We start from the raw sequence: 72,089 nt of genomic DNA, 5'->3' as shown, positions 1-72,089 counted from the left end.
ACTAGATGAGTTTTGAGAATTTAAATCCAGGTTTTGAAGCCTTTTTATATACATAAATATTCCATTCAGCATACACGTTTTAAACGTCAGGTAACCACGATTCTATTTCTTTCCTGTTTATACACTCACCTAAAGGATTATTAGGAACACCACACTAATACGGTGTTTGACCCCCTTTCGCCTTCAGAACTGCCTTAATTCTACGTGGCATTGATTCAACAAGGTGCTGATAGCATTCTTTAGAAATGTTGGCCCATATTGATAGGATAGCATCTTGCAGTTGATGGAGATTTGTGGGATGCACATCCAGGGCACGAAGCTCCCGTTCCACCACATCCCAAAGATGCTCTATTGGGTTGAGATCTGGTGACTGTGGGGGCCATTGTAGTACAGTGAACTCATTGTCATGTTCAAGAAACCAATTTGAAATGATTCCAGCTTTGTGACATGGTGCATTATCCTGCTGGAAGTAGCCATCAGAGGATGGGTACATGGTGGTCATAAAGGGATGGACATGGTCAGAAACAATGCTCAGGTAGGCCGTGGCATTTAAACGATGCCCAATTGGCACTAAGGGGCCTAAAGTGTGCCAAGAAAACATCCCCCACACCTTTACACCACCACCACCAGCCTGCACAGTGGTAACAAGGCATGATGGATCCATGTTCTCATTCTGTTTACGCCAAATTCTGACTCTACCATTTGAATGTCTCAACAGAAATCGAGACTCATCAGACCAGGCAACATTTTTCCAGTCTTCAACTGTCCAATTTTGGTGAGCTCGTGCAAATTGTAGCCTCTTTTTCCTATTTGTAGTGGAGATGAGTGGTACCCGGTGGGGTCTTCTGCTGTTGTAGCCCATCCGCCTCAAGGTTGTGCGTGTTGTGGCTTCACAAATGCTTTGCTGCATACCTCGGTTGTAACGAGTGGTTATTTCAGTCAAAGTTGCTCTTCTATCAGCTTGAATCAGTCGGCCCATTCTCCTCTGACCTCTAGCATCAACAAGGCATTTTCGTCCACAGGACTGCCGCATACTGGATGTTTTTCCCTTTGCACACCATTCTTTGTAAACCCTAGAAATGGTTGTGCGTGAAAATCCCAGTAACTGAGCAGATTGTGAAATACTCAGACCGGCCCGTCTGGCACCAACAACCATGCCACGCTCAAAATTACTTAAATCACCTTTCTTTCCCATTCTGACATTCAGTTTGGAGTTCAGGAGATTGTCTTGACCAGGACCACACCCCTAAATGCATTGAAGCAACTGCCATGTGATTGGTTGATTAGATAATTGCATTAATGAGAAATTGAACAGGTGTTCCTAATAATCCTTTAGGTGAGTGTATATGTCCTTGTGTATTATACCAGATTTACAATAAATGAAAAAAAAGACACTTTAATAGACAGCTATGTCATGAAATGCTCATATCATCTTGGTCGCGCCAGCAGATGAAATGTCTAAAGAATTTGCTTCTATAACATGATTGCTATGAATCAACACATAAATAATGACTCATATAAATAGATTTACACTACTCATAATCCAAACTATTATACTGATCTATATACAGAAGTTCGTACAGAAGAGGATTAGGGCCACCATGAAAATATTATTTGAATTTGAGTACTGATTGGTTACACTGATCTGTCTATGCATCTAGGTTATACTGACAGTGAAATACCCAGTGTCACGTCCGGCTCGTTCGATCCTTGTGTGTGCCACGCCCCCCTCATTACCTCATGTTAATTCCCAATTGTAATCACCTGTTACCTGTTATGTTCAGCCTGTCCTGTGTATTTAGTCTGCGTCTGAGTTAGTTTCCCCTCATCGTCTGTCCTCAATAAACCCCGTTTGCCAGTATTACTGGCTTCACGCCTCTGATTGCCTGCTCATCTGCGTGGCGGACGTGACAGAATGACAGATCTCGACAAGGAATCGCCGCAGCAGACCGGGGACATACATATCGGTCTGCTGCAAGAGGTGATCTATTGGCTTAACCAGCCGGAGGTTCAGGAGAACCCCGAAGCACTGGATCTAGGCAGGAGGAGCAGGACCCTTCTCCAGGAGATTACACCGCTCACGGAACCACACGTCATTGCAGACATGCGCGAAACCCTCTCGAACAGCTGCCGGAGGTTAACAGAGAGGCGGCTCCAGCCGCTCAACCTCTCTGAAACAGCCCTGCCTCTACCGACCAGCCAAAGTCGGAGGAAAAAGAAACGAAGGGAGAAGAGACCAGCGGAGGAGCCAACCGTCCTCCTGGGAGCTGCCTCACTCTCCCCAGCTTCATTCCCTGCCAATGATTGAGGGGGATCCCCGATCACACAGGAAGTCACCACCGCTTCCAGCCTGCAGGTACCCCTCACCAGCCCCGCTGACGAGATGCCACTGCCCCTGGTGGCTTATCATTTCCGGGTAGCACGCCTGGCCCATAAAGGTGCTAGCGCGGTAAGGGACACTATCCCATGGGTCCCGCGGACTTTTAAAGGGACAACGCCCGTTTTTTTAGCCCCGACCCTGGCGGCAATAGTCGATGTCCCGAACGTGCCTGACCTGCCCGTCCCGCCTGACTCGCCGGCGCCACCTGTCCTGCCCGTCCCGCCTGACTCGCCGGCCGCTGCACCACCCAGTGAGGCTCTGGCTGCTGTGGCACCCCCTGCTGGCCCCGAGTTGGCGGTGCCCGCTGTCACTGCTACGCCCGCTGCCACCGCTACGCCCACCTCACCTGTCCTGTCTGCCATGCCCATCCTGCCTGCCATGCCCGTCCTGCCAGCCCTGCCCATCTCATCAGTGCCCCCTGCTGGCCGAGAGTTGGCGGTGCCTGCTGTGGCGCCCCCTGCCCGACCGGGTCCCCGAATATCTGTGTCCCGAAAGGGGAGAGGACACAGACGCAGGGACCATGTCCCGCCCGCCCTGCCCTCTGGCTCGCCTGTGCGTCCCCTGGCTGTGGCTCAGTGGCTGCCTGCGGGTCCTGCAGCTCCTGCCTCCAGGTCCTGCAGCTCCTGCCTCCAGGTCCCCCTCCGGTGCCTCGTCGCCTGCCAGCGGTTCCAACGGCGACGCCTCGTCGGCTGCCTCCGGGTCCCCTTGCTTCAGCTTGGTGTTGGACGGCACCCTCCCCGGCTACGGCTGTGCCTTCCCCTGCCACGGTATGTCCCTCCTGCTTGCCTGCACCAGTGTCCCCTCCTGCTCCCTCCTCACCTCCTCTGTTAGTCCCTCCATCTGTCTCCTCGTCCCCTGTGTGGTTCCCTCCGGTTCCGGCCTCACATCCGCCTGTGGCCCCTGTGGCTGCCTCCCCTCGCCCGTCTGGGTTCCCTCGGTATCCCCTTGTTCCTCCGTCCTTTCCCTTCCTGCCTCCTGGTCTGTTCCCTCCTGATCCCTTTGTTCCTCCTGTTTCCATCCCTCATCCCTCTATGCCTCCTCTGTTCAGTCCTCGTCCTTCTGTTCCTCTGTTCTTTGTTCCCTCTGTGTCTCCTTTCCTTGTCTGCCTGTCTGCGTTCCCTGTTCTGTGTCAGGTCCTGTCGTGGCTTTTGCCCTTGTGCCTGTTCTGTGTTTCCGTCCTGTTTCTGGTGCCCTGTTGATGGTGTTGTTTTTGTCTTCCAGGTCCTGTTTCCCCGGTCTCGTCTTGTCCGTCGCCTCCCCTGAGGTGCGCCCGGAGTGCGTGCCTTTGGGGGGAGGTTCCGTCATGCCCGGCTCGTCCAATCCTTGTGTGTGCCACGTCCTCCTCATTACCTCGTGTTAATTCCCGATTGTAATCACCTGTTACCTGTTATGTTCAGCCTGTCCTGTGTATTTAGTCTGCGTCTGAGTTAGTTTCCCCAGATCTGTCATTGATGTTGTCTACCGTGTTTAGTCTGTCCTCAATAAACCCCGTGTGAGGGACCAGCAAGCAGACTCAGGGGCACAGAATTCGTTACTAACCAAAACTTTACTGAAAATCCAAAAATCATCAAAATGCAAAAGAATATCCAACAAAGGAAAATCCAGGGCCCAATAAAATGAGGTCAACCAAACACAATGAAACCAAAATTAAAGCAAAGCATAACCCAACCTACACTGAACATAACTGACCTAACAAATAACACACTGGGGAAACATATATACTGGGTGATCAATCCAGCAACACACACAAGGGGGGAACACTACCATAACATTTATACCTACATGCCACTAACTAAATAAACCCCATAACATATTGAGCCCATAAGATTATACAAACAATTTTATAAAGAAAAACCTAAATCAAAAAATGTTAACAAAAATATAACAAACAACTATGCCACAACCCAGCTCCTCATCCCCCTACTGTGGGCACCTGTTGGTATGGCAATTAAAAGGGAACCATGACCATCCCGGCTGTTTGCCCGTCGGACCAAAAAAATGCATGCACCACTTCCAGTTTCACCCCAGGTAACTGCAACATGTTGTTGTGGCCATCTCAGGCCATCACACCCCGTTTGCCAGTATTACCGGCTTCACGCCTCTATTTGCCTGCTTGTCTGCGCGGCGGACGTGACACCCAGCAATACAATATTAATGTTGCACATATACAAGAGAAACATGCTTGCCTTTTCATAAACACAAAAAGTAATTCCTAATTACTAGACTATGCAAACTGATCTGTCTATGGCTCTGTGTAATATTGAAAGGAAAACACTTTTTAATACACTACTCCTATTGCAAATACACAGGGAAAAACAATTTGCCCAGAAGCCATAAAATTGGTTTCTCATTCTAAAACTCACACAGTGATTAATACTGTAAGTGCTAGGTTACGCACATTAGTCCATCTATAGGTCTACATCATTTTTGTCTGAGAAATACTTACCAGTTCACCACTCTTATTGTTAATTTACAGGGGAAACCTATTTGCCTAGTGGCCGGGCAAAATAGTTTCCCCTGCTATAAGGTATAAACAGTAATTCAAAATTACCATATTATCAAAGACAAAAGCAATATTACAGTTGTTTTACTATGTACAATCATTTATTTTGAACATATTTTTTAAAACTTTGAGATCATTTTCATCTGAACAACACACAAAAACAAAAATATCTTTTAAATTAATATATATATATATTGATAAACGCTCACCTAAAGGATTATTAGGAACACCATACTAATACGGTGTTTGACCCCCTTTCGCCTTCAGAACTGCCTTAATTCTACGTGGCATTGATTCAACAAGGTGCTGAAAGCATTCTTTAGAAATGTTGGCCCATATTGATAGGATAGCATCTTGCAGTTGATGGAGATTTGTGGGATGCACATCCAGGGCACAAAGCTCCCGTTCCACCACAACCCAAAGATGCTCTATTGGGTTGAGATCTGGTGACTGTGGGGGCTATTGTAGTACAGTGAACTCATTGTCATGTTCAAGAAACCAATTTGAAATGATTCCAGCTTTGTGACATGGTGCATTATCCTGCTGGAAGTAGCCATCAGAGGATGGGTACATGGTGATCATAAAGGGATGGACATGGTCAGAAACAATGCTCAGGTAGGCCATGGCATTTAAACAATGCCCAATTGGCACTAAGGGGCCTAAAGTGTGCCAAGAAAACATCCCCCACACCATTACACCACCACCACCAGCCTGCACAGTGGTAACAAGGCATGATGGATCCATGTTCTCATTCTGTTCACGCCAAATTCTGACTCTACCATTTGAATGTCTCAACAGAAATCGAGACTCATCAGACCAGGCAACATTTTTCCAGTCTTCAACTGTCCAATTTTGGTGAGCTCGTGCAAATTGTAGCCTCTTTTTCCTATTTGTAGTGGAGATGAGTGGTACCCGGTGGGGTCTTCTGCTGTTGTAACCCATCCGCCTCAATGTTGTGCGTGTTGTGGCTTCACAAATGCTTTGCTGCATACCGCGGTTGTAACGAGTGGTTATTTCAGTCAAAGTTGCTCTTCTATCAGCTTGAATCAGTCGGCCCATTCTCCTCTGACCTCTAGCATCAACAAGGCATTTTCGCCCACAGGACTGCCGCATACTGGATGTTTTTCCCTTTGCACACCATTCTTTGTAAACCCTAGAAATGGTCGTGTGTGAAAATCCCAGTAACTGAGCAGATTGTGAAATACTCAGATCGGCCCATCTGGCACCAACAACCATGCCACGCTCAAAATTGCTTAAATCACCTTTCTTTCCTATTCTGACATTTAGTTTGGAGTTCAGGAGATTGTCTTGACCAGGACCACACCCCTAAATGCATTGAAGCAACTGCCATGTGATTGGCTGATTAGATAATTGCATTAATGAGAAATTGAACAGGTGTTCCTAATAATCCTTTAGGTGAGTGTATATATATATATATATATATATATATATATATATATATATATATATATATATATATATATCTTGAATGTCTCAGACCTTTTTATTCCAGGTCTGTTGACTGAAAATAAAGAAAAACAACACAGTATCTTGAATGTTTACATAAGAACATAAGAACATAAGAAATTTACAAACAAGAGGAGGCCATTCGGCCCATCAAGCTCGTTTGGGGAGAACTTAACTAATAGCTCAGATTTGTTAAAATCTTATCTAGCTCTGATTTAAAGGAAACCAGGGTTTTAGCTTCCACTACACTAGCAGGAAGACTATTCCATACTCTGACTACACGCTGTGTAAAGAAGTGCTTCCTCAAATTTGTTTTAAAATGTTCTCCCGCTAATTTCCACTTATGGCCACGAGTTCTAGTATTTAGACTAATATTGAAATAGTCATTTGGCTGAACAGCATCCAGACCCGTTAGAATCTTATAGACCTGAATCATATCCCCCCTTAGTCTCCTTTGCTCAAGGCTAAACAGATTCAGTTCCGCTAACCTCTCCTCATAAGACATTCCTCTAAGACCAGGAATCATTCTCGTAGCTCTTCGTTGCACCTTTTCTAAGGCAGCAATGTCCTTCTTGAGGTATGGTGACCAAACCTGCACACAGTATTCTAGGTGGGGTCTTACCAAGGAATTATATACGTGTAACATCACCTCCCTTGACTTAAACTCCACACATCTAGAGATATAACCCAACATTCTGTTCGCCTTTTTTATTGCTTCCCCACACTGGCGAGAGGGGGACATGGAAGCATCAACATACATACCGAGATCTTTCTCGTAATCAGCTACCTTTATTTCAGTGGAACCCATAAAATATCTGTACTTTATATTTCTGCTCCCTGCATGGATTACCTTGCATTTATCTTAAATTAAGTTAAATTTCATCTGCCAAGTATCAGCCCATTCGCTAATTAAATCCAGATCCCGTTGAAGCCTCTCTGCTGCTAGATTAGTATCTGCTACCCCGCCAACCTTGGTGTCGTCTGCAAATTTAACCAGTTTACTGTATGTATTTGTGTCAATATCATTAATGTAAATTAGGAACAATAGAGGTCCTAAAATTGAACCCTGCGGTACCCCACTATGAACGGAGGCCCACTGTGACATTGTGCCTCTAACAACTACTCGCTGCTTCCTGTCAGTTAGCCAGTTTTTGATCCAAGTTGCCACAGTTCCTAAAATCCCTGCAGCTTTAAGCTTTAGCAAGAGCCGTTTGTGGGGGACAACATCAAAGGCCTTCTGGAAATCTAAGTAAATCACATCATAGGCCTTTTTGTGATCAATTTCACTTGTAGCTTCCTCAAAGAACTCAAGTAGATTCGTTAAGCAGGATCTACCTCTCCTAAATCCATGTTGGCTATCCTTTATAATGTTATTTGCATCCAGGTAATCTACCATTTTCACTTGAATTATAGCTTCCATTATTTTTCCAGTAATGCTAGTTAAACTGATTGGCCTATAGTTTGCTGGATTACTTCTATCCCCTTTTTTGAATATGGGTGTTATATTAGCATTAGGGATGCACCGATCCGATACCTGGATCGGATATCGGTCCCGATCCAGACAAAATATGTGGATCGGCTATCGGCAAGTACGGCCGATCCACGGGGCCGATCCATGTTCTTAGTTGAGCTGCACTGCGGTACGTCACGCGTCCATATCGCGTGCACAGCACGCCGCTAAAATTGAGCAAAGCAGCAGTTCAAAGATGGAGAGACGAAAAGAGTCAGCGATATGGAGGTATTTCACTGTAGCTACACCAGCACTTTCTACAGCTGTTTGTAATATATGCAAAACTGAAGTGTCAAGGGGTGGAAGTAGCACGGCAACATATAATACCACAAATTTAATAAAGCACCTCAGAAAACACCATGTTAAAGAGCATGCCGAGTTTGAACAGGCGACTTCAAGTAAAGGGGCAGGAGGCACGGCGCAACAACAACTGACATTATCTGAATCGCTGCAGAGACGGGAGAAGTACCCAGCAAACAGTGTAAAAGCCACCAAGATTACAGAAAAAATTATGGAGTGTATTGTCTTGGATGGTGAACCATTGTCCCTTGTTGAAAGAACAGGCTTCCGTCGTTTAATTGAATTCCTTGAAAGCAGGTACACCATTCCATCGCGAAAGTATTTCACCGAAACCGCTCTGCCAGAACTGTACAAGAGAGTGCGTGATCACATCGCAAAACAAATAAAAGATGTGACCGCGATGAGCTTCACAACGGATATCTGGAGCTCAGATGTGTGTCCCATGTCTCTTTTAAGTTTAACAGTTCACTGGTTGGACACAAGTTGCACTCCTCACAGTGCCATGCTTCAAGCCAAAAACTTTCACGGCTCACACACCGGTGAGACGATTTCGGCTGCCATAAAACAAATGCTTGATCAATGGCGTATTCCTTTGTGTAACGTTCATGTCATCCTTACGGACAACGCAAGGAACATGAAAAGGGCAATGGCCATTTAGTATGAGGTGTGCATTTTAATCTGTAATTCATATCAGTCTAAGCAATGTATTCTTATCGTTTTAGATACTTTACAAATCCAGACACTGCAAAGTATGCAAAAGAAGCACTACTGAAGGAACTACAAGAAGGAGACTGTAGGACTACGGCCATCACAGCTGAAGCATCTGAAGCTGCAGAGCCACTAGAAAAGGCCCCACGGATGGAGACCGCAGCACCATCAAGCAAGAGCAGCTTGATGAAAGAGTTTGATCAAATTCTTGAGGAATCAGATGATCCTGGTGCTGCAACCAGTTCAGGCCCTGCTGTTGAGCAGCTGCATGCATATTTTGCAGAGAAAACGATTGCTACTTCAGACAACCCATACCAATACTGGGGAGTCAACAGGCAGCGCTTACCTGGTCTTACAGCTGCTGTCACCAAATACTTGTGTGCCCCCTGCACTAGTGTGGAGAGTGAGCGACTGTTTAGCACTGTGTCTGACATCTTGAATGACAAGAGAAACCGACTTACAGCAGAAAGAGCAGAAATGCTTGTTTTCACAAAAAAGAATCTGCCACTCCTGCTGTGCATTGAGGACTCTTAGGGGGGGTTCCTTCAACTGAGGGCCCCGGCCAATTGCTTGGTTTACAATGTTTGATTAATGAATGATGATTCATTATTTAATGTTTTACACTTGTGTATTCTCAGGTGCAGCTGCTACATTTTATTTAAAGTTTCATGGCAGTCAGGTTGAGTGGTGTGAGACTGCACGAAAGGCTACTATGTTGAAGTTAATTGTTTCTTCTGGAGTAAAACTGTATATTTCAGACTACTGTTTGCACAAATACTTGCTTTTACAATTGTTATTAGTGAATGATTGTAGTTAGTTTATCTTTGAAGAAGCTACTTGCTCTGCTTCTGCAGCTATACTTTATTTACATTTTTCAATTTTATTTTTCAAGTTCATTTATTTATTCATAAGTTGTTGTAATAATATATTTATTTTTTGACTGTTGAAGAAGTTCAAGTTGTTTCATTAAGAAATATACATTTGAAATGTGTATATATTTATATTGTTAATAAAATATTGGTTTACAATTTTAAATTACATTTATATGCTATTATTGGCTTTATTTTAGCTTGGGAAGGTAAGTTTAGTTAGAAAAACTAAATTTAAGCCAGGCTAGATGTCTTCTGTATAGTGAGGTGTATGATTTGTAAATTCAATAATGGCATCGGATCGGTATCGGGTATCGACAGATCCACATACACCAAAAAACGGAATCGGTATCGGAGTCAAAAAACCTGAATCGGTGCATCCCTAATTAGCATGCTTCCAATCTGATGGTACTACACCCGCAGATAACGATTTCTGGAATATTAAAGTTAAAGGTTGGCTAATAATATCCCTCATCTCTTTTAAGACTATAGGTAAGATGCCATCAGGCCCCTGCGATTTATTTATTTTGAGTTTAGCTAGGCTTAGTATCACATCAACCTCAGTTATACATATATTGGTCATAGACGATGCTGTATTCGTATTAATTGGTGGTAAGTTACTTGTGTTCTCTATTGTGAACACCCTTGCGGGCTTTTTTCCATAAAAAAAAAACCTCACAAACATCCAGCTCTGTTGAAGTAAAATAATAGAATTAGTGCTGTCAAACGATTAAAACTTTTAATCAGATTAATCACAGGCTTGCTGTTTTTAATCTATGTTAATCACAATTCATTTTGCATGAGCAAACGGACTCAAGAAAAAAGGGAATATATATATGCACTTAACATGTTTATTGAACATCTTGGACACGAGTCGGATGCATTCCATCTGCCACAGAAGTGCAATACCATGGACCCATATTAAAAAGCAAGATTTTTTGCTTAGCCGGACAACTTGTCGTATTTAAGGTACCACAGTTTAAATGCTCTTTATCTTCGTTAACTTACAATCACCTACCGTAAATCCGACAAATAATCCGATTAATCATGAAATCCAGTTCTAGCCCGGTTAATTGCCATTGTTAGCAATTTCAGTTAACACATTATGCGTGGTGCTTTACGTATAAAACTCCGTAGCAACACGTCCACAGATAAGTTGGATGGTATAATGTGTGCGACCGATTTAATGAGCCACAAATGAGAAGTAGTGCTTAAACAGTATAAAACTACAACTTTCCCTTCTGTTGATAAAAGGCGCAGCCATCTTGGATTCTGAACTCGGGATCCTCTCTGCTGCTCCGAGATATTTCTCAGATCTCCGAGAAACGGGAGTGCGTATATTGTCACTTCCGGCTTCAAAACTACGGAATACAACTCGGAATACGAGTTCCCAGGGCAAATGGAATGCACTAAAACTGCCCAAAATGGGTTGACAGAGACATTTCAGGTATTTTGAGTCATTCTGCGCTGCAGATGGGTTAATTGCGTTAAAAAATTTTTATCAGATTAATCATGATGATGGATTAATCCGCGTTAACCCGTTAATTTCGACAGCCCTAAATAAAATAAGCATTCTTTAGAAATGTTGGCCCATATTGATAGGATAGCATCTTGCAGTTGATGGAGATTTGTGGGATGCACATCCAGGGCACGAAGCTCCCGTTCCACCACATCCCAAAGATGCTCTATTGGGTTGAGATCTGGTGACTGTGGGGGCCATTTTAGTACAATGAACTCATTGTCATGTTGAAGAAACCAATTTGAAATGATTCCAGCTTTGTGACATGGTGCATTATCCTGCTGGAAGTAGCCATCAGAGGATGGGTACATGGTGGTCATAAAGGGATGACAGAGACATTTCAGGTATTTTGAGTCATTCTGCGCTGCAGATGGGTTAATTGCGTTAAATTTTTTTTATCAGATTAATCATGATGATGGATTAATCCGCGTTAACCCGTTAATTTCGACAGCCCTAAATAAAATATATATATATATCTTCAGCTTTGCAGTCCTTTTAATGCACAAAACACACACACACACACACACACACAAATAATGGCCCACTGAATTAAAATAAATAGATAGATAAACGTGGAACCCTTGTTAGTTTTCCATATGTTAATATGGTGTGCGATGTTATTTTTGCACTGTTATTTGCACTGTTTATTTCTTTGTAATAGTGTTATGTTTCAGATAGGATTGTAATGTATTGCGTGGCTGATGGATTTAGGGCAGGGGCAACTGTGGTGTGATTCGGGCAGGTAGGGTGACAGGAGTGGAGAACACACAGGCACTGTGAGCAGCTCGTGGGGGGGTCCACTGAGTGGAGTGCGAGGGGTGCATGAGTCATACAGAGAACTCCACACAGATCGAGAAGGGTCTGGCTGCAGACCTCCTCTGTGGGTACACCTCCTCTGTCAGTACATCTCCTCTGAGGGAAAGGAAATGACGTAACAGAAAGGGCGTGTTTAAGGCTACAGACCTTAGACGACGAGTCGTCCATTTACACTTGCGTAGAAAGGAAGCGTAAACGTATAGAGCCGTTCTGGTGACATGAGAAAAAAACTATTTATTGCGTGGAACCACAAATAACACGTGGCTGTAAGATAATTTAGTGCTATCGACATCTTTCTTAATGCGTGGACACGCATAAAAATTCTAATAAATGTAATGATACATTCATACTTTTTTTAAATGAATATCCTAGATGTGAGAATATGCATGTTAACTTCCTAAAGGCGGTATTGCCAAGCATATTGGATTGTTTAGTCTGTGCCGAATGGTCATCTTGTGACTGTGGCAGGATGGTCAGCGGCAGAGTGGATGGAATAGGCCCAAAAGATTCCCACTAAAATTAAGAGTTTTATTTTTCTATTTTATTTTTCTTTTCTTAAAAACCCATGCAGGCAACAATGGGATAATCACAATAATTCAAATCTCAGACAAAACTGAGCAAAACAAAAAGAAACAGGCATAGGTTTGCCATGCTATGTCCTATTTAACCCTGTTCAAACTAGCCATTGCACACCAGGAAACACACATTACCCACCTTACCAAAAAGAAAAACTGTCCTCCCACTGAGTCTTGGAGCCTAATACAGCATAAGGCAAGCTGTCGCCCCGCCCATCCGAGGAACCATTACCAGAACAACTATAAGAATCAAAAATCAATTAACTAAATAACAACACTGTTATTTCAAAATAATAAATCAAATAAACAAATACAAAATAAACAATAACACAAAGCAAACTTTGATCACCCCAAATGCCCCATATGCACCTACAAATACATTTTAGGTAATAACAATTAAAACACCCCTTTCCAAATGGCTTCATCCACTAACCTCCCACAAAACCCCTCTATTTTACCTACGTGGTTCAGTCCTTTGGTTTCCCCCATGTAAAACCCGGAAGTTGAAATGGTGGTAAGTATACCCTGTATTTGGAAATGCAATTACAAGTTTTATTCATAAATAAAAATAATTTTAATAGCCAGTGTGTTTATTTGCAATTAATGATACCGGATAGACATAACCCAGATGAAAAGAACAATGACAATAACAAAAAGAAAAGGGTATTTAAATTTGCCGGCAACTGGCCGCCGACGCACTGTGTGCTTGCATGCAAGCGTCACGGCTCACTCCGTGACAGTGACCACCAGTAGGCTCGATAGTAGTTTCATCAGCACAACAGGATAAAGAACTGATTTTGTGACTGGCTGGTTATATTTGAAGGTGCTTTTAATAATGATAAAATTAAAAAAAAAAAATAACGCAACCATAATATGAAATGTAGACATAAACCCCTGGTTTCCTCAAAAGGGGTTAATCCTAGTCATGGACTAAATTTGAGTACCAATGGAGATTTACCACTGAAAAGCAAAGCAAGTCTAAGACTAGGCTTAATCCTTGTCTGCGAAACTGCCCCAAAAAGTTATTTTGAAATTTATTCACAGTAACCTCCGTGGAGTTTAGAATACTAGAATACTGTAAGAATCATTTCATGTCTGTAGGATGTTAATAAATGTAAATAAATGTAATGTGCTAATTTTATATGGTACTACATTCAATGTTTGACAGTTTCTATTAGCCAAGAATGATTGTCTTGTGACTGACCAGACTGAACAAAAACATGATTTGTTATTTTAATGTTTTTATTTGGTATTCAATTATTAAATTCTAAAAATGTATACAAAACAAGATCAAAAAGAGAATTACTAAATTCTATTTACAAAAATATATACAAAAGAATATATACAACAGGTTCAAAGCTGGCCACCAGCGCTGTAAAAGCAGTCACTGCAACAGTAGCCCGCAATGCTGTCTTCAGAGTAAAACCCTTGCAGTTCATGTCTTTTTCCAGTTCCCCTGAAGCCTTCCCCATAATCTTTGTAGAAAGCTTGATATTTGCAGTATGCAGAAATCCTGTAGGGTCTCCTATACAGCTCCCTGAAGCTGGGCTGAAAGTCTTTCCAATTCACCACACCTATTGATTGAGTTCTATGTCTCGAGACTGGTCTTGGTCTCGAGACCGGTCTCGAGACCACTTTTACGCTGTCTTGGTCTTGTCACAATCTCGACGGTCTATTGTCTTGGTCTTGTCTTGGTCTTGTCTTGTCTCAGATCGACACGCAACATAACAATCGATAGTGCAACATTATTATTATTTCGCCTTTAGCGCCCTTCAAATGCAACCAATCGATAACATACATGCATTTTGTTGTGATTCAGACATTGGCGCTCAATAATTGTAGCGATACTTAAATGTTAGATGCAGCATCACAGTGAGAAGTAAACCTCGTCAGTTAAAGTACAGAAAAAAATGTCAGCGAATTCTTCTGTCATAAAGTTTGCGTTCATAGAACACAGAGTTTTTTTGCAGCACAGGTGTAAAAAAAAAAAAAAAAAGCATTCGGCAAAATGCAGATTTTGCAGAGTTTCCTTGACCGAGACAGCTTGGACTACCTCAACCTTCACCAGGCACCTGGAGCGTAAACACCCTGAAAGGTAAGCTAGCCAGTAGCCATCTACCCATCTTCAAACTCTTTTACGTACCTTTCCAACCTCAGATGATCAGATCACATATACACTCACCTAAAGGATTATTAGGAACACCATACTAATACGGTGTTTGACCCCCTTTCGCCTTCAGAACTGCCTTAATTCTATGTGGCATTGATTCAACAAGGTGCTGAAAGCATTCTTTAGAAATGTTGGCCCATATTGATAGGATAGCATCTTGCAGTTGATGGAGATTTGTGGGATGCACATCCAGGGCACGAAGCTCCCGTTCCACCACATCCCACAGATGCTCTATTGGGTTGAGATCTGGTGACTGTGGGGGCCATTTTAGTACAGTGAACTCATTGTCATGTTGAAGAAACCAATTTGAAATGATTCCAGCTTTGTGACATGGTGCATTATCCTGCTGGAAGTAGCCATCAGAGGATGGGTACATGGTGGTCATAAAGGGATGGACATGGTCAGAAACAATGCTCAGGTAGGCTGTGGCATTTAAACGATGCCCAATTGGCACTAAGGGGCCTAAAGTGTGCCAAGAAAACATCCCCCACACCATTACACCACCACCACCAGCCTGCACAGTGGTAACAAGGCATGATGGATCCATGTTCTCATTCTGTTTACGCCAAATTCTGACTGTACCATTTGAATGTCTCAACAGAAATCGAGACTCATCAGACCAGGCAACATTTTTCCAGTCTTCAACTGTCCAATTTTGGTGAGCTCGTGCAAATTGTAGCCTCTTTTTCCTATTTGTAGTGGAGATGAGTGGTACCCGGTGGGGTCTTCTGCTGTTGTAGCCCATCCACCTCAAGGTTGTGCGTGTTGTGGCTTCACAAATGCTTTGCTGCATACCTCGGTTGTAACGAGTGGTTATTTCAGTCAAAGTTGCTCTTCTATCAGCTTGAATCAGTCGGCCCATTCTCCTCTGACCTCTAGCATCAACAAGGCATTTTCGCCCACAGGACAGCCGCATACTGGATGTTTTTCCCTTTGCACACCATTCTTTGTAAACCCTAGAAATGGTTGTGCGTGAAAATCCCAGTAACTGAGCAGATTGTGAAATACTCAGACCGGCCCGTCTGGCACCAACAACCATGCCACGCTCAAAATTGCTTAAATCACCTTTCTTTCCCATTCTGACATTCAGTTTGGAGTTCAGGAGATTGTCTTGACCTGGACCACACCCCTAAATGCATTGAAGCAACTGCCATGTGATTGGTTGATTAGATAATTGCATTAATGAGAAATTGAACAGGTGTTCCTAATAATCCTTTAGGTGAGTATATGTAAATAGTACACTGGAACTGGCGCATTAGAATCAATGTTTATGTGTACCAGTTTTATATAAATTAGTGCCGATATAACTGTCAATATCACAAAGACCTATAGACAGATCAGTGTGGTTAATGTAGTGCCTGGGAATTACTATTTATACCTTATAGCAGGTGAAACTATTTTGCCTGGCCACTGGGCAAATTCGTTTCCACTGTAAATTAGCAATGAGAGTGGTGAACTGGTATTTCGCAGACAAAAATGACGTAGGCCTATAGATGGACTAATGTGCGTAACCTGGCACTTAATCACTGTGTGAGTTTTAGAAGGAGAAGCCAATTTTATGGCCTCTGGGCAAATTGTTTTTCCCTGTGTATTTGCAATAGGAGTAGTGTATTAAAAAGTGTTTTCCTTTCAATATTACACAGAGCCATAGACAGATCAGTTTGCATAATCTAGTAATTATGAATTACTGTTTGTTTTTATGAAAAGGCAAGCATGTTTCTCTTGTATATGTGCAACATTAATATTGTATTGCAGGCAGGGGCGCCGCTAGAGATTTTGGGCCCCATGAAAAGCATATCATATTAGAATTTAGAATTAGAATTTTGGTGATCAGTGGTCATTGTTAACACACCACAGCACAGCACACAGTGCGCAACAACGAAATGTGTCCTCTGCATTTGACCCATATGTGACTTTCGTGACATAGCTAGGCCCCCCAGTCCAAACCAATCCAGTTATTTTCCTAATTTTGGAATCGTCCTAGCTTTCCTCCCCCTTACGGCGCCCCTGATTGCAGGGTATTTGACTGTCAGTATAACCTAGATGCATAGACAGATCAGTGTAACCAATCAGTACTCAAATTCAAATATTTTCATGGTGGCCCTAATCCTCTTCTGTACGAACTTCTGTATATAGATCAGTATAATAGTTTGGATTATGAGTAGTGTAAATCTATTTATGAGTCATTATTTATGTGTTGATTCATAGCAATCGTGTTACAGAAGCAAATTCTTTAGACATCTCATCTGCTGGCGAGACCAAGACAATACGAGCATTTCATGACATAGCTGTCTATTAATGTCTTTTTTCATTTATTGTAAATCTGGTACAGTATAATACACAAGGACATATATAAACCGGAAAGAAATAGAATCGTGGTTACCTGACGTTTAAAACGTGTATGCTGAACGGAATATTTATGTATATAAAAAGGCTTCAAAACCCGAATTAATTCTCGAAACTCTGCCATCTAGCGTATTGATTTCAAATTAGATTGTGAACCAGTGTTGCCAAGTCCGCTTATTATAAGCGACTTTGGGCTTGTTTTTTTGTAAAGTCGCTTACAAATATTGATAGTCGCGGGTCGCGTTTTTTTGGGCTTCTTTCTAAAGTGTAGTTGCTTATTTGGGCTTGGTCCCAGCTCCATAATAAGTTATCAAGCAGATATTTTCTATATGTTATTTAAACCATAGACAGATATAAACGATTTAAACGTAGGAGTTTGTCCAGACTGTTCCCTCTGTCCCTCCCTCCCTCCCTCCCCTTTCCCCATACACACAGGAGACAGCAGTTTTTCCCCACCCACATCCTGCTTCTAATTGGCTCTGACCCAGATGGAAACGAGTACTAGCCAATCATAGGCAGGGCAGGGCAATCTGTTTTTTTCTGGTTAGGAAAACGTCAGTGAGTGAGTGACGTTTAAAATTTAAATTTTAAACGTCACTCACTCACTGACGTTTTCCTAACCAGTCAGTCACCATCAGTCACAACTCGCGCGCATTCATTTAAACTAAATGAATGTGCGCGAGTTGTGACTGATGGTGACTGACTGGAATGTAGGATAGTTTTTTTGGAGGAACAAATGCCCGGGACAAAGTGGGCGAAATACGGCAAGAGATATAACAATCTCTTATATATTTATCAAATATATATTTTTTTCTCTTCCCTGAACCTAGGGGGGCTCCGTAGAAAAAGTCACTTGTTTTGGGCTTGTTTTCACAGGCCTGGGGGGTATTCCAGAAAGCTTGATTAACTTACCATTTGGTAAATCTTAACCTCTGGGTTGATATACCCCAAACCCGCATACCATGAGTATGTCGGTTCCAAAACACCTGAGAAGAGTAAGTTCAATCAACCTCCTATTGCTTACCCAGAGTTAATGCGCGTGCACCGTGCATACATAAAGACGTTTTCAATTTGTTGATAAATGTATGATTGCATGTAACTGTACCTACACTTGGCCAATAGGTGGCAGTGTTTGTTAGGTGTGTTTTTGGCGCCACCCCCTATATAAGGGAATGTCCTTTTTCTCTCTCTCTCTTGGCTCTTGGCACTTGGCTCATGGAGAGCGGTGTACCTGTTCGTGTCATTAATAAACTACGCCGGTAATGGCTGAAGATAAAAGTGGCTATACTGATCATTAGAATTATTATCCCGCTGCAAGAAGGCAAGGTAATGCACTGTGGACGTAATTCTGCTAACAGGTTATGGGCCCAGGAAATGGCGGACATGTGCGATAGCACGCCAAGAAATAGCTAGTTAGCTGAAAGTGATAGCTAGTTTAGCGCCGAGAGAACCGGAAAGCTAAATGTAAGCCGAAACGGGAGTTAGGCTAAGCTACAAACACAGAAAGCCATGACGAACAGAAGCAAGACCAAATGGCCCACGTTCGACGGGAGAGCAGAGGAGTATGAGCTCTGGGAAGAAAGGATGTTGTGCTGCATGCACAGTGTCGGCCTGAAACTGACAATCCTGAACGAGCCTGCTGCACCTCTGACGGTGGAGGAACAAGCCCAAGAGGACAAGCTTAATGCGGATGCATATTGCGCGCTCGCGCCATTACTCGACAATACGAGCTTGGGACTGATATTCAGAGACACTAAAGACAAAGGCAGAGAGAGTCTCAGAGTGTTACGAGAACACTACATCGGTAAAGGTAGGCCACGAATTGTCTCCCTGTACATAACACTTACCTCACTGAAGAAAACGGACACAGAGACCATAACCGAATACATTATCAGAGCAGAGCAAATCATTACGGCGCTCAGAGGTGCAGGTGAAGCACCAAGTGAGGGACTGATGATGGCGATGGTTATGAGGGGACTACCAGAAAAGTACAAGCCGTTCACGCTGATGGTTACACATGGTTCAGCGGATATGAAGTTGGGAGAGTTCAAAGCCAAGTTGCGAAACTTTGAGGCATCGGAAGATTCAGACCCAACCGCCGAGGAAGCGGGAGAGCGAGTCCTGAAGGCCCAAGCGGCGCCAAAGAAGAAGGACGCATACGTGACGGACATAGTGTGTTGGCGATGCGGAGAAAAGGGCCACCGGAAAAATAACTGCACAAAGAAAGCTTGGTGTAGTTTCTGCAAAATAACAGGACACACAGATAAAGTGTGTAGAAAGAAGGAACGTGCACAGGGCTCTCGGTGCGCGTGTGCCCAAGATACCGGCCGTGGCGACGACACCCGTAAAGCCAGTCGCGGGCGAGATGGCGTGCAGGGAGCCGCGGGGAGAGAAGACTTCACGTTCGGGGTGCAGTCAGAAGAGGCCAACCGGTCAGGACAACAGCAACCGATCCAGAGAAAAGGGCTGCTCGTTGACACGGGCGCGTCATCCCACATCATCAACGACAGGAGCCGGTTCAAGAACTTTGATATCACCTTCAAGCCCGAGAGGCACAGCATGGAGCTGGCAGACGGGAAGCGCACCTTCGGGTTGGCACAGGGCAGGGGAGACGCACAGGTATACCTCATCGACAGCGAGGGGCGCCGGTGTACAGTGACGTTAAACGCCCTCTACATCCCTTCCTTCCCACAAGAACTTTTCTCAGTTAAAAGTGCCACCGCTAATGGTACCAAGGTGTTCTTTAACGAAGGTAAAAATGTTCTTGTAGCGCCTGGTGGCGCGAGGTTTAACATTCATGTGTGTAAGAGAATGTACTACTTGCAAACTGAGGGTGATGAAAATGATGTGTGTAATGTCAGCCATGATATCCAGACATGGCATGAGATCATGGGCCATTGTAACTACAAGGACATATTGAAATTGCAGGAAGTAACAATAGGCATGCATATTAAAGGTGCAAAGCGTAGGCCTGATAAAGAATGTAGTGTATGCATAGAGGGTAAGTTTACTCAAACAAGAAACAGAGAGCCAACCGACAAAGTAAAGGCACCACTTGAGCTGGTAAACACGGATCTAGCTGGTCCAGTAAGCAATGGATCAATAGAAGGTTTCAAGTATATGCAATCTTTCACAGATGTATGCACAGGGGCGGTGTTTGTTTACTTTCTCAAAGCAAAGAGTGATTCAGTTCAGGCCACTGAGAAGTTCCTGGCCGATGTAGCGCCTTACGGCACTGTAAAATGCATTCGATCAGATAACGGGACTGAGTTCACCAATAGAGAGTTTCAAACACTACTGAGACAGAATAAAATCAAACACGAGACATCTTGTCCCTACTCGCCACACCAGAACGGGATAGCAGAGAGGGAGGGACGCACTCTTTTCGAAATGGCAAGGTGTAAGCTCATTGACAGTGGTCTGCCCAAAAGCCTTTGGCATTATGCCATTCAGGAAGCTGCCTACACCAGAAATCGGTGCTTTAATAAGCACGCGGGTACTACACCTTATACAGCACTGACGGGGAAGAAGTGTGATCTAGCCAAGATGCACAAGTTTGGGTCAGTGTGTTATGCCTATCAGCCAGACAGGGGTAAATTAGATTCTAGGTGCGAGAAGGGACTGTTCGTAGGACATGACAAGGGTAGCCCTGCCTTCCTAGTCTACCACCCCGGTAAACAGAAAGTACAAAAGCACAGATTAGTAAAGTTTGTCACAAAGACAACCTGCGAAAACGAGACTCAGACTAAGGAACTAGAAGTGGACCCCATAGTGAATAGTGAGAATAGACAGACACCACTGTCTAGTACCCTCAACACTGATATACAGACTGATAATCCACAGTCGGTGGAGGATGATGACGAGAAGCACCCTAGGGTGACATCACAGGCCTCAAGTAGAGGGAAATATCCCATCAGAGAGCGTAAACCTCCAGGGTATCTGAAGGATTATAGTCAGGAAGATAGTGACGAGGATGACAGCACACTCACTAGCATGGACTATTGCTACCGAGCTGTTTGTGGTATTCCACTAAGCTTTAAAGAGGCTATGGTATCAACTGAGTCAGAAGAGTGGAGGAGAGCAATGGATGAGGAGTTTCAGTCTTTAGAGGACAACCAGACCTTTACCTTGACTACGTTACCAGAGGGCAGAGAGACAGTGGGAGGTAGATGGGTATATTCAATTAAGGAGGGCAGTGACGGACGTCACCAATACAAGGCTAGATTTGTAGCCAAAGGATATAGTCAGAAGGCAGGGATAGATTATGGCGAGACATTCTCACCTACAGCCAATCTGACCAGTGTGCACGTAGTGATGCAGAAGGCAGTCCAAGACAACTTGATATTACATCAAATGGACGTAAAAACAGCCTATCTGCACGCACCCATCGATCGTGACATCTATATGGAACAGCCTGAGGGTTACGAGAAGGGAGGAAAGGAGCTTGTGTGCAAGTTAAAAGGGTCCATTTACGGCTTGAAACAGTCAGGACGTAATTGGAACGAGATGCTTCACGCATGTCTAGTTGATGATGGTTTCATACAGAACCCAGCAGACTACTGCGTGTACACAAAGGAATCCAAACAAACAGGTAAAGTAATAGTTGTTATTTGGGTGGATGATCTTATCATCGCAGCCAACAGCACCAAGAGTCTGGGGCAGGTGAAGACCATGCTTTCCACTAGGTTTAAGATGAAGGATCTAGGCAAGTTAAAGTTATACAGTTTACAAGTCAATCATAAGTGGGAGTGTTGATAAATGTATGATTGCATGTAACTGTACCTACACTTGGCCAATAGGTGGCAGTGTTTGTTAGGTGTGTTTTTGGCGCCACCCCCTATATAAGGGAATGTCCTTTTTCTCTCTCTCTCTTGGCTCTTGGCACTTGGCTCATGGAGAGCGGTGTACCTGTTCGTGTCATTAATAAACTACGCCGGTAATGGCTGAAGATAAAAGTGGCTATACTGATCATTAGAATTATTATCCCGCTGCAAGAAGGCAAGGTAATGCACTGTGGACGTAATTCTGCTAACACAATTGATCGCCGATTTCACGAGTCAGAATGGAAAATCAAAGTGAAAAAAAGAGAGCGGCATACTTCACAGAGGCGGAGTTGGAAGTTTTAATGCACGCATATGAGGAATTCAAGCCAATAATAATGAAAAAAAGCAATACGGCTGCATCGGCTAAAGAAAGAGTTGGCTTAGCAAAAAATAACGGACAGAGTAAATGCGTGTGTATTAAATTGCAAATTTGACATCGCCTCCCCTTTTATTATAATGCAAAATAATTAAACACGTAACCCTTCCGCATCCTTTTTACTGTTAAATCACTATGAAAGCATTTACTTTTCCTGCCATTCATTTCTTTAGGTTAAAATAACAATGTGTATCGACTAGGAATATATGGTTTCTTATTTAATAAGGTGTAATCCTTCTGGAGACAGAAGAACTTTGAGCCAAGTCAAAATGAAACACAAAAACATTCTGCAAAAAGGTAATTGATTACACGATCACTTAACTATTTATTAAACACGATTTAGTATATTCTTTCTGTCATGTAGCTAATAGAAAAAAGGCTGAAGCCCGTCTAACTGGCGGGAGCCCACCACCACCTCCCCTCACCCCATCTGAGGGCAACCAGTGGTAACCAGCATTGTACTGTCCTGTAATGATTACCTATAGTTAGTGGAAAAAAGTAATGAGTTTGATGATTTTAACAAGGCAAAAAATTAAGGATACACAATCAAGTTACCTGCACATTGATACTATGAATAGATTTCCTCCGCTATCTCGCTGTACTTGTATAGTGACAATAAAGACATCTATCTATCTATCTATCTATCTATTAACATAGTCTCCCTCATTTATTGAAGGAGCTTTAATAGGAATGTAGGTGCCATCAATGCACCCAATTATGAATGAATGAATGAATGCCTTTTATTGTCACTATACATGTATTACATGTATTCCAAATTACATTTGGAAACCCTGAAATAGAAAGTCATATAGGGAAGTATCAAGTGTGTGTGTGTGCAGGATGAATACATGTAGGCTATAGATATAAATAGTATGACTATATATTAAATATGCATCATAGATTTTACTACAAAGGACAAACCTACCACTCTGTGGAATTCCTCTTTAATAACACGCAGAGCTTTATGGACAGGGAACTGTATAAACGTGTGTAAGAAGCGTTAAGTACCAGACATACTGTGCGAACGGCTCTACACACAGTTGCCTTTCCCACATGCTCTGCGTCGCCCATATTGTACAAAAAATGACCTGACGCAAAAAACCGAAGTGCTATGCACAGAATGTTTTCTGTGCTAAGCGCAGACCCGCGGTTTGGGTTTGTGACATTTGCAATATGCGGTTTCAAGAGATGTTAAGTAAATGAACGATTCTTTTGAAAACTGATAACGCTTTTTCAAATAATCATTAGGAAATGACAAGACATCAATACGCGGTCTTATAACGCTCTCCCGGCGAAAAAAACCTTGTATAATTTATGCCTCCACGTTCACAGGATCGTCATCAAAAGGGCACGCCATGCTCAGTAACCTTCTGCAACAAACTTACCCTGGAACATAACCTGCTCAGTAGCAGGTTATCTTCAGAGAGTAAGCTGCTATGGTTACGTACATACCCAGAAAGTTAACCTCCGTTTTTGGAACCGAAAGTTGAGGTTATCCACTAACTTACCCTTAAACTTACCCGGGTATGTCACATAACCTGCTTTCTGGAATACCCCTCTGGTTGCTTATTTATCTCGCGAGATCTGGCAACACTGTTGTGAACGCGCATTTTAAGGGGAAACCTAGGGAAATTGAATTGCCCAGAACACCTGTCTGTTCCCATTGAAGGGCCGAATACTCAGCTGACGTCGTCGTGTGGGCATATTCTGCATTCGGTTATCTCGGCTAAGTCGTGGTACCTACACGCTTTTATTTTACTTTCATCTATTTTTTACAGGCATGGTTCACCAATATTAATAAAGCGTGTAGCAGCCTTGACATAACCTAAATAAGGAATTAAGCTTCATCAAAGTTCGCGTTAAATATATGATTTGTTCAAATTCCAAAACATCTTTAATAGAGCACTACTTACACTAATAATGCGCACTTTTGAAAATGTTTCAATGCGAATGGGTCGCGACTGTCCGACAACTTCCCAGGAGATTCAAACGTATTCTTTAGTATTGTAGAAAAAAGGTGCGTTGTTATTCAAAATATAGTTTACTACACGTACAGTGGCCCATTCTGCACTGACAAATGTTTTTTGTGAAAAAATGACTGGTCAATATGAGCCTAGTTTGGTTCCTGTAGGTGACTTTTTTAGGTGTTTTGGCCACTGTAATATTGACCATATATTGCCATGACATGTGGCCATAGATGTGAATGAAAACACATTTGCAAACACGTGTGATTTTTTCCCCCCACAAATCACGTTGTGTCAAAAACATGGATATTGTGATTTTGGAGGTTATTTCCATTTTTATTAAGGATTATAAAATGTATAAAACAGTGCTTTTTTCTCCCACCAACTGCCTGATACACACTGACCTATGACATGACTGACCACATTTGGTCAGAATGAACCTGGTTGGACCTGTTTATATGGGGGGTATTTCACGAAGCACTTTTAGTGAAAACTCACACACAACTAACTTCGAGTTAAGGGAAACTCGGAGTTTTCGGTTTCAAAAAGCCAACTGAGCCCTGTTATGTTTTCAGACATACAATGGTGCAATCACCACCAGTTGCCATCTTTTATTCCTCTGCTTAATCACACACCTTGTCCACTAGATGTCGCTCTTGACATATTACAAGCCCAACTCTGAGTTAGTTACCGCGGTAACATACCTCGCTGGCAGGTTTAATGCCGGTAACTCTGAGTTTCTCCTCTTTAAATGAACCGTCAGATTGAAGCAGGTACTCTCTCTGACATGGCGTGTCCTTTTCTCGAAAGACCGGTCGACATCGAAGCACAAATTATCCGCAGGAATCTCCGTCGAGAGAGGGGTGATCAGACCCCGTTTAGATATTTTATCATTTACAGATGATTTTCTGTTAGAGCGTTACCGTTTTTCCATCACAGACAATCATTTCTCTCAACAATATTCTTAGCCCCCATTTTGCTCGTCAAACACACCGTGGACATCCTCTCAGTTCCGAGCAAATTCTTTGTACAGCACTTCGCTTCTTTGCTAATGGCAGCTTTCTGTACAATATTGGTGACACTCAACACGTTTCCAAGGCAACCGTCTGTCGGTGTATGACAGGTTACTCTTGCGCTTAAACGTTTCTCTACAGTCTACACGTTTGTGGCATTTCCTGGTCACAGATGTACGTAGTAGAATTATCAAGGAAGAATTCCACAGAATTGCAGGTATGAAGTAATATATTTAATATGCTTTAAGATTTGAAGCAATAAACAATTGTAGGTTAAGACTAGATTAAATTTAAAGTTGAGTTACGCCATACAAAACTAGAAACTGACTGTAGTACCTGTTCAATACTTACGCATTCACTCGGTCAGCTATTTTCTGCCACGCTTGTTTCCGTTCTTTCGCGGCAGTAACTGTGTTTCCTTTTTTTGATATGGCATGCTCATATTCAGCATACGCCATCATTAATAATTCAAGTTCCACTGGTGTGAAATTAGAAACGCGAGATTTGTTTCCCTGTGTTACCATGGTGAATCATTTTCTCTGGATGCCATTGATAAGGCCTTTTATGTGCTCGTGCACGCGTGACAATCAGGGTTAATTGAACTCAGAGTTGTGTAAACTAATAGTTATCACCTGTTCTGAAACCAAAAACTCGGAGTTTGACAGCTCAGAGTTAATTAATCAACTCGAGAGTTCAAGTTTAAACCCAGAGTTTGCTAACCCCGCTTCGTGAAATACCCCCATGGTAAAGTTATTATTATTATTATCATTATTATTATTATTAATCGCGTTTGACAATAAAAACGCAAAGCATAATATCGGAAGATTTCGGGATGGGGTGACGTCATCCGAAGTCACAAATCACGAGCAACAAAAGAACACTCTGTTTACTAGTTTATCTTTACCGCGGCGTTTGACTACAGAAAGAGAGAAAAACCAGCTTGCTATAACGACTGCGTTAGCAAAGTGGTTTCTCTGAATTAGAAAAAAAACAGGCACAGAAATGGAAACTTCTTAATACAACTTGCAACATCTCTTTTAAACAAAACAGTTCAAATAAAAAATAAATTAGCCCATCTTATTCTTGGAGCTACGACATAAACGGGCTATTCGGACCCCATCCAAGCCGCTCCCTCAATAATAGTAATAATAACCATTATTAATTATCGTTCAAAATTTCGTAATATGGGCCGGTTTCTATGGTCGCTTTTGGTGACGTGTTTCTTCGGTGCCCGTCGTAACCGCCTATTTTGGTCGGTTTGATTACGCATTTCTTCCGCGCCCTGTGATGTACTGACCTTCTTCGGCGACTGATCACTAACTGCTCATATATCCTCGCCGGTGCGGTAAGCTTGGTTGTTCCTTAATAGATTGTTAGTTTCACTGTATTTTCCTGTTCCTTCTTGTTTCTTACGGCTTTAGTGCCTGATCGAGATTAAATTCGTTTATATTGGGACAGATGTCCTTATTTCAATGGAAAGATTGTCTCAGCCAAAGGGGGTGTTTTACTGGCCCATAATAATTGTTTCTCTTAAACGCTCAGGGTTTGATACTGATTAAAAGACAAGCGGTAAAGCGGTTTAGCCGTCGACTATTCTCGTTTTCTCATGAAGAGCTGTCGTCGTTTATTATAAATGCCCGTTTCGAATGTATTGTAGCTTCTCTTGGCTCCAATCAGTTTCTCTCCGTACCAGATCGGCTTGAAGACGCGGGGTCAGAAACTCAAGGTTAAGCTCGATTTACGACTGGCCGGCTGTGCTCCTGAACCTGCTGTCCCTATGTTCAGTGCTAAAGGGATGTTAAACGGAATAATGAGCCGTCATTGACCTGCTAAAAGAATATTTTGAGAAGGGTTTTTCAGGGCAGCAAATCCATAATATTTTGATTAATTCGGTGATTCGTAGACTACCTGTATCTGGCGATAATAGGACCGTTTCACACTGTGTCCTTTCAGCTAGTGACCTCAGAACTGATTGCCATCACAGCCTCCCGCTGACAGGCCATCGTGATAAGCTCCTTTCCCTGAAGGAAGGTGTCCTACTCTATGCTGACTGTATGATGTTTCTCTTTTTCAGACAGATATGGGTGACATAGAGAAGGGCAAGAAAGTGTTTGTGCAGAAGTGTGCACAATGTCACACAGTGGAAAGGGGAGGGAAGCACAAAGTGGGCCCTAATCTGTGGGGTCTATTTGGCCGTAAAACTGGTCAGGCAGATGGCTTCTCCTATACAGATGCCAACAAGACCAAAGGTAAGTGGGGCAGCCATGCACATGGCCTAATTTCTGGGCAGAAAGCTCAATGTTATTGCTGATGACATAACCTTATAACTGCAGGCATCATCTGGGGAGAAGATACCCTGATGGAGTACTTGGAAAACCCCAAGAAGTACATCCCAGGAACCAAGATGATCTTCGCGGGCATTAAGAAGAAGGGAGAGCGTGCCGACCTCATTGCATACTTAAAGTCTGCAACATCTTAGGGCTCCTATAGATTTATATACCTCTGTGTAATGTTTTACTCTAATAGTTTTAAAAGTAATAAAAGGCTAAATATCTGTTGTCTGGAGTCAACTGACTCAACTGCCTAGCATGCTAAAGAGCAGCCATAGGGTAAGGAGGAAGATGTGTTGTGCATGTCAGTGTAAAAGGGGGGTTCACTGTGGGCACCTGGCTGCCAGAGGGCTGTGTGTTTGTGACTCACTTAAACAACCCATCCCCTAGCCTAACTGATGAAAAGTATCCACTGATGCTGCTTGATTAAAACAGGCCATTTATTATGGCTAAAGCCAGACGCTTCTATAACAAACTGATTACACTGCCAGGTACGTGACCAAACAGCCACACACAGGTGCACACACATATCTGCGCAGCCACCCATACCCACACACACAGCCTGTCAACCAAAGGTGTTCACAGGAGGTTTCTGTTGCCAAAGATGTTTTGTGGGTCCAGATGCTCCTTCACAGACCTCAACATCCCCAAACCCACTTTGGAGATGGTCTCCTGCATCCACTGCTTCCGGAGTTTTCCCACTGAAGAGGGGGGTAATCAAATTTCATCTTTAGGAACAAACCCCTGACCGCTACTTTCACTGCAGCAAACAGACTAAACAATCAACTCCCTTCCTCATGATAGAGGTACTCCCCTCACACCAGCCACTCTCAGCAGTTTACCTGCTGTTTTTTGATTGCCTGTACAGCAGAGCCCTAAGTTCCCCAGCTATGATAAAAAAGCAGCTTCCTTACTATAGCACAGGCCATGAGGGCTGAACAAGGTATCTAAGAAAGGGTCTGCCTCACACTAAGAGACATGAGCCAAGGCTGCAGTGTGTGTGTACCTCCATGATGGTGTGAGAGACTTCCTCCGCTGGCAAGAATCTCCTCCCTGGCAGAATGCTGGTGAGAACAGGTTGAGAGAGATCAGAGAGCAGTCACCCTGAAACAGTCTGTCACATCCAGAGCATAACACATCAGGACCTCTAGAAACTAGGGCCCCCCAGACTCATCTTCACCTTCTTGTACATGCACACTGGGGCCTGTAGAGCCCAAGACCCCCTGACTCACCTCCACCTGCTCGTACAGGCGCATTGGGTCCGATAGGCCTCTGTAGTTGAATGCAAAGTAGAAGTACACACAGGCACCAGCATCATAGATTTGGGTCACTCTATATGAGCAGATAGAGCAAGAGCGAAAAACCTGTTAGCACAGCAGACGGCACTACTCATACAGTTGAGTCCATAAATATTTGGACAGTGACACAGTTTTCATAATTTTCGGTTCTGTACATAACCATAATGGATTTGAAATTAAACAATTGAGAAGCAGTTGAAGTGCAAACATTTGGCTTTAATTCAATGGGTTGAACAAAAAATATAATATACAAATGTTAGGAACTGCAGTCAGTTTTATACACAATGCCCTCATTTCATGGGGCTCAAATGTAATTTGACAAATTTAATATAAATGAAAATAAGATTCATTTGCAGGCAATGACTGCCTGAAGTATTGAACCCATGGACATTACCAGACTCTAGGTTTCCTCCTTTGTAATGCTTTGCCAGGCCTTTACTGCAGCTGTTTTTGTTGCTGCTTGTTTGTGGGTCTTTCTGCCTGAAGTTTAGTGTTCAGGAAGTGAAAAGCATGCTTGAATGGGTTGATATCAGGTGATTGACTAGGCCAGGGGTACCCAATCTTATCCGCAAAGGGCCGGTGCGTATGCAGGTTTTTGGGATAACTTGTAGGTCAGCTGTTCAAACCCAGGTGTGAGGATTCTTTCAGCCAATCAGTCCTCTAATTAGTAATCTAATTAGGGAGTTGCAGCAAAAACCCACATACACACCGGCCCTTTGCGGATAAGATTGGGTACCCCTGGACTAGGCCACTGGAGAATATTCAATTTCTTTGCTTCAATAAACTCCTGGGTTGCGTTAACTGTATGTTTTAGGTCATTGTCCATCTGTACGGTCCAATCAACTATGCTGAATTTGTGCAGACGGTGTGTCTTTGTACACCTCAGAATTCATCCGGCTGCTTCTGTCCTCTGTCACACCATCAATAAACACTAGTGATCCAGTACAACTGGCAGCCATGCATACCCAAGCCATCACACTGCCTCCACTAGGTTTTACAGATGATATAGTATGCTTTGGATCATGAGCTGTTCCATGCCTTCTCCATGCTTTTTTCTTACCATCATTCTGGTATACAGTAGATTGATCTTAGTTTCATCTGTGTAAGAATGCGGTTCCAGAGCTGTGTTGGCTTTTCTAGATTTTTTTTTCCAGCCTTTCTATTCTTGTGGCTTATTAGTGGTATGCACCTTGCGGTAAAGCCTCTGTATTTACTTTCATGAAGTCTTCTCTTTATAGTAGTCTTGGACATTGATTTGCCTACCCCCTGGAGAGTGTTCTTCACTTGGCTGGATGTTGTGAAAGGGTTTTTCTTCACCATGGAAATGATCCTTTGATCATCCACCACTGTTGTCTTCCATGGACATCCAGCCTTTTTGTGTTGCTATGGTCACCAGTGCATTCTTTTTTTCCTTAGAATGTACCAAACTGTAAAATTTGCCACTCCTAATATTATTGCAATTTCTCTGATGGTTTTTTTTTCTTTTTTCACAGCCTAAGGATGGCCTGTTTCACCTGCTAGGAGAGCTCCTTTGACCCATGTTGTGGGTTCACAGCAAAATCTTCCAAAGGCAAAACACCACACTTGGAATCAGCTCCAGACCTTTACCTGCTTAATTGATTAAATAATGAAGAATTTGCCCATACCTATCTTTTTTACTTTTGATCCCTTAAAAAAACAAAAAACAAAATTGTGGTACATATTAAATAACTAATTCCTAAACCCTTCCTCCAATTTGGATGAGGGTACCCTCAAAAGTTTACTTGAGATTTTTGCAAATTTATTAGAAATAAAAAAAAAGAGAAATCACATGTACATAAGTATTCACAGCCTTTGCCATGAATAACAAAATTGAGCTCAGGTTTATCCTGTTTCCACTGATAACATCTCAACTGTGTTGAGATGTTTCTGCAGCTTAATTGGAGTCCACCTGTGGTAAATTCAGTTGATTGGACACAATTTGGAAAGGCACACACCTGTGTATATAAGGTCCCACAGTTGACAGTGCACGTCAGCACACAAACTGAGCGTGAAGTCAAAGGAATTGTCTGTAGATCTCTGAGACAGGATTGTCTCGAGGCACAAAGGATACTGCCCAAGGATATGTGTGCCAAGCTTGTGGCATCATATTCAAAAAGACTTGAGGCTATAATTGCTGCCAAAGGTACATCAACAAAGTATTGAGCAAAGGCTGTGAATACTTATGTACATGTGATTTCTCAGTTTATTTTATTTTTAATACATTTGCAAAAATCTCAACTTTTCACATTGTCATTATGGGGTGTTGTGTGTAGAATTTTGAGGAGAAAAAAATTAATTTAATCCATTTTGGAATTAGGCTGTCAGATAATGTGGAAAAAGTCATGTGCTGTGAATACTTTCTGGATGCACTGTACATCATGGAACAGAGCATCTACCTGCAGGTAGACAGAGGGGGGAACTGGACTCCTCTGTCCTTGCATTCCCTCTCTATCCGCTCCTTGACATTCCTGCAAAGATCCAGAACCCTGGAATACAAGATACCACAAAAGAAACACAGACATCACTGCTGATGCCTACAGAGCTAAAATGGCAGCCAAGGAGCTGATTGGCACACAGTTGGCTAAGCACACAGCAGCATCCACCTCAAATGGAGAAGACTAAGACAACAGAAGCCACGGTGCAAATGATACAGGCAGTCTCACCGATCCCAAGGAACTGACGTCTCAAATGACTCTCCAATCACATAATATTCCATTCCCAGGTCCTGTGGGAACAGAAGCAGGCCATCATTGGCCTGCAGAGACATCCCACATGCAAAAGGCAAAGATATACAACTATACATGATGAGTTTTATCGGCATCAGAAAACAATGATAAAAATCACAAGCAGAGAGACTGAGTGACTCAGACCAGATTATTAACTAGAGTACCCAGAGGAAAAAACATGCAAATTCCATACACATGGAACCCTGGCAGAGACCTGAACCCATATCCCAGAGGTTTGAGGCAACAGTGCTAACAACTGCACAACTGTACTGCCTAATCTATAGTTATATAACACAATAGTATTTAAGTATATACAATGTATTTTACCATTATGCAGGATTCAAGTGACATCTGCCTTGTCAGCACACCTAGCAGGCAAATCAATTAGGCTAAACGATTTGATTTTCAATCAAAATGAGTAAAAAAAAATTGTTCAAAGGAAGCCGTGTGTCCCTGCAATCCTAGGGTAACACTAAACTTTCAGTAAATATTACCATTAATAACTAACGTTTACACCATATCTGTTGGTTAGGCATATCTGCATATTTACAGAATTGTTCTGAAAAGCCGATCTGTTCTTAAACACAAAATGGGTTATTATTCTCAATCTCATTACCGTAACAAATCAATTTCCTCTAGTTTTTCCCAAATAAGACTGATGACAGACATGTTAAATTGTTGTCTAATAATGTTGACTTTGCCTCTGTTGTTGTTTGTCAGTTTTGGAGTAAAACAATTGACACCGTATCGTGGTAGAGGGGTTTGCATGTTCAAGTGATCCCAGGAGCTAAGTTGCCCGGGGCTTTATGCCCCTGGTAGGGTCACCCAAGGCAAAGAGATCCTGGGTGAGGAACCAGACGAAGTGCGGCTCAAAAGACCCCTTCTGAAGAGAAACATAATGGATACACGTTTTCCCTTGCCCGGACGTGGGTCACCGGGCCCCCCCCCTGGAGCCAGGCCTGGGGGTGGGGCTCGATGGCGAGCGCCTGGTGGCCAGGCCTATACTCATGGGGCCTGGTCGGGCACAGCCCAAACAAGGCACATGGGTCCCCCCTCCAATGGGATTATCACCTATAGGATGGGCCATAGGGGTTGGGTGCGATGTGAGCTGGGCAGTGGCCAAAGGCGGGGACCTTGACGGTCCACTCCTTGGCTGCAGAAGCTAGCTCTTGGGACATGGAATTTCACCTCTCTGATGGGGAAGGAGCCCGAGCTGGTGTGCGAGATTGTGAAGTTCCGGCTAGACATAGCCGGGCTCACCTCGACGCATAGCCTGGGCTCTGGAACCAGCCTCCTTGAGGGGGGTTGGACCCTCTTCCACTCTGGAGTTGCCAACCGGCAGTTCAGAATACCCACCCTTTTTGGAATCCTTGGAAGGGGTGTTGGAGAGCACTCTTCTGGGGACTCTCGTTCTGCTGGGGGACTTCAATGCTCACGTGGGCAATGACAGTGAGACCTGGAGTGGCGTGATTGGGAGGAATGGCCCCCTCGATCTGAACCCGAGTGGTGTTCTGTTGTTGGACTTCTGTGCTGAGCTGTGGCCGTAAGGTGGTCGGTGCCTGTCGCGGTGGCAATCCCCGAACCCGCTGGTGGACACCTGTGGTGAGGGATGCAGTCAGGCTGAAGAAGGAGTCCTAATCGGGCTTTTTTGATCTGTGGGACTCCAGAGGCAGCTGACAGGTACCGCAGGTCAAGCAGGATGCGGCTTCGGTGGTCGTGGAGGCAAAAACTCGGGTTTGGGAGGAGTTTGGTGAGCAGGGCTAGACATAAGCCGCGGCACCGCGGCCAATGGCCGTCGTGCCTTTCAAGATTGGCCGCACGCCTCCTCAAAATTGAAGTACCTTACGGCCAAGATTGGCCTGCCTTTAATGTTTGTCTGGCCGTATGCCCCCTTTTTACCGAAAGTAACGTTCATTACACAAAAGACTTGCGCACGACACGGTCCACTTTACCTCGTCAACAATCGATGCATCTGTACTGAACCCGAACCCAACCTTCGATACGAGAAACAAGGTCGACCCGCACATCTCGTAATTCCCAACTACTGAATGAACCGCAATGAATTCTGGACTAATACGATCATGTGTTCGTCGCATGATTGGCTGGTACGGTATGTATCGTCCAGCCTACTATGGAGCCACAGCAATGACAATGGTGCATCATCGGGGGTTAGGTTTTTGATTGGAAAAGCCATCCGACGGTTTCCGAATAACAGATAGGTGTCCTTTTCGGTAATCATCGTGTAGTTGTCGTCTGCTGCTTATGCTGTCACCATGCCTCGCAAAGATCGAGAACGTAAAAGAAAGCAAGCTGAACTCGCGGCTACTGCCGCAAAATATTGCAAATTATCTACTTCGTTCAGGTAAGTGTCAGATGGTGTTGTAAAAAAACATTTGCCGAGGCAGAGCAGATTTGACTCAGAGAAGTACCAAGCTCTGCTGGGAGGATATAGGACTGGTAGCGTGCAGTGTGCAAAAAACGAACGTCAAGTCAATTGTCATGTACACTAAAAGAATACGGGTGTTCTGAGCAAACAAATACAAAAATATTGACGGCTCCTTTATTGTTGGATTTTGTTTTTTGAAATAAAGCTATATATATATATATATATAAATATATATACTGTATATATTCTGTCTCAAATCGAAGGTCGTATTGCGTAGGTTGTCTAAACTTGGTAATTACAGTAATTGGTAATTAGTGACTCAGTATTGGCCCAATGCCTTTTTGGAAAGTTTCTGCTTTTTTGAAAATAAAAAAATGCATCCTTTATGGAAATAAAATTCCTCCACAAGGCCCGAGGTGTCCTATGAAATTTAAGTAAATGAAAAAAACATTTTTTCAAATTAAAATTTTTAATTTGTCAATGACTTCACAAAAAACAATACCACTGCACACTAGCTAATTTACTCCAGATTTTGGCCTTGTGCCCAGGCTTAATGGCCTTGTGCCCTAGAAAAAATATGAATAGCCAAGGCCAAAGTGGCTGTGCCCTCCTAAATCCTTATGTCTAGCCCTGGGTGAGGCCATGTAAAATGACTTCCGGACGGCTTCGAGGCGATTCTGGTCCACCATCCGGCGGCTCCGGGCGGGAAAGCGGTGCAACATCAACACTGTTTATGGTGGGGATGGGGTGCTGCTGACTTCAACCCGGGATGTTTTGGGTCGGTGGCAGGAGTACTTCGAAGACATCCTCAATCCTTCCAACACGCCTTCCAATGTGGAAGCAGAGTATGGGGACTTGGATGTGGACTCCCCTATCTCTGGGGCGGAGGTCGCTGAAGTGATTAAAAAGCTCCTCAGTGGCCGAGCCCCGGGGGTGGATGAGATCCACTCGGAGTTCCTTAAGGTAAAGAGCTCGGTCATTCGGGAGAGACTCGGAGTAGGGCCACTGGTCCTCCACATTGAGAGGAGCCAGATGAGGTGGCTCGGAAATCTGATTAGGATGCCTCCTGGACGCCTCCCTGGTGAGGTGTTCCGGGCATGTCCCACTGGGAGGAGGCCCCGGGGAAGACCCAGGACACGCTGGAGGGACTATGTCTCTCGGCTGGCCTGGGAATGCCTTGGGATTACCCCAGAGGAGCTGGATGAAGTGGCCGAGTAGAGGCAAGTCTGGGTTTCCCTGCAGAGACTGCTGCCCCCGCGACCCGACCTCGGATGAGCGGGAGATAATGGATGGATGGATGAACAATTGACAATACAAAATTTAAGTAATTAACATACATCTTATACTAATTGATTATCTACTGTGGATTACTTGCTATAAAGCTGGAAGATTTTCAAATTTTATGTTGTTATCTGATTTTAAAACTGCAATGGTAGACCCTGTTTGGGTAAAATGGTTGAGGGATCATTAAATAAACTACATTGTTTTAATACGTAATACAGTTGAAATCAGAAGTTTACATACACTTCTGAAAAAGACAAAATCAGAATAAACGTTTTCTGTTTTAGGTCAGTTAGGATCACCAAATTTTTTGTATTTGTTAACCCTCTGGGGTCTAGGGGTAGGGAACACACTTTCACTGTCTGGGGCATGGTCACACATTTCATTCAGTATCATCCATCCATCCATTATCTCCCGCTTATCCGAGGTCAGGTCGCGGGGGCAGCAGTCCATACTGCAACTCGTGACTATAGGTGAGGGTAGGAACGTAGATCGACTGGTAAATCGAGAGCTTCGCCTTTTGGCTCAGCTCCTTCTTTACCATGACAGACTGATGCAGCGCCTGCATCACTGCGGACGCCACACCAATCTGCCTGTCGATCTCCCGCTCCATCGTCCCCCCACTTGTAAACAAGACCCCGAGATACTTAAACTCCTCCACTTGGGGGAGGACCCCATCCCCAACCTGGAGAGAGCATTCTACCCTTTTCCGGCTGAGGACCATGGTCTCGGATTTGGAGGTGCTGATTCTCATCCCAGCCGCTTCACACTCGGCTGCGAACTGTCCCAGCGAGAGCTGAAGGTCACGGTCTGATGAGGCCAACAGGACCACATCATCTGCAAAAAGCAGAGACCTAATCCTGAGGTCACCAAACCGGACACCCTCAACGCCCTGGCTGCGCCTAAAAATTCTGTCCATAAAAACTATGAACAGAATCGGTGACAAAGGGCAGCCCTGACGGACTCCAACCCTCACCGGAAACAAGTCCGAATTATTGCCGCCCATGCGGAGCAGACTCTGGCACCGGTCATACAGGGACCAAACAGCCCTTAAAAGGAAGCCCCATACTCCCGGAGCACCCCCCAAAGGACTCCCCGAGGGACACGGTCGAATGCCTTCTCCAAGTCCACAAAACACATGTAGACTGGTTGGGCAAACTCCCATGAACCCTCCAGAACCCTGCGGAGAGTATAGAGCTAGTCCACTGTTCCACGGCCGGGACGAAAACCACACTGCTCCTCCTGAATCCGAGGTTCGACAATCCAGCAGACCCTCCTCTCCAGAACCCCCGAATAGACCTTACCAGGGAGGCTGAGGAGTGTGATCCCCCTATAGTTGGAGCACACCCTCTGGTCCCCCTTCTTAAAGATGGGGGACCACCACCCCGGTCTGCCAGTCCAGAGGCACTGCCCCCGATGTCCACGCGATGCTGCAGATGTGTGTCAACCAGGAAAGCCCCACAGCATCCAGAGCCTTAAGGAACTCCGGGCGGATCTCATCCACCCCCGGGGCTCGGCCACCGAGGAGCTTTTTGACCATCTCAGTGACCTCCACCCCCGAGATAGGGGAGTCCACACCCAAGTCCCCATACTCTGCTTCCACATTGGAAGGCGTGTCGGTGGGATTGAGGAGGTCTTCGAAGTACTCCTTCCATCGACCCAAAACATCCCAGGTTGAGGTCAGCAGCACCCCATCCCCACCATAAACAGTGTTGATGTTGCACCGCTTTCTCGCCGGATGGTGGACCAGAATCGCCTCGAAGCTGTCCGGAAGTCGTTTTCCATGGCCTCACCAAACTGCTCCCAAATCCGAGTTTTTGCCTCAGCGACCGCAGAAGCTGCATACCGCTTGGTCTGCCGGTACCTGTCAGCTGCCTCTGGAGTCCCACAGGCTAAAAAGGCCCGATAGGACTCCTCCTTCAGCTTGACGGCATCCCTCACCACTGGTGTCCACCAGCGGGTTCGCGGATTGCCGCCGCGACAGGCACCGACCATCTTACGGCCACAGCTCCGGCCAGCCGCCTCCATAATGGAGGCGCGGAACATGGCCCATTCGGACTCAATGTCCCCCACCTCCCCCGGGACATGGGAGAAGTTCTGCCGGAGGTAGGAGTTGAAACTCCTCCTGACAGGGGATTCCGCCAGACGTTCCCAGCAGACCCGCACTATACGCTTCAGCCTGTCAGGCCTGGCCGGCTTCCTCCCCCACCAGCGGAGCCAAGCCACCACCAGGTAGTGATCAGTTGACAGCTACGCCCCTCTCTTCACCCGAGTGTCCAAGACATGCGGCCGCAAGTCCGATGAAACGACTACAAAGTCGATCATCGAACTGCGGCCTAGGGTGTCCTAGTGCAGGTGCACATATGAACACCCTTATGCTTGAACATGGTGTTCATTATGGACAATCCATGACAAGCACAGAAGTCCAACAACAGAACACCACTCGGGTTCAGATCGGGGGGGGCGTTCCTCCCAGTCACGCCACTCCAGGTCTCACTGTCATTGCCCACGTGAGCATTGAAGTCCCCCAGCAGAACAAGAGAGTCCCCAGAATGAGTGCTCTCCAACACCCCTTCCAGGGACTCGAAAAAGGGTGGGTACTCTGAACTGCTGCTCGGCGCATAAGCACAAACACCTGTCAGAACCCGTCCCCCCACCCGAAGGCGAAGGGAGGCTACCCTCTCGTCCACTGCGGTAAACCCCAATGTACAGGCGCCCAGCCAGGGGGCAATAAGTATGCCCACCCCCGCAGGCAACTCCAGAGTGGAAGAGGGTTCAACCCCCTTTGAGGAGACTGGTTCCAGAGCCCAAGCCGTGCGTCAAGGTGAGCCCGACTATGTCTAGCCGGAACTTCACAACCTAGCGCACCAGCTCAGGCTCCTTCCCCATCAGAGATGTGACATTCCATGTCCCAAGAGCTAGCTTCTGCAGCCGAGGATCGGACCACCAAGGTCCCCGCCTTTGGCCACTGCCCAGCTCACAACGCACCTGACCCCTATGGCCCCTCCTATGGGTGGTGAGCCCATTGGAGGGGGGACCCACGTGCCTTGTTCAGGCTGTGCTCGACCCGGCCCCATGGGTATAGGCCTGGCCACCAGGTGCTCGCCATTGAGCCCCACCCCCAGGCCTGACTCCAGGGGGGAGCCCCGGTGACCCGCATCCGGGCAAGGGAAAACGTGTCTCCATCATGTTTTTCTTCATAAGGGGTCTTTTGAGCTGTACTTCGTCTGGTTTCTCACCCAGGACCTGTTTGCCTTGGGTGACCCTACCAGGGGCATAAAGCCCCAGGCAACTTAGCTCCTGGGATCACTGGAACACGCAAACTCCTCCACCACGATAAGGTGTCGGCTCCAGGAGGGGTCATTCAGTATCAAACTTAATTTATTTGCCATGAATTATTTCTTATATATTTGTTTTGGCATTAAACTCATCTTAATCTTAGAGTACTTTGTAAATATGTCAGATTTATGTGAAGTTTGTAATTTGACATCAAAGTATAGACATTTCAAAATGCAGTTTGGAACACTTGCAGAAACATTATAAAAGTATATATTAAGTAATGGTGGAAGTCTGTTTTGATCCCAGATATCTGTGGCCTGTACTACGAAGCGGGGTTACTGGCTTATCGGGGTAACTTTGCGAGTAACTTGATGACGTGTGGTGTAACTTCGCGATTAACCCGTACTACGAAAGGTGGGTAGGTTTTAGTCGAGACATGTTGCTATGGCAATTTACCCTAAGTCTCAAAACTGCTCCGAGCAGATTTTGTTCTTGTTTAAGTCGAGGTTTCTGCGTAAGCCAGCCCTATATGAGCACCGCCCCTCCCACTACAATTTCTCCGAAAACAATGCCGGCGTACCTGGATGATCCGTACCACATTGGCGCGCGAATCGTGAGGGGCTCTCTCTGTTAATATGTATGAAATGGAGCAATGGCATATAATATGCATTCAATGTATTCATTAATAACTGTTACAGAGAAAGTTATTCTGAAAACCCAAGGGGTGTGCATTGTTCCCTGTTGTCCACTGATCAAAGCACACTTCAGTAGATGTGTCTGTCTTGTCTAGTTTTAAAGTTATTAACCCATTCATGTATTGTCGACTGCACAGTATACGGATACAAAAATTAATTAAAATTTGCATGTAAAGCAATCTGGGAAACAAAGGGGTGTGCAACAGTCGCCATGAGCCCAAAATACTAAACCACCATATATCATTACAGCTGAAAGGACCTATATTATATTAGCGATTAACATGATTTGGCACAAATCACAAAATGTTTTGAAGCAGAAAAATAATCGGTGTGCATCGATGTCTGTGTACTGGACATTACAATTCTGTCATTAAAAACGGCCACCTTACTTAATTCCGTAAAGATATTAAAGCCAGAAAACTGAATATCGAATATGAGGCTAACTTAACCGCGGTGACAGGTTCCAAGTCGTTTTCTCACTACACACATGCTTCTTTTTTTCGTTTTGTCCTGTTGTAAATCATTGTTAAACAGTGGCTCACCTTCTATTAAGTGTCATATTAACAGACACCTTTTATTATTAGCTGTAAAACATAGAAACACGCTATTAGTGAAGGCTAGACACAACAAATCTTTCATAATGAGTAGAAATATAAATACATAGCCCTACCACTTGACATGATGTTTCTATATTTCATCTTGACTTGCTGCGACGAACGCTTTCCACTACTATTGCATTTGAAATCGGATCAGTTATTGTTAACATTAGGTTTCATTATGAGTAACATATAGTAATGGAACTTCAGGGAGCATTATATTACTTAGCAGCATATAATAGGTGACTTCTGAATTGTGTCGCATCTGTTAGCCTCTGTATTTATTAACAGTATTTCAATTCTTTTCAGAAAACACATTGTCTAATGCTCGGTCGTGGGATATTTTAGAGCACGTTTTATGACCGTGAAAATGTACGTATGCATTTTCTTCGTCGCCAATACGTTGCCAACAAGCCTGCCTGCTTTTGTTACCTGCAGTGGTATTGGACTTTCTTTAAAGGGTTGATTTAAACTCCTCATAACGCTGCATAATTAGCATGCAGTCTTCCTCCGTGAAACATATGGAGATCACGCTATGAGTCAAACGGTGCCTTGCGTTGCCGAACGTGCTCCATATGTGTGAACGCGCACAAACTCCAATGCAGTTAACACCGATTTAACAAATCAACTTCTTAACTGGCGTCGTAGTACTGATTAGCCCCGATGGAGTCAACATGATTTTGTTAACCTCGTGTTCGCAAATTACCTCGGGGTTAAGTCTGATTTGGTTAAACCCCCTTCGTAGTACAGGCCACTGATCACCAAAGTCTTGGCTACATGAAGATGACTAAATTGTGTAGTTGGAACATTCAGTTTGATAAATAAGAAAAAGCTCATGTCTATTTCTGGTCTCCTGCCATTGAATATGTAGGAGCTCTCGTGTATGCATGAGCCATTCACACCTGGCTGCAACCCCCCCCCCCCCCTACCTTTTATGCCGCTGATGGGGATGTATCTGGATCGCGTTTCACCGTTGCGTTGTTCATCAAATTACCAAACTAATGTGATTTGAATACGAGGTAATGGCTATTTAGAATACAAATAGCGTTCTTCACGTGAGGGCGGTACTATACGTCCCCGATGCAGGTAAAGCAAAGAAAGGTGACATGGTTTACTTTTTTGCCTATTTAACCTAATTTTAAAAACTTTAATACTTCCGACAATGAATGTTTTGAAAAGAAGACAGATTATGGCTTTAATCAGCGTTTTTTTCCCATGTTTCTACAATTAGATTTCAGTTGAACTGAAATACTAAAGATACTGAAAGATACTTTAATACTTCCAACAATGCTGTCAAACCCAGTGGGTTAAATGTCAGAATCACTGACAGAATAACCCCCTTTTCTTGTTGGTTAATTAATTATACTTCTTGTCTGGCCATGCCTTCTTTTTCGGGTTAAGTGTGGTGAGTGTGTCCTCACTGATGAGTGAAGAATATACTTAATTCAAAAGCAATCCCCTGTGACCCACCCGCAAGTAGGCGATAATGAAGGTCAACAGGTATCCTCTCTGCCCGTTGTCTTCACCGGCCGCCAGACCCCTGCAGCATCGAGTTAAGACAGGAAAGCAATCAACCTAAAACATGCTGGTGTGAAGAGTCACCAAATATGGCCCTTAAAGATGCGGTTATGGAGAACCAGGGGAAGTTGAAGCAGAACCTCACCCAAATTGGGCCGCAATGTCATAGACCTGCTGCTCCTGGTTCAGCACATGGTTCTGGTCACCCTCAAAGAGCAGTGTTGCCACACACAGGCGCTGGGGATCAAAGCCCTTAAACTTGAGGGAGAATGGAAGGTTAAACAGGCAGAGCATAGACAGCCTACAGGGGGTCCTATTCTGGCACAGCGGTGTGGGGGGGGGGTGTACCTTGGTAATGTAAAACTTCTTCAGACCATCCAAGAAAGACATGAACATGGAGGTCTGCGGCCTCAGTGCGTGCCCTGATGGTCAGAAAGAGAGGGTCACTATTTCTCTGTGATTCACTGTAAGGTAAGGTAAGAATAGTCTTCCTGCTAGTAGCGGAAGCTAAAACCATGGGTTCCTTTAAATCAGAGCTTGATAAGATTTTAACAACTCTGAGCTATTAGTTAAGTTCTCCCCAAATGAGCTTGATGGGCCGAATGGCCTCCTCTCGTTTGTAAATTTCTTATGTTCTTATGTTCTAACAGGAAAAAGGAGCCAGACCTAGAGCCAGCCAACAAGAGCTGCAAGGCACTGGGGATGCGGATACCCCACAGGATCCTCTCCCACACCAAAGAGCCCAGGATCCTCCCCACGTATGAAACCCTTCCCATACTGAAGAACCTGGGATCCTCCCCATGAACAAAACCCCTTCCACACCAAAGAGCCCAGGGTCCTCCCTGCATACAAAGCTTCTCCCACACTGAAGAGTACCCCTCCTTCAGTCTGCAGCCCCACCCCCATCCACAGGGCAGAGTGATGCTAAACACCAAGGCAGCTTACCGAAGTGAAACTGCGCGTTGTCCATGAGTCGGATGGAGGCTGGAGCGCAGCGCTGGAAGAAAGGCCAGGCTAAAGCCATCTGCACCAGTCTACGTAGCACCCTATCTTACTGGCTAGCCGTTCAGCAGACTGGAAATATATCCTTACGAAGTATTCAGTCTGAGCAGCAGGGCAGAGCCTCATTGTGCTGGGACCATTTGTTAGCAGAGAAGCTATGTGGCAGCTCCATAAGAATATGTCAAAGGAGCCAAGGGTCTGAATAACAAACTAATTGCCGTAAGTCTGAACACAAGCATGAGCCTGAACTCACCTTAGAAATATCACAAGAGATCCTACCTGCTTAGCAACCTCTCTGAGGCAGGACACACCCTGCTCAAAGCTCGGGAAGACCACAGAGCCATACTTTCTGTACTCTGGAAAAGGCCGGATCTTCAGTGTGACTTCAGTGACCACTCCCAGAGTTCCTGTGGACACACACAGATCCAGCCGAACAGTCATACAAAAGTCCCACACAGTACCGCCAGGAAAATTCACAGAACAGATTTATAAACATCCTATCAGGTGAACCATTACAGTTCCATTAAGGATTTGGAAAACTCTTGTGAGCAGTGTGTATGACTTATTGTAAATTTCATTTAAATCTTTTCAATAATCATGCCATTTATGCTTGAACAAAAGGCCAGCCTGCACAGCAGAAATGCCTCTAGTGTCACCGCCGAACCTTCACTCTTAACCTTTGACGTACAGCACACACTACTATAGCAGCAGAACCTCAGCACAGGCTCCCAGGTCCATATAGGCTCATTACCCCTGACTCACGCAACAGAATCATTAACCCCCCCCCACCCCAGCCCCAGTGGGCCCTGGTGTGTTCCTGACACTGTATAGCTCACCCTCTGACCCCAGGATGAAGTGGTGGATGTCAGGCCCGGCAGATATGCGGGGCCCCTGGCAGCTCTTCTCCATCACTCCACAAGGGGTCACCATCTTGATGTGGACCACCTGACCCAGAAAACCAGTAAGGTCAGTCTTCCCCAAGTTAGGGAACACAGGGCCAGGGAGCACTAACCCCAAATAGAACAGAATAAGTACGAATGGGGCAGCCCTCCCCAGGGCAGGGAACAGAATAAAACCAAACGAGGTGGCCCTCCTCAGCTCTGATATTCTGGCTTTATGAAATGACTCATCCCCAGCAGCAACTCAGCTCCAGACAGGCCACATGGGCACACTGGGGCCCAAAGCATTATGGGGAGTCAGTACCAGTGTTTCACCGACCACTGCTGGCTGACTCACCAGGTCTTCAATGTTGCCATAAACATTCTTCTTCATGCCTGATGCTCTGGTGGCCACCCAGCCACCCAGAGAGCTGAACTCCATGGAGTCAGGCTCGTGTCCTGTGCAGTAGCCATGCTCCCTGAGCTGTCAGGGGACAGATGGACAGACAGACACAAGTCTGCATAGAAGCCAAATACAGGGGTGGGGCAGGAGCCCCCCCACCAAATGACATGCCCCTACATCCAAGGGCTGCTTACTAATCTCTCCAGGTCCTGACCGATGATGCCAGCTTCAACATGGGCTGTCAGATTTTTTTCATCAATCCACAATATTCGATTCTAGAAAGAAGTGGGAATGAGCTGTAGGAAGAACTTTCAGCCATACATGCATCTCATCTCACTGCACAAGGTTGTCCTGGGTACCATCTGTGAGGTATCCACAGAGATGATGCAGCGACTCTCCTCCAGGGGGCACTGCAGTGCACTGGACACACTGGTCCCTCCTGCGGCAAGTGGCAGAGTAGCCATAAACACACTAGCAGGGCAAGGCGAGGTCCAACCAAAGTGGGACGGTCTATAGCTACAGAGGGGAAAGGCAGATAAAATGACGCCTGACGCTCACCTCCATATGGTATCAGGCAGACATTGTGCTGACAGGCCAGCTCTACAATTCTGACCACATCAGCATGACAACCTGGGGAGGACAAGAAGAGTGGGGTTCACAGCTGCATGGAGATATCTAACCCTAACCAACTAACCTTCACACACAGTACCAGCTCACCGGGCCAGACCACCAGGTCAGGGACACGGCCAATTTTTCCCTCCCGCAGAGCAAAGATCTCGTGTAAGCAATGACCTGAGGAAGTCACACACAGATACACAGACAGACACATTTATACACAGACAGACAAACCGTCAGACAAGTCCCAACGCATTGACAGACAAAGACAGACACAGAGAGAGATACAGACACAAAAAACACACAGAAACATACAGATTAGGCTCTCTTTACTAGAAACACGTTAACACCACACTTTCACAATCAGGAACAGGCAGATCACAAATAACCAAATCATGATACGTGTGAAACTCACCATGGGAGTGAAACACGCGATCCTCTGGCTCATGGGTGCAGGGGATGGTGGCCTCCTTCAGAGCTTCCACAAAGGCTGCATGCAGGTTAGGGGGCGGCACCACGCTGGGGTTCAAAGCCGGCTGGACACAGGGTAGGTCATCAGACAACAGCACTACAGATGGGGAGAGGGGCACGTAATTCTGGGGGGGGGGGGGTCACTTACCACAGCTGGACTCCTGTGCTGCAGATTCGCACCAAACGTGCCTTCAAACCAGTCCTTCAAGCCGGGCATCAACGTTCCACTGAGCTGATACCTGCATGCAGAAGCCAAGGGAAGAACAGACAAGGGGGGCCAGGGGTGGGCACAGACATCTGTTCAGTATAACGAAGCCAACAGACAGTCATGCTCTTATGAACTACTTTCTCTCCAGTGTTGGTATACTTTACTGGGAAACCAAAATATTCCCAAAATGTCTGAAAATTTTTAACATCTATTTGTCAAATTAGGTTCCCATGTCAAGAAACATTAATTCATTTCTTTGTGTGTTCCAAAATAAAAATGATGTAAATCGAATAGCACACAACAAACAGATGTACTGTTACAGCCCTAAACCAGGAAGAAGGTATCATAGTGCAAGTTCACACAGGATCTCTTTCTTTCCTCTTCTTGCCCCTTCCCCCACTGAGAAGTTCAGCAGCAGGGAGTTAGCATGAAATACAGTGAAACATTCTGGTTGAAATCAGGTATTTTTGATTTCTTGGGACTACACTCAGCCTATTTCTCATTTAAAAGGAGGATCCAGCCTTGCATTCATAGCCTCCAGGATAGGGTATGGATCCCCCGCAACCATAAAAGCCGTTACAGGAAATGGATGGATAGATGGAAGAAGAATTCAGTGGATAGTGTCAATTAAATGGAGATAGCAGTTCATCAATCCAGTGGACGCATTTTATTTATTTATATATCTTCAGAGAGGTTTGTGTATACCATTGTTTAATCTAAGATTTTTCAGGAATAATGTTTACTACAAAGTTCACATTTGTAAGTGATTGAAATCTTTAATATAAGTAAATAAAGAACTGGAAATTTGCAGTCTACTATTAACTAAATATACCATCTTCTGCCCACAGATTCAATGCTGGTGTTTAGTATGGCCCTTTCGGCCAATGAGTTTGTCACCCCTTATTTAATCTTTTACAGCAACTCTTAGGAAGCAGTAACAATGTGTGTCACCATGTGGCTCCATGATACAGGTGACCTGAAATCCACAAACCACACAAATATCACACAGCTTTCAAGGTGTCACCATGACGTGCCCCTACGGGCATGGTGGGAAACAGGCAGTGACATGACATGGGTGCGTTTCCTGAAACTTTAACGCTACATCATTTGTAAGTTCTACCAGTTGTCTCTTAATGCTCCGATATGTTTTCCAAACAATTCTTAGCCAAGTATATCTTCCGTGTGATATTCTTTCATAAGATTGGTCTGAGCCTCTCTTAGCGGTCTCATCACTGTTGTCGGCTCATACTGCTCATTTAAAATAAAACAATCATAGTTAAAGGGCAGTTTGATAACCAAACATCACTTTTAAAAAAAAATAACTAATCCATATGATAAAATGATGTCATCGGGTACATGTCTACAATCTTTGTTGGTTTTGTTCTTGCTCTCAGAATAGTGAATTGGCCTCAGAAATGCACGGATTCATAATGAAAGATAAGGAATGCAGTGTTCATTATGTATGTATTTATTAACTGGGAAGGAAGGGGAATATTCTGCCGATATTAGGGTGGATGCATTCCCCCGATTCCGATGGCCCTGGAACACACACACCTCTCTAAATGTGCCAAAGTCACGGTATATCAAAACTTTAGTTCATGAGGATAAGAGTCGACATTATATGTTTATTTACATATTTCTCTAATATTTTCCCTAAAAAGTAGGGAAAATATTATATATCCCTTAGTAGTCAATACTGAAGCACACAGGACATTCTCTTACGTGAAGAGAATTTGGCTGTTGGGCCATTGCTTGTCCCTATATCAATAACATGCACACATATTGGTGCACTCAAGTGTTTTATAGAACACATAAAAATAAACTGGCGATACTACAATCTAGGGAGGCGGGTTTGTGCCATTGATGTCAACCAATCAGATGTTTGGGTGCCTATTAAGGCACTTAAGAAGCTCTTGCTTTAGCAATCCCTTAAGAGATTGTTCGGGAAACAGACATTCGTAAGACACTAAGAGTCATTGGGCCTCATTCACCAATATTTTCTTAAGAATTCTCTTAAATTTGTTCCTACGAAATTTGTAGGAACCTATGTCGGATTCATGACATGTTCTTAAGGTGCAGAATTGTTTGCACCTTTGTTCTTAAGAATGGTGAATCCCACGTCTTTAACTGAAAGCGCGTGCTAGTTTGTCCTAATTAGCCTAAGAAAATGCCCTGCAATTTCCCATAAAAGGGCATGAGACCGTAGAGTCGCGTGCAAGCAATGTCGAAGAGATGCACAGGCTATGAGCCCCTTGACACCAAGAGGAAAAAAAACTTCAGAAATGCTGAAGTAGAAGTATTAATACTGTAAAATCCTGTTATAGTGGACTCGCTTATAATGGAATATCGTCTATGACGGACGAGGTCCTCTGGTCCCGGCCGTGCACCTTTAAGAACATACAGAAAAAGCATCGGATATAGCGGACCCACATATAACGGAATTTCTCTTATAATGGACAAACAATTTGGTCCCCAGGGCCGCTTTTAGCTGTAGTTTTGTTCGGCTATGACGGACATATAGGCTCCGCCTACAAGGCACATGGTGTGCCGGTGATATCCAGCACAGATACGTAGTCGGTAGTGTTGCGCGGGTCGGCTTTTTTTTAACACCCGCCCCAAACCGACCCGTCAGGAGATCCAAAACGCCCTGCCCAACCCGCAAAAATACACGTGGATAATGACCCAAAACCTGACCCGACCCGAGGAAAGGAAAAAAAAAAAAAAAAAAAAAAACACCAGTGAGCCTGTACTGCCGCGGAACCTACCAATGAAGTGTCATTTGTGACACTGTAACCCATAGATGACATAGATTTGTGCTAGATTCGCATTGAACAGGGATCCCCCAGTTCTGGCAGAATACATTTCCATGACTTTTCCAGTACCACAAGAAAATTTTCAAAAACCCACAAGTTTGCTTTGATTTGATGATCATGCAGTTTCAGATAGTAATTGTCCTGCCCCGATCGTCCGCTCTTTCCGTGGGCCACGCCCCCTCGTTAACCTAGTGTGGAATCCCCGTGTGTTCAGCCGTTTCTGGTTGTTGTCATTAGTCCTCTGTATTTAGTCTGTGTTTCAGTTTGTTTCCCCAGTCTGGTCATTGTAATATCACTGCGTGTTTTCTTGCCTGCCCTTTTTTAAAATCCCGTGTTCCCCGATTTCCTGACCGCCGCTCCTCTGTCTCCGCTCCGCGCAATTTTCGGTACAATAATAGCCAATCTGCTTACCTAATAAACACAGATGGTGGACAACTTTCGCCAATGTGCAAATAGCGTTCAATTAAGAAAATTAATCCCAATATTAAAATTATACATACCTTATGATTGGTAGAGGCAAACGGAATCAAAAACGGGAAACTGATCAATAAAATTCAAATACGTGCAAAAAATAAATAAAACCATAAAAACTGGAATAGCGAGCAAAAAAGCAGCGATCTCAAATATGCAAAATAGGTAGTTAACTACTGACTTCCACTCGTACATTTCTGTTAGCGCGTTGCGGAACGAAGCGGGAAACAAAAATGAACAAGGCTAGTTTCCAAAACTTCTCCATAACTTTTCCTCTCTATCCAAGAATTACAAAACTTATCCAAGGCCTGGAAAAATTATTTCAAAATTCCAAAACTTTTCCAGGTTTTCCATGACCGTGGGTACCCTGATTGAAGATGATGACAATTTTATGCAAGATTAACCGTGTACCAAACAACAAAGAAACCGAAAGATCGATTTTTACGTCGTTATTTATTGAAGGGTTGCGGAAAATAGTACGAAAGACATCTCTCTCGCACACACACAAACACACACAAGCGCGCATGTGTGCAAAACACACTAGTTGTCAAAACTGCAACATCTGATGTAACATCAGATCTGAGAACTCTATCAGATTTTAATGAACTTAGTAGAACTTAGGTCTTCTTCTAACTTAATTTTGTCTAAAATGAAGTAGAGCCAAGCATACTTAACCGTGAAATATTTCACCAAACTAGTAGCTTATCCTACAAATTGAAAACTATATATTGAAAAATATACGCCGACCCCGTTTACAACACATTTTGATCAATAATGCAATGCGTTTTGTAACTTTTGGACCCGCCCGCCCGCACCCACAATATTTAAAAAATGTCTGCCCTAAAACCGCCCGCACCCGCGGGTCACGGGTCGACCCGCTCATCACTAGTAGTCGGGATTATTAACAGTCACGCATCTGGTCAGGTAAAATTGCATTAATACATGTACAATATAATAATCTATACCACAAGTGTGTCTGCTGGGGTGTGGCTTGAGTAAATGGTATCCTGTAGTTGTGTTCTGGGCATACAGCAACTCTGGATATAACGAACTTTGGATATAACAGACTGTTTTGCCAGGTCCCTTGAAATCCGTTATAACTGGATTTTACTGTACAGGTAAATGCAAATAGGAATGTTAATTAGTAGCATAACCAATGGATATAAAGCACCCAAGAAAGCTGATACATGGAAAGATCACCTTCTCTGTGAACGCTGTGTGACAAATAAATCTAAATGATCTTCAAACATGCGTTCCCTTCTCAGAGCACGATTGGCAAGCTCTTCAAGAAGTAACAGAAATGCCATTTTGATAGCAAGGCCAATGCGCAGAAACAGACATATTTATAATTCGCATGATCGCCGTTACTACCATGAAAATAATTTTTACACTTTAAAATTATTTTTTATATTTTACTTTTATAAATTATTCAAATACTATTTTACAAACTGTAGAATGAATAAAACGGCTATAACAGATTATTTTGAACAAACTATCATTACTCAAATGTGCGTACGAATGGTCTTGAGTGTGCGTAGAGTCTGTTCTCTGCCAAGAACAAATTCAGATAAGAAAACATTGGTGAATGTCAGAATCTTCGTTAAAAAGTGCATACATGGGGTTTAAGAACAAATTTGTTCGTAAAAACGGTTGGTGAATGAGGCCCATTGTTATCGGAAAACACATTCCATACCTTTTTCCGGTGAGTTCCGCCAAGCCCTTCTTGTTGAAGAGGAACTTGGAGTCCCTGAAACCCCAGCCATTCCATTTCAGAACATCCTGCCTGCATGGACAGACACAGCAGTGACAGTGAATGGTCACATGACCACTCTCTACCTGTGCAGCACTGCCATGGCAGCCACATGGCTGTGACCAGCCATCAATATTAAAAATACATCTATGGAGTCAGAGCACACCCTGTGGTTCAAACAGAGACATCATTAGGGTTACACAAGAGAAAGAATTGACAGCCGATTACGTCGCCCACATAGCATAGTGTAGAATTAATACTGTATTACTGTAATATCCTGGAGAGTTGTAATTGTCCAACAGCAGTACTCACAGTTCAGAGCACCTCCAACGCCACCTAGCAGATATACATATGAGATGGTGGAGGTATTGAATGATTCCTTTCACGCATGGACTAACCATGCTGAGATTCTAATGCGTCCTCCAATACATTCATGATTCACCCATATTGTGCCAAGGACGAGTTGTGCAACATGTTTTTCTGGAATTAATTGTATATCTTGTTTGTGGGACCCTTCTCTTCTCCTAAGAAATTCTTGTTCTGGGACACTTACCTCTGAGAAAAAGAGAAAGTGTTACCCAATATATTTTGCAGCTTGCTCCACTCAGATGAGCCCAAGGATACTTCTCTCGTTTGAGAATTGGTGGACCAAGAGCACACTGCCAAAGCATGGCCAGCTCATTCCCTACCCACACATACACAGTCATCTTAGACAATGCCCAATTTAGTTTAAAGGAAGAGGGAAAACTCAGTGCTGACCAGAGCTCAGCTGTGGGATAAAGCGCGCATTGCCTGGAACTTCTCGGGAAACAGGTGTTAGTCTCCTGCCAGGATTGAAATGGGTTCCCTGTCTAAAAGTAAAGGTGGGTGATGATGGCACGTCCGGGTGTAAATAGCTTGCAGCATTTTATTGATTAATGAAATTACTTATCAAAGTTTATGATATATAATAATTTTCTAGTGTTTTTTATAACATTTCTGAATGAACCAAATCGTGCCTTTCTACCACAAGTAGAGTGGTATAAACTTTAAAGCGAGTGATGTTTCCCCTGCCTATCAGGAAATAATGTTTCCCCTAATATTAAAGCAAAGAGGTATGTGAAATGTTTGAAAATCACTCAGGTACGTTATTACATGTGAATACTGTATTGTTATTAGTACCGAGTTCCAAAGTTGCTGTATACTTGTTTTAACAGGGGGGAACCAAATATCCTGGATGTCAGGAAATAATGTTTCTCCTAATATGTAGGCAAATATGTATGTGAGATGTCTGAAAATCATTCAGGTACATTATTACTTGTGAATACAGTAGACCGTCAGGCATAATATAGTCTTATAAGCAATACTATACCGTTTTCATCAAGAAATATGTCTATCCAGCGAATTAAATATTTTCATTTATTATCTGTAAAAACAAAAAACATCGAAAAGGCATGTGATGTTTTAAAATATATGGCTTGTTTACCTCAAGAGCATGTCAAAAGACATGAAAACAACAGCGAAACCGTGTACAAATCAGCGCACGACAGGGGAAACATAGGGAAACTGAATTGTCCGGAACACCTGTACCTCTAGCACACGCCGTCTCCACATTAAACTGACTTCCCGGCTCGCTTTTATCAGCACGGACCCTCCACGCTGCGGCTGCGTTTGCTGTGCCCGACACACTCGTATAGGCAGATTTCTCAGCCCGCCCGCCAGCCAGATAGTTGTCGGACCGGCACCCACCTCCTACGGGGTACCGCGTTCCTATGGACGTCGTCGGCCTGCCGGCCCTCGCAGGCGCCAGACGCTTCTTGCCTCCCCAAATGGCCGCTGATCACCTCCAGCCTTTGACGGGCTGCGCGCTGCCGTCCGTATCCGCTGCGGTCTGACGCCATGCCACTTCTGCTCCCGACTGCGGTCCCTCGGCCCATCATGCACTTTACCAGACATTTAAACCGTCGGCGCCCCTCCCAATGCAGCCAGGGACGCCTGATCTCTCGGACTGGTTTATCCGCAGCTCGGAATGCAGTTATTCTGGATCAGGATAGGTGTTTGTGTTAAATGGTGTAGGTTTACATGTAATTACATTCAGTGTTGTTACAGCTGTACGACGACCCCACGATGAGTATATGCTTAATACCGATTTCTGAAAACTGACGTCTGTCATATATAACGCGGTGAACCGACAGAAAGCCATTATTTGTACCGCGCCTGTTTGCCTTGTCATCTTTGTGTACTATGGAAAACGCTACGTCTAACTAATTTTGGTTAGGATATGTTCACACTAGGGAACCCACAAAAAAACGCAATTAAAAGAGCAATACGTTGTCGTGTGTTTTCATCTCGCGTTTGTCCACGTTCTTGTTCATATTTATACGTTTTAATTAAGTTGTATTAGTCGTCTTTGTAATTTTACATAATTGTCCCTAGTGTTTGTGGCTAAAAAGAGAGAGTAAAACGTATACAAATTGAAATGCATTTATATCTATTTTCATTGTCATCAATGGGATTGCACAGAGAAATGCGTGTAGCAATGAGGCCTGAGGAGGGGGGGGGGGCAGCCGGTGTTCTGACGAGTTTAGCTACTGTTGGAGTAGGCCGTCTACCCCCAAAACGCAAGCCAGAACCACCTTTATGTCCCCTATCGCCAGGAGCCGACCCATAGTTTCCTCCTCAAGTGCTTTTATCCATTTTCCGGCCCCTTCTGCCAGGACTGGGAGTCTGAGAATCAGGCCCTCCAGATCCTGTCCTGCCCACGGCACATAATGTGTCTGTGCTCCGTTCACCATCAGCGGAAGCATCGGAGTGTACCTGGTGGGGGCTTCACAGCCCTCCTGCTTCTCACTATTCTATGATCTGCATTATCCTCCTCTACTCCTTCCTCAGTCTCTGTTTCTGTCTCCTTCTCCTGAAACTGACTCCATCCTTTAGATGGAGGGTTAGGGGTGTCCAGCAGATGCAACAGCCCTTCTGCATTACTACCACTTGCTCTGTACCCCACCTTTATCTCACTCCCTTGTTTCTCAGGCTCACATGCCTGGCCTTCTGTTCTTCTCTCACTCCCTCGCAGTCCTTCCTGCACTGCCTGCCGCAGCAATGCACTCACTTCCCTGTCTCCATCTAAACAACTTGCCGTTCCTTTCTGCTCCCTACTTCCTTCGTCCTTCTGTGTAACTTCACCTCTAAATTCTACCTTCCCGTGTATTACTGGAAACTGACCCTTGTATGAAGGAGGGGGGGCTTCCAGTAACGGACACTGACTTTGATATGACAGTGGCCATATTTCTTCCTGCCTCATCTCTTCTTTCTCACCCCCCTTCTTCTCATTTAGTGCCTTTCTCATGGCTTTCTGCTCCCTTCTCCAGGCCTCTCCCTTTGCTTTAAATAACCTCAGTACCTCCAGTTCCTCACTCCTTTTCTTTTTACGCCTTTCTGTGTTCTTATTAGCCTTATGATACTTTATCAGAGTCTCCATCTCCTCACACACTGCCACATCCCATGTGCCCCCTTTAGGCCACTTAGTTACCAGGGCCTTTGTTCTATTCCCCCACTTTTTAGACATCTTTTCTATCCTTGCTTTAAGCAGGGGGTGCTCTCTCCCCAACTGCTGTACTGGTGTTTCTGCTGCCTTTACCGGGGCCTGCATTTTAATGCTTTTCTGCATTCTACTGTCACTTGAACTGTTTTCCTGTCTAAAAATTAACAGAGTTCCTCACAGTCAACCCGTGCTCTATTTTTTATTTTATTTTTTATTTTAAATGGTAAATGGACTGCATTTATATAGCGCTTTTTACTACTCTTACGAGTACCAAAGCGCTTTACAGTTATGCCTCACATTCACCCATCCACACTCACAGTCTCTCCCTGACTGTAGCTACTTCACCTTGATGTGTGGCTCTAAATTATTTATTAATATTTTTATTATTATTATTATTATTTATTTTCCACTTATTTCCTCTCCAAACTAAAATCCCTAACACTGCACCCATTATCTACGAGCACAAATATACTAAAACCTCTTGTCTATAAACTGTTATTTTTCTCACAAAGATGTTCTTTAATACCCTTTCTCTCTAAACTTAGTCTCTATAATCCATAAAATCTATTAATCACAATATTTTATTCAAATACATTATTTTAAGATTTATCAAAGTTCTAAATTTACCAACCCGCACTTCCACTACGGTCAATGACGTTTTATGGAAATGCACAAATGCTCTATCCAGACCCCTGCTAACTTGATCTCTTCTACTTTGTACTTTTTTCTGCTTTATACATCTTTACTTGCAACTTATCCGTTGAACATATACGTGGGCTTCCCCCGATTTAGCCCAAAACTGCGAACGTAATTATTTTCCCCACTTCTGCATCAAATTAGCGCTCGCTCTCTGGCGTGCTGCTTCATCCCTCTGCCTAGCATGCTCTCTCTCCTTTTTCCACAGTAATTCTCCCAGTGACCGCTTATCCTCTACTCGACATCCGGCGCTCTGAACCGCCCCACACATACGCTCCCTGGCATCAGCTACCTCCTTCTCCTTATCTCCTTCAGCACTTGCCCCTTCTTTGGCTTCCTTCACCACTTGGATCTGCCTTACTAGTGGCTTCCACACTGCATTTTCCGGGGGCGGCCATCCCCCGTCATCTAGCTCCCAATCAAACTCACGGTCCATTTTTAATCTGTCCTGACTGTTTTGATCCCTTGTCTAGCCGCCCTTCTGCCTCCGGATGTGGGTTCAGCCACCCACACTCAGTACACCTCTTTATCCTAGTCGAATGTCCTACTAACACACACCACCAATACATAAATCAACAACTTCTAAAACAATAAGACTATATTCAAAGCAGCTTACTGTGGTGTCCCTCCTGAACAGGGCACGCCCTACGAGCTCAATCCCAGCCAAACAGGCCCGCTCCCAGCTGAAACCCCCCCGGTCCCCAGCAATGCCAACTTGGAAGGGGGTGTTCTGTACGCACAACTGATACAACCCAGGTGGGAGTCAGCTTATCGGCCGCACTACCGGTCTGACCCGACCAGGGCCGGCAAAATAGCCTTCAGGCGTCACCCACCCTCCCGAGAGTCCAAGCTAGGGGTGTTCTTAGAACTCACCCTAGGCGAGGTCCTGCTCAGCAGTTGTAATGAACGCCCGAGGTACCTGTTGGCCCTGCCCGTACTGAGTCAGCGGGTGCGGCCGGGCTGGCACGCTTTTGGGCGTCCAATTGCTGAGAACTCCCCTTCGGTTCTGACAAACTGTAAGATCGCAAGCAGTGACAGCAGAGCCACGGGCAAGTTCAACCAACAGAGAGAGAATGGCGAGCACCCTGGACAGGAAGAACCCACGACGCTGCTCACACCCAAACCAGTACAACTGCACACAAACTGGTGCTTTGATTCACCCTTTCTTTCTTTTTTATTTATTTTATTTTATTTTATTTTTAGAGAGGAGGACCTTATTCCCTCCTCCCAATCTAGAGTTCGGGGGTCCTGAATTCCCCGGGTCTCCCACCCAGCTTTTCTACCGCTCGTCAGCAAGTAGTGGGGTTGCCACACCAAGGACAATGCGGGGGTCCCGTACCCTCCGCTCCTTAAGGTTCTATTTCCCTGCGGGGGTCCCGTACCCTCCGCTCGTTAGAATTCTATTTCCCTGCGGGGGTCCTGTACCCTCCGCTCCTTAAGGTTCTATTTCTCTGCGCACGATACCTGGACACAATGCATACACAATACATAGACATACCCAATATATAAACACAGTGCGTGCAACCTCTCCTCCGTCTTAATTTACCGACGGGCCACTGGACACTTCAAACTGCTCAATTTGACATATCCAATGTGCAGATTTTGATATAACAGGCTCTGCCTACCTCTTCTATTTGGGCCCTGCAGTTCTCTGTGTCCAAGTAGGCTGCGTCAACACTTAGCCGAATCTTGCGAATCTCCTGGTGATCCCGGACGAGCCCCCAAATTGTTGGAGTAGGCCGTCTCCACCGGGTCCGTGGATGAGAAGAGATTCACTGACACGGGGAGAAGTTGCAAATCACCGGTTTATTCTCTTGACTGATTATAATCAGGGAGCGACCATCTGACATACATTCAGCATGTACAGGAGGAGGCTCTGCCATATGTATCAGCTGTATCCCTTTTAAAGCCCTTTGGGCATCTCCCCCCCTCTCTCGGTACCTTCCGTCTACGTGACAACCACATGTTTGACATTTACTCTAGTTAGTCGGTTAGTACTTGTCCTTGTGGAAGGCTACAGATACGTAAGGGCCGCTGACGTTCTCTGTCGCTCTCTCTATCGGTCCCGATTAGGTAACCTTGCCTTGCCGGCGCCAGTCAGTTCTTGTTTCAGTTAACTGCATTTTTTAGAAGGAACCCCCCCCCCTTTTCATCATGCCCTGCTTTAAGCTATATTCTCCTTTTCCTCTATTCATTGTATGTTCTTTATAATTCTATTGAATCCCACACTACTTTGTCGAGTTAGGCTACCGTAGTGCTAATCGATAGCCCTAACCCTAACTCTTACCCTAACCCTAACCTTAACCCCCCTAAAACCCTACCTTAACCCTAACCCCTAAAACCTAACCCTAATCCTAAAACGGTGGAACTGCACATGCGCAGAAAGGCTCGATAGCACGTCTCGATAGGTAGCTCAACTCGTCAGAACACCGGGAAATATCGCTCCGGCCGGGGCCTATGAAGATAAAGGCGTCCCATAATTTTTTATTATACAGTGATCCCCAGCTATACTGCGGTTCAGCTATTGCGCCCCCGCTGTATCGCGGATTTTTCTGTGGAACACGTAATTTTCTATCGCGGAAATCTGCGGTTTTATATAGTGATCGTTTTTTATGGGTTTTTGACAACTTTTACGTTGAAATAAGCATCCGTGTCTGCTAAACTATTAAAAACAACAATGCATTACTGTAATTATAACCTGTACTTTATATAAATAAAAATTGAGTAAAAATTCAATAAGTACATCCTACCTGTAGTGTACTTTGCAGCCTATTAATTCATAACAAAGCATACGTTTTTCAGCAGACAAACGTGTGCTAGACAAAAATTCGTTAGAACAATATTATAATTTATAATAAGTAACGTATACATAACATATTTAAGCAATACACTAGTAAATCATAAAACATACTGCTACGTACAGGAATACGTAGACATGCAGAGTCATGCAATTCATAACGAAACGTACATACACTTTTCATTTGTCATTACGTGTGTTGCCCCCCAGGATGGACAGTGGGGAGGCCGGAGGCGGAGGGTGGACGCAGTGGGGTTGCGGTTGGCCCTCAGCCAGAAACAGCTCGGCCCCGGGGTTGGCCGGGGCATTGGGGTGATGGCCCAATGGAGCATGTGGGGGAGGCCGGCGAGGCACCGGTGGCAGTGGTGGAAGAGCCGCCCCCACAAGTAGAAGAACCACTCCAGGGGGAAGAGGAAGACCCCCCAATAGAGGTGATACCCCCACGGAGATCACAGCGAGCCAATCTCGGGGTAAGGCCAGCCCGGTATATGGCGTAGGCACTCGGGACGAGCACCAATTTAGTGGGGGGGGGGGGGTGCCGTGTCCTCATGGCATTTGGAGGAGGGGAGGTTGTTATTTCGGGGGTTTTCTTGTTGTGGGTGGTGTGTGTTTTTGTTTTACCCAGGCAGTGTTGTGGACAGCTATGCAGGACCTTGCAGCATGCCCCTGGTCATGATTGTTTGGGGCATGGTGATGGACAGGGGAAGGGGAGGGCCTTGGAGTATTTAAGATGGCCGCCAGTGTTTGGTAGAGAGGTGTCAACGGGAAAACTGGTGACAGAGACTCTGTTTTTATGCACTATTGGTTGGCCGTTTTGCTTTGGATGGTGAGTACGCTGGACTGAAAGGTGAGTGGACCTGGCGCCAGGTTTCCAAGTCGCAAAGGGTGGATATTGTTACTCCAGAGCGGCGGCCATTTGGTGCTTGTTTGTACGTGTGCGTTGGGATACCACTGCCTCGCAGAGGAGCGAGGGACACGGTTGCCAGGAGGAAACGCAGCGCGGACAAGGAGATCCGGATGCTCTGGGCTTATTCATCAGTTTGGACAGTGGTGAAAGAGGCTCAGGTGGTGGCTGGCTGGAAGGACGACGCTAGAGAGGAAGAGAGATGGTCGGAATGTTCAGTGCCCCCAAGTCAGCTCAAAGGGAAGTGGCTAAGCTTGATTGAGTGTGTGTGGTATAGCTTGTCAGGCTGAGTTGCAGGGCTGGGGGAAATCGGAGCTGCCTTCTGCTCTCTCACAGCATTGAGGCCTAGGAGGATGAGCTGGAGGATGTGGAGCAGAGCAGAGCAACGGAGCTAACGACATCGCGAGGGCATCCCTGGAAGCTGATGCAAAGTCATTGAGTAGGATGACACCACAGTGTAATCTGGGTCTGAATATATTGAGTGACTGAGGGGAGGCCCTGGGAGTTGCCAGGACCAGGTGGACACTGCCTTGGGTGAACATTGATGAGTGTATTGGGTTTATTTTGATTTATTATTTTTGGGGGCCACGCTGGGTAGCCGTGGCCCGGAACTGATTTTCCTTTTTATTTAAGAATATCTAGTCTGTGGGTCCCAGTCTCATCTGATTACTCCCCCCTAAGGGGAAATACCCGTCCACTAGCTCCTTAAGGTCACCTAGTGTGTAGTAGGTTTGCGGTACCGAGTGGGGTGTCTACTGGTTGTTGTGGAGGACTTGCTGTGGTGAAGTGTACTTGTGTGGTGGTTGAAATGAAGACACGTGTGCTTGCTTTTTCATGCCTGGTGAGTGGGAAGTTGTCTCTGTGGGGGGGAGTGTTGGTGAGAGTTCAGGAATGAGCTGTAATTCCCCAAATAAAGTTGTGTATTTAGTAAAATTGTGATAGGTCTCTTCTGTGTCGTGGCAACCGAGGTCCTAAAGGGTGTGGTATAAGTGGTTAAGGAAAATCTGTTGGCAAAAATAATAAAAGGTGGAGTTGCAGAGGGGTCTTTCACCCTAGGCCACCACATTTTTATGTGCACTTCACAGTCTGTTGGGGCAAGCCCTAGAATGAAAAGCTTAGGGCAAATAGGCAGCCTAATAGAGCTAATGTCAGACACACATTCTACAGTATAATTTTTTTTTTCCCAAAATTCCCTAATTTTAGGGTAGCTCCACAGGCAGTGATATAGTGTACCTTCCACTAAACCGCATTTAATGCAGCTATCAGGGTTATTGCTATTAAAGCGGTGCCATAGGGAGGGAGTTGTATACACTCACCTAAAGGATTATTAGGAACACCATACTAATATGGTGTTTGAGCCCCTTTCGCCTTCAGAACTGCCTTAATTCTACGTGGCATTGATTCAACAAGGTGCTGAAAGCATTCTTTAGAAATGTTGGCCCATATTGATAGCATAGCATCTTGCAGTTGATGGAGATTTGTGGGATGCACATCCAGGGCACGAAGCTCCCATTCCACCACATCCCAAAGATGCTGTATTGCGTTGAGATCTGGTGACTGTGGGGGCCATTGTAGTACAGTGAACTCATTGTCATGTTCAAGAAACCAATTTGAAATGATTCGAGCTTTGTGACATGGTGCATTATCCTGCTGGAAGTAGCCATCAGAGGATGGGTACATGGTGGTCATAAAGGGATGGACATGGTCAGAAACAATGCTCAGGTAGGCCGTGGCATTTAAACGATGCCCAATTGGCACTATGGGGCCTAAAGTGTGCCAAGAAAACATCCCCCACACCATTACACCACCACCACCAGCCTGCACAGTGGTAACAAGGCATGATGGATCCATGTTCTCATTCTGTTTACGCCAAATTCTGACTCTACCATTTGAATGTCTCAACAGAAATCGAGACTTATCAGACCAGGCAACATTTTTCCAGTCTTCAACTGTCCAATTTTGGTGAGCTCGTGCAAATTGTAGCCTCTTTTTCCTATTTGTAGTGGAGATGAGTGGTACCCGGTGGGGTCTTCTGCTGTTGTAGCCCATCCGCCTCAAGGTTGTGCATGTTGTGGCTTCACAAATGCTTTGCTGCATACCTCGGTTGTAACGAGTGGTTATTTCAGTCAAAGTTGCTCTTCTATCAGCTTGAATCAGTCGGCTCTGACCTCTAGCATCAACAAGGCATTTTCGCCCACAGGACTGCCGCATACTGGATGTTTTTCCCTTTGCACACCATTCTTTGTAAACCCTAGAAATGGTTGTGCGTGAAAATCCCAGTAACTGAGCAGATTGTGAAATACTCAGACCGGCCCGTCTGGCACCAACAACCATGCCATGCTCAAAATTGCTTAAATCACCTTTCTTTCCCATTCTGACATTCAGTTTGGAGTTCAGGAGATTGTCTTGACCAGGACCACACCCCTAAATGCATTGAAGCAACTGCCATGTGATTGGTTGATTAGATAATTGCATTCATGAGAAATTGAACAGGTGTTCCTAATAATTCTTTAGGTGAGTGTATATATATAAGTGCTGTCAAACGATTAAATTTTTTTATCAGATTAATCACTGTGGATTAATTTCGATTATCCATCCATCCATCCATTTTCTCCCGCTTATCCGAGGTCGGGTCGCGGGGGCAGCAGTCTCAGCAGGGAAACCCAGACTTCCCTCTCCCCGGCCACTTCCTCCAGCTCCTCTGGGGGAATCCCGAGGCTTTCCCAGGCCAGCCGAGAGACATAGTCCCTCCAGCGTGTCCTGGGTCTTCCCCGGGGCCTCCTCCCAGTGGGACATGCCCGGAACACCTCACCAGGGAGGCGCCCAGGAGGCATCCTAATCAGATGCCCGAGCCACCTCATCTGACTCCTCTCAATGCGGAGGAGCAGCGGCTCTACTCTGAGTCCCTCCCGAATGACCGAGCTCCTCACCCTATCTCTAAGGGAGAGCCCAGCCACCCTGCGGAGGAAACTCATTTCGGCCGCTTGCACTCGCGATCTCGTTCTTTCGGTCACTACCCACAGCTCGTGACCATAGGTGAGGGTAGGAACGTAGATCGACTGGTAAATCGAGAGCTTCGCCTTTTGGCTCAGCTCCTTCTTCACCATGACAGACCGATGCAGCGCCCGCATCACTGCGGACGCCGCACCGATCCGCCTGTCGACCTCCCGCTCCATCGTCCCCCCACTCGTGAACAAGACCCCGAGATACTTAAACTCCTCCACTTGGGGAAGGATCCCATCCCCGACCCGGAGAGAGCATTCTACCCTTTTCCGGCTGAGGACCATGGTCTCGGATTTGGAGGTGCTGATTCTCATCCCAGCCGCTTCACACTCGGCTGCGAACTGTCCCAGCGAGAGCCGAAGGTCACGGTCTGATGAGGCCAACAGGACCACATCATCTGCAAAAAGCAGAGACCTAATCCTGAGGTCACCAAACCGGACACCCTCAACGCCCTGGCTGCGCCTAGAAATTCTGTCCATAAAAACTATGAACAGAATCGGTGACAAAGGGCAGCCCTGACGGAGTCCAACCCTCACCGGAAACAAGTCCGACTTATTGCCGCTCATGCGGACCAGACTCTGGCACCGGTCATACAGGGACCGAACAGCCCTTAAAAGGAAGCCCGGCACCCCATACTCCCGGAGCACCCCCCACAGGACTGCCCGAGGGACACGGTCGAATGCCTTCTCCAAGTCCACAAAACACATGTAGACTGGTTGGGCAAACTCCCATGAACCCTCCAGAACCCTGCGGAGAGTATAGAGCTGGTCCACTGTTCCACGGCCGGGGCGAAAACCACACTGCTCCTCCTGAATCCGAGGTTCGACAATCCGGCGGACCCTCCTCTCCAGAACCCCCGAATAGACCTTACCAGGGAGGCTGAGGAGTGTGATCCCCCTATAGTTGGAGCACACCCTCTGGTCCCCTTTCTTGAAGAGGGGGACCACCACCCCGGTCTGCCAGTCCAGAGGCACTGCCCCCGATGTCCACGCGATGCTGCAGATGCGTGTCAACCAAGACTGCCCTACAGCATCCAGAGCCTTCAGGAACTCTGGGCGGATCTCATCCACCCCCGGGGCTCGGCCACCGAGGAGCTTTTTAACCACCTCAGCGACCTCCGCCCCCGAGATAGGGGAGTCCACACCCAAGTCCCCATACTCTGCTTCCACATCGGAAGGCGTGTCGGTGGGATTGAGGAGGTCTTCGAAGTATTCCTTCCACCGACCCAAAACGTCCCGGGTTGAGGTCAGCAGCACCCCATCCCCACCATAAACAGTGTTGATGTTGCACCGCTTTCCCACCCGGAGCCGCCGGTTGGTGGACCAGAATCGCCTCGAAGCCGTCCGGAAGCCGTCCGGAAGTCGTTTTCCATGGCCTCACCAAACTCCTCCCAAACCCGAGTTTTTGCCTCAGCGACCGCCGAAGCCGCATCCCGCCTGGCCTGCCGGTACCCGTCAGCTGCCTCTGGAGTCCCACAGGCTAAATAGGCCCGATAGGACTCCTTCTTCAGCTTGACGGCATCCCTCACCACTGGTGTCCACCAGCAGGTTCGCGGATTGCCGCCGCGACAGGCACCGACTACCTTATGGCCACAGTTCCGGTCAGCCGCCTCCACAATGGAGGCACGGAACATGGCCCATTCGGACTCAATGTCCCCCGCCTCCCCCGGGACATGGGAAAAGTTCTGCCGGAGGTAGGAGTTGAAACTCCTCCTGACAGGGGATTCAGCCAGACGTTCCCAGCAGACCCTCACTATACGCTTGGGCCTGCCAGGCCTGGCCGGCTTCCTCCCCCACCAGCGGAGCCAACCCACCACCAGGTAGTGATCAGTTGACAGCTCCGCCCCTCTCTTCACCCGAGTGTCCAAGACATGCGGCCGCAAGTCCGACGACACGACTACAAAGTCGATCATCGAACTGCGGCCTAGGGTGTCCTGGTGCCAAGTGCACATATGAACACCCTTATGCCTGAACATGGTGTTCATTATGGACAATCCGTGGCGAGCGCAGAAGTCCAACAACAGAACACCACTCGGGTTCAGATCGGGGGGGCCGTTCCTCCCAATCACGCCACTCCAGGTCTCACTGTCATTGCCCACGTGAGCATTGAAGTCCCCTAGCAGAACAAGAGAGTCCCCAGAAGGAATGCTCTCCAACACCCCTTCCAGAGACTCTAAAAAGGGTGGGTACTCTGAACTGCCGCTCGGCGCATAAGCGCAAACAACAGTCAGAACCCGTCCCCCCACCCGAAGGCGAAGGGAGGCTACCCTCTTGTCCACCGCGGTAAACCCCAATGTACAGGCGCCCAGCCAGGGGGCAATAAGTATGCCCACCCCCGCTCGGCGCCTCTCCCCGCAGGCAACTCCAGAGTGGAAAAGGGTCCAACCCCCTTCAAGGAGACTGGTTCCAGAGCCCAAGCCGTGCGTCGAGGTGAGCCCGACTATATCTAGCCGGAATTTCACAACCTCGCGCACCAGCTCAGGCTCCTTCCCCATCAGAGAGGTGACATTCCATGTCCCAAGAGCTAGCTTCTGCAGCCGAGGATCGGACCGCCAAGGTCCCCGCCTTTGGCCACTGCCCAGCTCACAATGCACCCGACCCCTATGGCCCCTCCTACGGGTGGTGAGCCCATTGGAAGGGGGACCCACGTGCCTTGTTCGGGCTGTGCCCGACCAGGCCCCATGGGTATAGGCCTGGCCACCAGGCGCTCGCCATCGAGCCCCAACCCCAGGGTCCGGGGGGGGCCCCGGTGACCCGCGTCCGGGCAAGGGAAAACGTGTTTCCAAAATCTTTTTCATCATATGGGGTCTTTTGAGCCGAACTTTGTCTGGTTCCTCACCCCGGACCTGTTTGCCTTGGGTGACCCTACCAGGGGCATAAAGCCCCGGGCAACTTAGCTCCTGGGATCACTGGAACACGCAAACCCCTCCACCACGATAAGGTGTCGGCTCCAGGAGGGGCCGAGATTAATTTCGATTAATCACAATTAAATATCATTCATTTTTAATCTATATTAATCACATTTCATTTTGCATGAGCAAACAGACTCAAGAAAAAAGGGAATATATATTAGGGCTGCACGATTTGGGGAAAATATCGAATCGCGATTTTTCTGACAGAAATTGCGATTACGATTTGATTTGCGATTAAAAAATTTTTATGTCAAGCTTCAGTTCAATATTCAGTGTTTAGTAATTTTAAAACATATGATGCAGCATGAGATACCATCAGTATTAACTGGTCTATATTCTAATGCAAGGATGACAATTTAAAGATTTGATGTGTCAAGTTAAATAAAGTAATAATGAAAACAATTGCAGCAAAAAGAAAAATAGTGATCTTGCAGGTACTCCTAATAACACTAGAACTGCCTTTTCTCACACCAATGAACAAGCAAGAACTACTTTGGTGTATGCAGCCCTTTTGTTTGCCCTATTGTAGTGGTTCCCAACCTTTTGTAACTCACGGCCCACACAGCCAAACACATATGTTTCCGCGGCCCACTGCAAAAGAATTTAAACGATCCCGCTTTTTGTGTCGGGTTAACGAAGTACTCGGAAGCAAGGCTGTTAATTGTCTTTATTGAATAAACTGGTAATGTATTGAATAAACAGAAAATATACATAACGGATCAGCAAGCCCCCACAGGCTCGGGTTGACATTTCGAAAACGGGAAAATGAAATCCCGTCAGCGAGCCAAAGAGCCGTCAGAGGGAACAGGCAGAGCTGGGTTGAAACGAGCAGTCAAAACCGGCAGAGAAATGGAGCACTGGACAAAGCAAGACTAGAGTCAGACTCGAGTGACAAGCGCAAATCGAGAGCAGGCAAAAAATAAATAAATAAATAAAAAATAAAAAAAGACACATTAAAGGGAAACGGAACTGCAATATGTAAATAAATTTAAAACAACAACCATGAAACGCTGTCTTCGTTTAGGTTTATTTTGAGGCTTTTCAGTGTCAGGCTTACTTGTTGCTGAAGAAACGTCTGTATTTTTTCTTTTCAGCGATCCTGTTGTCAACCATTTATCCATTTTTAAATCTGCTTCAGCATGTATGAATCAAAACTATTTTAGATAGTCTAAGTTGGCGGGTTGTTATTAAACCAATCAGCGAGCTTGAATAGTGAACGCATAGTAACAGTTTATTATTTAATTTCTCATTATTTAATTATATATCAAATTATGATTTATTTGATTTTGACTAGACATTTTTTATTATATTAACAATATTACAATTTCTATTAATAATGATTGGCGGCCCCCCTGCAATACCGTGGCCCACAGGTTGAAAACCACTGGATTAAACAATTAGTTATTTTATCTATGTGACTGATTCACATCAGTATGGGATACAGGTGTTTTGGGTTGCACCTCAACAGATGTTACACTTTGTGCAGATATTACATCAAATATTCATATTCCAAACAGCACATCTTATCCATAGATAGGATGTGGCCGTTAGTTTGTGGTAATATCAATATAAGTTGCACATCTGGAAACAACATATTTTGTTTGGTGTGGCTTATGCCAATTGATCTTCTCCAGAATGGATAAGATACACCTTAATTCAGTTCTTTTAACATAGCATGTTAGAACAAAGAAACTTGGTAACGGTCCACCAAGATCAGATAAGGAGCACAAAGGAATGTTGGAAGAGAAGAGGGGTTGTTAACAAAGAAAACTCTCTAAAAGTTAGGACACATTGGTTACACTAATTTTCCAGATTCTTCTGGTATACCATGAGAACATATATACAATGGTAGCTATACCTATCTATTTATTTAAATTTATATGTGTTCAAGTGCAAAGGGGTAAAATAGGTGATACTCCGTGAACATGGTTATAAGGGTGGCACACAAAACACTAAGATTGTCTAAGGACACATACAAACATAACCTATCTGTATATTGAGACTAGTAGTCGTGAGTAAATCAATATACAGGGTATACAAAAGCCAAACTTAAATTAAATTTCCTTTAGGGTGTTCGTCTGTTGGGTGAGTGATACAGTATGTAAGGCAGAATGTATGGGGAGTGGGTTGTGTGCCAAGTCAAGGGACCCCTGTCCTTGAGGTCCACTCTGCTTGTCTGTAGGTCCCTAAATCTTTGGGCAATAAAAGTTGGAGTGCTGGCCTCCCTTGTTATCTGTGTGTGTTTGTGTATCTTTATGTGTGTAACCCCCCTTTGGTGCCTCTCGTACCAGGCTCGGCCTTGTCTCAGGCCACCTGGAATTTAGGCCCTGTGATATGTGCATGTGTGATCCTACACTGTTGTGGGATTAATCTTTGGAAACACTTAAATTTAATAAGCATAAAAACATATGACATAAACACGACTGTATTGTGGGTTTTACGGCTTTTTTGGAGGTCACCGACTCCGCTGCTGTGAGAATTACTTACTGTCTCATTGTTGTGTTGATGGGTTAGCGGTATACTAATGCTATTGCCTATTAACAAAAACCAAAAGTATGATACGCTGAAGTATATTGCAGCTGGTGTTTAAAAGGAGCTTGCCGGTTCTATTGATGATAGGACCTTTCTGAAACAATCTCGGACCATGAAATAGGAAGGCAATTCACTTATAGCTCAGTAGCAGAATCAGTATTTTTCCGCACCACGAATGTAACATTTTCCTTGGGTTTCACGTGTTTGCTGTTTGTGGGCATATACGCCTTCTTGGGCCACTTCTGATTGGTGAGCATGACTGGCATGCGAGAAGCACGGCGCTTGTGATTGGTGAGAATGACTGTCACACAGGTAGCAAGGCCCGGCCAACAGGTGCTCGCCAACGGGCCCCTCCCCCAGGCCTGGCTCCAGGGTGGGGCCCCGGTGACCCTAGTCCGGGCGAGGGAAACGGGACTTTGTTTTTATACTTTTTCTTGTTGTGGTCAAAAGGACACTTTTATGAACATGGAGAAAAGGCGGGTCGCTTGTTAGCCTACAAGTTGAAATGCAAATCAGCTTCGCATATGATCCTGCAGATTCGCAATGCCTTACAGGTAATAACAACAGACCCAGTGGAAATAAATAATTCTTTTTGGGAATATTATTCAAACTTATACACTTCTGCATTTCCACCCGATTCTTTACCTATGGTGAATTTTTTAAACAGTTTGAATTTTCCCAAACTAGACAATGATGTGCAGGATAATCTAGATAGTCCCCTGCAACCTCAGGAGATCTTTGATTCCATTAAGAAAATGCAAAGCGGTAAGGTCCCAGGTCCAGACGGCTACCCAATAGAATTTTACAAAAAGTTTAGTGCTCAGCTTGTTCCTATTCTCTTTGAAATGTTTAATTTTTCTCTAGACCAATCTACGCTACCACAGAGTCTAACTGAGGCATCTATTTTGCTTCTTTTGAAGCCAGATAGGGACTCACTTGACTGTGGGTCATACCGCCCAATTTCACTTTTAAATGTTGATATCAAGATTTTGGCCAAGCTTCAAGATTGGATAGTGTTATGCCTCATTTAATCTCAAAGGACCAAACTGGTTTTATGAGGGACCGCCACTCTTTCACCAATATCCGTAAACTTTTGAATATTGTGCACTCCTCTGCATCCAGGGGAGTTCCAGAGGTGGTTGTCTCCCTGGATGCGGAGAAGGCATTCGACAGAATTGAGTGGAATTGAGTGGACTTATCTATTTGCTACACTTGAAAAATTTGGCTTTGGCCCATAATATATTTCTTGGATCCTCCTGTTATATACCTCCCCTAGAGCTTCAGTCTAAACTAACAAAATAACCTCTAAATCTTTCCCTTTGTCAAGTGGCACGCAACAGGGATGTCCTCTTAGCCCCTTTCTATTTGCATTGGCTATAGAACCTCTGTCAATCAAGCTATGGACATCAACCTTAATAACAGGAATTAAGAGGAACGATATGGAACACAGACTTTCTCTTTATGCAGATGACCTACTGTTATATATTTCAGATCCTGTGTCATGTGTACCCAACATTTTAGGTATATTATATGAATTTGGGCTCTTTTCTGGCTATAAGTTAAACCTGTCCAAAAGTGTATGTTTTCCGATAAATAATCTTGCTCTTCAGATTTTAGACAGCGACCTTCCTTTTCATATATCCAAACCTGGGTTCAAGTACTTAGGCATATACATCACCAGAGTCTTCACTGAGCTGTATGAAAAATTTTTTAAACCCCTCATGGGTAAACTACAATCAGACCTTCGGAGATGGTCATCACTATATTTATCCCTTGCAGGTAGAATTAACTGTATAAAAATGAATGTTTTACCCAGATTCTTGTATTTATTTCAATGTCTCCCAGTTTTTCTGTCCAACTCCTTTTTTCAGTCATTAAATAGGTTGATCTCTTCCTTCTTGTGGGATGGCAGGAACCCCAGGATTCGCAGGAAATTCATGGAGAGACCCAGAAACCTAGGCAGCTTGGCACTCCCCAATTTAAAAAATTATTATTGGGCATCCAATATACAAAAAGTTATAGCTTGGTTTCAGACTCCAGGAACGGAATGGTATAGAGTCGAGGCGGGCTTTTGTACGTCGTCTTCACTTTCTGCTTTAGTCACAGCAAATTTACCCTTTTCACCATCTAAGTACACGTCTAGCCCAGTAGTGAGTTCCACTCTTAAAATTTCGGCACAATTTAGACAGAAATTCAAACTTAACAACTTCTCTGTGTACAGTCCCATATGCAACAATCACCTCTTTCCCGCCGCTAATCTGGATCATACTTTTACACAGTGGCTAAGGGTTGGTCTTGACATGTTGTGATCTGTATTTAGACGGACTATTTGGTAGCTTTACTGACCTAGCCGCTAAATTTGGTTTACAGCAGTCAGACTTTTTTACGTACCTCCAGGTCCGATATCTCGTTCAAACTCTGAGTCCAACCTTTCCAATTCTACCTGCTCACTCAGGGCTGGAGGACATCTTACTGATGCCAGTGCGGTTCAATTTACATACCGCCCAAATAGCTCCACTGATGATGCCATAGCAACTGCACTCCATCTGACCCACCTGGAAAATAAAAAGTCATGTGAGGATGCTTTTTATTGACTTCAGCTCTACCTTCAATACTGTCATCCCACAACAGCTGGTAAAGAAACTGGAGCCATTAGGTATCAACACCCCTATATGTAACTGGTTACTAGACTTCCTCACAGACAGACCCCAGACAGGACGTCTTGGAAAAAACACCTGAGACTACCATCATGAATACTGGAGTTCCCCAGGGCTGTGTTTTAAACCCCCTACTATTCAGCTTGTTGACCCACGACTGCTGCACAAATTACAGCTCGAACCACATCATAAAATTCACAGACGACATGACAGTAGTGGGACTCATCAGCAATGACAACAACTCTGCATACAGAGACTGTTAAACAACTCATATTGCCTGGTGTGGAAAAAAACAACCTGGCACTGAATGTCAACAAAACAAAAGAGATCACCCTTGACTTCAGAAGAAAGCACATGCTACACTAGCCACTCGCAATCCATGGCAACAGTGTGGAGTCAGTGAGAAGCACAAAGTTTCTGGGAGTGCACATCACAGACGACCTGACATGGACCACAAATACCACTTCTCTTGTGAAGAGGGCACAACAGCGACTTCATTTTCTCCGAAGGCTGAAAAGAGCAAACCTCCCCTCTCCTGTCCTCACAACTTTCTATAGAGACACTATAGAAATCATACTGACCAACAGCATCTCAGTCTGGTATGGTGCCACTGAACAGAAGACACTTCAGAGAGTGGTGAGGATGGAGAAAATCATCTGCACCTCTCTCCCATTGGTTCAAGAACTACACTACTCACGTTGCCAAAATAGATCCATTAAGATCATAAAAGATCCCATGCACCCGGCACATGAGCTGTTTGAACTTCTGCCGCAGTATGCATTGCAGAACAACCAGATTTTATAAGAACTTCTTCCCCCAGGCCATCAGAATACTAAATGCAAATGAACATAAGTTCATGTTTAACCCTACCTCTCTCTTACTCACTGTGCACTTTATTACCACAATAGGTATTAAGTTTACATTTTATTTATATAGTGCAATAATATAATCATTGTGAATACTGTATGAACATAGTGCAATAATACAATCACTGTGAAACGATGTGCAATATTTTTCTTTTCATTGTCAAATGATGTGCAATGCGCAATATTTTTCTTTTCATCACATTCACCACTGACTGGTTTTACATTTCTGTATATGTATATTGTTTTGTATATTTAGTGTCTGTCCGGTGCTGCCTTATGCTGTATTACAAAAAGTGAAATTTTGTTGTAATATTTGTATGGTAGCTGGGGAGAGGGAGGTCTAGGTATCTCTCCTGAAGCTGCTACCCCAGCGACCCGAACAAGCGGAAGTTAATGGATGGATGGATGGATGGATATTTGTATGTTGTCTGTCACGTGTAGGCAAGAAGGAGATCGGAGATCCTGAAGTGCAGGGATCAGGAAGGTTTATTATGGGGATCAGGACCCTCCCCCAGATGGTGAGGGACAGGACAGGTGTCCTGAGTCGGAACGCCCGCTCGGTGATGCGGAGCAGAGGAGTAGAATCGGCGCGCTGGAATCGTAGTTGGGGTGCGTTGTCCGGGGTCGTTGCCAAGGGGATCCGTCCGACGAAAAGAGACAAGAACAGGGAACACGAGGCTGGAGATGACGAACGTGGCAGGGCAGGTAAGTCACGGACGGATGCTTGCGAGGGTGACCCCGCGGACGGGGGGCTGGCTTCTCCGGGTGTGCCTGGTGGAACGCCTCCCTCGGGGTCGGATCCGACACGGAGGCAGCAGGAACCCAACAGCTTTCATCCGGGTCGGACCCTGCCCAGTTCACGAGGTATTGGAGCGTGCCGTGGCGTCTGCGGGAGTCTAGTATGGAGTGGACCTGAGAGGAGGGACCCTCCTCCGCGATGGGAAGAAGCGGCTCCTCGGGGGTCTCCGTGTTGGGACGCAGGCTACTGTGTTTGACAGGTTTCAACAGGGAAACATGAAAGGTCGGACAGATTCGATATATACGGGGAAGTTGCAGCCTTACCGTCACAGGTCCTATTCTCCGTAAGATCTTGAATGGTCCAATATACCGAGCCATAAACTTGCGACAGCCGGGGATACGGAGGTTCTTGGTAGATAACCATACCATTTGTCCTGGTCGATAGGGGAACCCCGGTCGGCGATGTTTGTCAGCCTGAACCTTGTGGCGGGCTGCTTGAGTGCGCAAAGCGGTCTGGATGCGTCGCCACGCCTGTCTGCTGTCCCGGTACCATGCTTCCACATGAGGTACGGGTCCCGAAGGGGCGTCCCAGGTGAACAGGGGAGGCTGAAACCCCAGCACACACTGGAAGGTAGTTAACTTCGTGGTTGGAATCACCCGGGAATTCAGGGAGTATTCTACCCACATCAGATGAGAGGACCAGCTGTCAGGATCTGTGTGACATAGGAGTCGGAACGCCTTGGACACCTCTTGGTTCGTCCGTTCTGCTAGACCATTTGACTGGGCATGATAAGCTGAGGTAAGACTTAGCGACACCCGTAATTTTGCACAAAAATCTTTAAATACCCGTGAAGTGAACTGAGGTCCTCGATCGGACACAATATCCTCCGGGATACCAATAACATGGAAAAGCTCACGAAGCAGGACATCAGCGAGTTCGACTGCCGTGGGTAGTTTCGGAAGTGCGACTAGCCGACACATCTTAGAGAAGCGGTCTACGATGGTGAGAATGACGGTCTTACCCGAGGAGCGAGGGAGATCCATGATGAAATCCATGACCACGTGCGACCAGGGTCTGGAGGGAACAGGTAAGGATTGTAGGAGACCAGAAGGACAAGAAGAGGAAGACTTACATCTGGCGCATTCCGGACAGCTGTCCACAAAGGCTCGGACTTGTTGGCGCCATCCCGGCCACCAGAACCTACGAGCCACGCGGAGTTGGGTTGCAGACACACCAGGATGTCCCGTCCCAGGTTGTGAGTGGACTAGAGGTCGACCGATATGGGTTTTTCAATAGCTGATACCGATGACGATATTTAGGAGTCAGGGTCAGCCGATGGCCGATATATGCTGGCGATATTTTTTGGCCGAAAATTGGACGT

General features: G+C 45.2%; 2 protein-coding genes across 5 annotated transcripts; one reads left to right on the top strand and one right to left on the bottom strand.

Moving 5' to 3' along the window:
- The first annotated feature begins 26,063 nt into the window (after window positions 1–26,063).
- Window positions 26,064–27,893, top strand: cycsb (cytochrome c, somatic b). Of its 4 annotated transcripts, none has more exons than XM_023807543.2 (3): window positions 26,064–26,083; window positions 27,414–27,588; window positions 27,673–27,893. In XM_023807543.2, exons 1-3 carry the CDS (start codon window positions 26,081–26,083, stop codon window positions 27,816–27,818), a joined length of 324 nt encoding a protein of 107 aa, XP_023663311.1. In that variant the 5' UTR covers window positions 26,064–26,080; the 3' UTR covers window positions 27,819–27,893. The 4 variants fall into 4 exon arrangements, with proteins under 4 accessions (XP_023663311.1, XP_023663312.1, XP_023663313.1 ...); XM_023807544.2 differs by lacking the exon at window positions 26,064–26,083 and adding an exon at window positions 26,540–26,684; XM_023807545.2 differs by lacking the exon at window positions 26,064–26,083 and adding an exon at window positions 26,565–26,684 and having other exon boundaries at window positions 27,418–27,588.
- A 198-nt stretch (window positions 27,894–28,091) lies between these two features.
- Window positions 28,092–52,225, bottom strand: LOC111841651 (alkyldihydroxyacetonephosphate synthase, peroxisomal-like). The gene is made up of 20 exons (XM_023807541.2): window positions 51,809–52,225; window positions 50,024–50,113; window positions 44,987–45,077; window positions 44,783–44,903; window positions 44,470–44,544; window positions 44,311–44,382; window positions 44,112–44,191; window positions 43,947–44,027; window positions 43,708–43,833; window positions 43,308–43,416; window positions 42,751–42,878; window positions 42,415–42,466; window positions 41,818–41,891; window positions 41,615–41,727; window positions 41,422–41,491; window positions 31,652–31,713; window positions 31,385–31,474; window positions 28,902–29,001; window positions 28,676–28,733; window positions 28,092–28,370 (listed from the first exon to the last, which is right to left on the bottom strand). Exons 1-20 carry the CDS (start codon window positions 51,997–51,999, stop codon window positions 28,249–28,251), a joined length of 1,905 nt encoding a protein of 634 aa, XP_023663309.2. The 5' UTR covers window positions 52,000–52,225; the 3' UTR covers window positions 28,092–28,248.
- Window positions 52,226–72,089: the final 19,864 nt, after the last annotated feature.

Source organism: Paramormyrops kingsleyae, chromosome 1 (assembly GCF_048594095.1).
Source record: "Paramormyrops kingsleyae isolate MSU_618 chromosome 1, PKINGS_0.4, whole genome shotgun sequence".
NCBI lineage: Eukaryota > Metazoa > Chordata > Actinopteri > Osteoglossiformes > Mormyridae > Paramormyrops > Paramormyrops kingsleyae.
This window is presented reverse-complemented; position numbering and strand designations above follow the sequence as displayed.

What these genes read in the sequence shown, in the direction of transcription:
- cycsb (XM_023807543.2), top strand. An exon ending in AGATGCCAACAAGACCAAAG is followed by an intron (nt 27,589 to 27,672) that starts GTAAGTGGGGCA and finishes TTATAACTGCAG; the next exon opens with GCATCATCTGGGGAGAAGAT.
- LOC111841651 (XM_023807541.2), bottom strand. Translation starts at nt 51,999, where the DNA reads ATGATGGGCCGAGGGACCGCAGTCGGGAGCAGAAGTGGCATGGCGTCA. An exon ending in GCGGAACTCACCGGAAAAAG is followed by an intron (nt 45,078 to 50,023) that starts GTATGGAATGTG and finishes TTCTGCATGCAG; the next exon opens with GTATCAGCTCAGTGGAACGT. An exon ending in TGACCTGGTGGTCTGGCCCG is followed by an intron (nt 44,383 to 44,469) that starts GTGAGCTGGTAC and finishes TGTCCTCCCCAG; the next exon opens with GTTGTCATGCTGATGTGGTC.